This window comes from Nicotiana attenuata, unplaced genomic scaffold (assembly GCF_001879085.1).
Source record: "Nicotiana attenuata strain UT unplaced genomic scaffold, NIATTr2, whole genome shotgun sequence".
Classification (NCBI taxonomy): Eukaryota; Viridiplantae; Streptophyta; class Magnoliopsida; order Solanales; family Solanaceae; genus Nicotiana; species Nicotiana attenuata.
In genome coordinates this window covers 15,919-88,007 of record NW_017674070.1, presented here as the reverse complement: position 1 = coordinate 88,007, position 72,089 = coordinate 15,919, and the positions used below count along the sequence as shown (strand labels likewise).

The following is a 72,089-nucleotide window of genomic DNA, read 5'->3' as shown; positions in this document are numbered from 1 at the left end:
AAATTAGGAACTAGTAAAAAGAAATCTGATCACACACAACTCACTTTAGAAGAAAATGTAGGAAAAATAAAAGATGAGTTGTACAAAAGAGATGAGCAGATAAGAGTCTTTAAGGAGGATCTAAACAAGGTTAAGCACGAGCTAGATAGAACCTGTAAATGGAATAGGTCCTCCGATGCACTTTCATGGCTACATGAACACTATAGTAGCAATAAGAGAGGACTTGGCTACGGGACCCCTGCATCTAAATGGGATCCCAAAAGCAAGTGCCTCACACTTCATGAGAACAAAATTTGCACACACTGTGGTAAAACTGGTCACTATAAAAGTGAATGTATTGCACAAAGAAAAGGCTAGTCAAAAGAATAAAGAATTTGTTCAAGGGAAAAATAGGCTGCCAGGTTGGGCTAAAAAGAATTTGATTCACCCTTTTGCCTATAGAAAGGGACCTAAACTAGTTTGGGTTCCTAAGACTAACCCCTGATTTCCTTTCGCGGGTCCAAGTGAAGGGGAGCAGCCAAATATGGTACATGGATAGTGGCTGTTCAAAGCATATGACAGGAAGCAAGAACCAGTTCCTTTCACTTGAGGACCTCAAAGGAGGTAATGTCTCCTTTGGAAATGGGAAGAAAGGTGAGATCATTGGGCTTGGAAAGGTAAGTAAGACTGATTCTTTCTCTATTGAGAATGTCTACTTGATAGATGGCCTAAAGTACAGTCTAATCAGTGTATCACAATTATGTGATAAAGGTAACTTGGTAGCATTCACCACTACCAAATATTTTGTGATTAATCTTACCATTGACAAGATTGTTTTGCAGGGAAAAAGAGTAAACAATACATACATTGTAGATTTGTCCACATTTTCAAAAAATGAACTCACTTGCTTAAGTGTGTTGGAAAATGATCCCCTCCTTTGGCACAAGAGACTTGGACATGCAATTCTGAGTCAACTCAACAAATTAGTCTCCAAGGATCTGGTGATAGGGCTGCCTAACATCAAGTTCAAGGAAAACAAAGTTTGTGAGGCTTGTGCAAGGGGGAAGCAGGTAAGATCCTCTTTTAAATGCAAGAAAGTGGTAAGCACCACCAGAACGATGGAACTGGTCCATATGGATCTTTGTGGTCTAATGAGAACATTTAAGCAGAGGTGGTAAAAGATATGTGATGGTGCTTGTTGATGATTACTCTAGGTTTACTTGGACGTTATTTTTAACATCTAAAGATGAAGCATTTGACATGTTTACTTCTTTTGTTAGAAAAACTCAGAAACAACAAGGTAATCAACTTGCATCAATTAGGTCTGATCATGGAATTAAATTTGAAAATGCTAAGTTTGCTGAATTTTTGCATGCTACATCATAAATAGCTGCATGACTAGACCTCTTGTTAAGAAGATTCCCTATGAGTCACTTAAAAGGAGAAAGATAAATATATCCCATCTTAGGTCATTTAGATGCAAGTGCTTTGTGCACAATAACGGCAAAGACTCCCTAGGTAAGTATGATCCCGGAAGTGATGAGGGAGTATTCTTGGGATATTCTTCACATAGTAAAGCTTATAAGATCTATAACAAAAGAACTATGTGTGTAGAAGAAAGTGTACATGTGATTTTTGATGAAACTAACACTCTTTCTGAGAGAAAGGAACATGAAGATGAAGCAATTGGGCTGGTAAGAATTTTAAAATGAAATTACAGCCCAGACTGAAGCTGCACCAGAAGAAGGAACAGGTGATGGAATAGGTTCTCCTACCCAGGACAACATGACAGGGGGAACGGACTAGAGAGGAAATGATCCTCAAACCTCGAGGGAACCTGTCCATGAATCTATTCCTCAGTAACAAAACCAGGAAGGATCATCCAAAGAAATTGACACTCCTACTGCAACATCCACGAAATTGGATATAGATGAACCTGGTTCATCTGTTGATCAGAAGTTTTATAGGGGAATGATTGGTTCTCTTTTATATCTCACTACTAGCAGACCTAACATTGTGTGCAGTGTAGGTCTTTATGCTCGATTTCAGTCAAATTCAATGGAGTCCCACTTGACTAATGTAAAGAGAATATTGAGATACTTGAAAGGCACCACTGACCTTTGCCTTTGGTATCCAAAAGGTAGTAATTTTAACCTAGTGGGATATGCTGACGCTGACTATGCAGGTTTTCTAGTGGATAGGAAGAGCACCTCAGGTATGGCACACTTCCTTGTTCATGTCTTGTGTCATGGGCTGCTAAAAAGGAAAATTCAGTGGCCTTATCTACTGCTGAAGCTAAGTATGTTGCTGCTGCTTCATGATTGTGCTCAATTGTTGTGGATCAAGCAGCAGTTGATGGATTTTGGTATTGAAGTTGGTTGCATTCCTATTTTCTGTGATAACACTAGTGCTATTAGTATGACTATGAATCCGGTTCATCATAAGAGAACTAAGCACATAGATGTTAGACAGTATTTTTTGAGGGACAACTATGAGAAAGGATTGATCACTATGGAGTTTTGTGCTACTGACAAGCAAATTGCTGACATCTTCACAAAAGCCTTAGGTAGAGATCACTTTGAGAGGAACAGGTTGGTATTAGGGATGATTAAGATCACCTAAAAGGACCAGTTCAAGGTTAAACGAAAAAAAATGAAGAAAAAAATTGAAAAACAAATTTTGGTTAGAAAGTCAGTAAATTGTATAATTAGATTAAATCTTGCTCAGTCTCATACTTTCCATAGTATACTCTTGTTCCATATGTTAAAATGACTCATTAATCACTAATGTATATTTTTCTCTATTTTGGTAAATTTAGACTCACACAAGAGAATTATCAGTGAGAACCTGGTTCATCAAGATAACACGGTATGTTTTCTACACTCTANGTTTCAAGAAGTGGAAAGCTAACAACAAACCAAGGGTTCCTTAAAAGCAAACCAATGAGGGGTGTTACAAGTGTGGGAAGACTGATCACCACATCAAAAACTGCCCCTAATGGGAAATTGAATGGAAGAAGGAAAGAGCTGAACAAAGAAACAGGAAGAAGGAACAGGTTTAACCCAAGAAGAACAAAAGATCAACAAAGACTATGGTTGTTGCTTGGGGAGAAAGCTCAGATGAAAGCTCAGATGATGAAGATGGAAATGAACAAACACTTATGGCCATTGGAGAATCTGATGAGGAATCTGAGGTAAGTGTAATTCATCTCAAAGACAAGATTAAATTTTTGTCTAAAGAAAGTCTATCTAAGTTACTTCTAGATTTCATTGATAAATCTAAGGATCTAAAGAATGAAAAGGAACAATTGTCTAAAGAGTTTGTGATCTTGAAAGCTAAGTGCAAAAATCTGGAACTTAGTGCTAGTGAAAGTGATAGTAAAAATGTTGTGTTAAAGAACCAGGTTCATGAACTTGACACCAATGTCCAAGAGCTTAGATCTGAAAATCTAAAACTGAAACTAAGAACAGCTAAAAAGAAAGCTGATCATACACAACCCACTTTAGAAGAAAATCTAGGAAAAATGAAAGATGAGTTGTACAAAAGAGATGAGCAGATAAGAGTCCTAAAGGAGGATCTAAGCAAGGTCAAGCATGAGCTAGACAGAACCTGTAAGTGGAACAGGTCCTCCGATGCACTTTCATGGCTACATGAACACCATAGTAGCAATAAGAGAGGACTTGGCTCCGAGACCCCTGCACCTAAGTGGGATCCCAACAGCAAGTACCTCACACTTCCTGAGAATAAAATTTGCACACGCTGCGATAAAACTGGTCACTAAAAAAGTGAATGTAGTGCAAAAGAATAAAATATTTGTTCAAGGGCAAAATAGGCTGCCAGGTTGGGCCAAAAAGAATCCGCCTCACCCTTTTGCCTCTAAAAAGGGACCCAAACTAGTTTGGGTTCCTAAGACTAATCCCTGATTTCCTTTTGCAGGTCCAAGTGAAGGGGAGTAGCCAAATATCGTACATGGATAGTGGCTTCTCAAAGCACATGACCGGGAGAAAGAACCAGTTCCTTTCACTTGAGGACCTCAAAGGAGGTAATGTCTCTTTTGGAAATGGAAAGAAAGGTGAGATAATTGGGGTTGGAAAGGTAGGTGAGACAGATCTCACTCTATTGAGAATGTCTACTTGATAGATGGCTTAAAATAAAGTCTAATCAGTGTATCACAATTGTGTGACAGAGGTAACTTTGTAGCATTCACCTCTACCAAATGTTTTGTGATAAATCTTACCACTGACAAGATTGTTTTCAGTGAAAAAGAGTAAACAATATTTACATTGTAGATCTGTCCACACTCTCAGAAAATGAACTCACTTGCTTAAGTGTGTTGGACAATGATCCCCTCATTTGGCACAAGAGACTTGGACATGCAAGTCTGAGTCAACTCAACAAATTAGTCTCCAAGGACCTGGTGATAGGGCTGCCTAACATCAAGTTTAAGGAAGACAAAGTTTGTGAGGCTTGTGCATGGGGGAAGCAGGTAAGATCCTCTTTTAAATGCAAAAAAGTGGTAAGCACCACCAGAACGATGGAACTGGTCCATATGGATCTCTGTGGTCCAATGAGAACATTAAGTAGGGGTGGTAACAGATATGTGATAGTGCTTGTTGATGATTACTCTAGGTTTACCTTGACATTGTTTTTAACATCTAAATATGAAACATTTGATATGTTTACTTCATTTGTTAGAAAAACTCAAAAACAACTAGGTAATCAACTTGCATCAATTAGGTTTGATCAAGGAACTGAATTTGAAAATGCTAAGTTTGCTGAATTTTGTGATGTGCATGGCATAGATCATAATTTCTCTGCTCCTAGGACTCCACAACAAAATGAAGTAGTTGAAAGAAAGAATATGACACTTGAAGATATGGCTATGCTTCTTTCTAGTAAACTTCCCCATAGCTTCTGGGCAGAAGCTGTAAATACAGCATGCTACATCATAAATAGGTGCATGACTAGTCCTCTTGTAGAGAAGACTCCCTATGAGTTACTTAAAGGGATAAAACCAAATATATCCCATCTTAGGGCATTTGGAGGCAAGTGCTTTGTGCACAACAATGGCAAAGACTCCCTAGGTAAGTTTGATCCCAGAAATGATGAGGGAGTATTCTTGGGATATTCTTCACATAGTAAAGCTTATAAGGTATACAATAAAAGAACTATGTGTGTAGAAGAAAGTGTACATGTGGTTTTTGATGAAACTAACATTCTTTCTGAGAGACAGGAACATGAAGATGAAGCAACTGGGCTGGTAAGAAATTTAAATGAAATCACAGCCCAGGCTGAAGCTGCACTAGAAGAAGGAACATGTGATGGAACAGGTTCTTTTATTCAGGGCAACCTGACAGGGGGAACTGAACAAAGAGGAACTGAATCTCATATCTCAATGGAACCTGTCCATGAACCTGTTCCTCAGCAACAAAACATTGGAGAAACATCAAGAGGAAAATAGTTGGTTGTGAAACCTTACAAGTACCAAAGTTCTCATCCCATTGAGAACATAATTACCTATCCAACATCTAGAATTAAAACCAAATCTTCATTAAAGAATCTTTGTACTTTTGATGCTTTTTTATCTCTTATTGAACCTAAAAATGTTGTTAAGTCTTTGTAGGATGCAGACTCGGTAAATGCAATGCAAGATGAACTCAACCAATTTGAAAGGAGTCAAGTTTGGCATCTGGTACCAAGACCTAAGGACAGATCAGTAATTGGCACAAAATGGGTCTTCAAAAACAAACTTGATGAAGGTGGAACAGTTACAAGGAACAAGGCAAGATTGGTGGTTCAAGGATATAACCAAGAGGATGGCATAGACTATGATGAGACCTTTGCTCCAATTGCAAGGTTGGAAGCAATAAGACTCCTTATAGCCTTTGCTGCTTACATGGAATTCACTCTTCACCAGATGGACGTCAAGAGTGCCTTCCTCAATGGCTATTTAAAGGAAGAAGTGTTTGTCAAGCAACCTCTAGGGTTTGAAAGCAAGGAGTGTCCTGATCATGTGTACAAACTTGACAAGGCACTTTATGTGCTCAAGCAGGCTCCCAGAGCATTGTATGAATGATTATCCAAAATTCCTGCTTGAACATGGCTACAAGAGAGGTGAAATCGATAACACTTTATTCTTGAAGGAAAAAGGTAAAGACCTCCTAGTAGTGCAGATATACGTTGATGATATAATCTTTGGAGCAACCACTGATAAACTAAGTAAGGAATTTGCTAAACTAATGGGGAGTGAATTTGAAATGAGTATTATGGGTGAGCTTAATTTCTTTTTAGGCTTACAAATTAAACAAAACTCAAATGGAACTATGATCCATCAGCAGAAATATGTAAAAGAGTTGCTTAAAAGGTTTAAAATGGAAGAATCAAAAGAAATCGGTACTCCTATAGCAACATCCACATAATTAGATATAGATGAACCTGGTTCTTATGTTGATCAGAAGTTGTATAGGGGAATGATTGGTTCTATTTTATATCTCACTGCTAGCAGACCTGACATTATTTTTAGTGTAGGTCTTTGTGCTCGATTTCAGGCAAATCCAAAGGAGTCCCACTTGAGTGCTGTCAAGAGAATATTGAGATGCTTGAAAGGCACCACTGACCTTTGTCTTTGGTATCCAAAAGTAGTAATTTTACCTAGTGGGATATGCTGACGCTGATTATGTAGGTTTCCTTGTGGATAGGAAGAGCACCTCAGGTATGGCACATTTTCTTGGTTCATGTCTTGTGTCATGGGCTACCAAAAAGCAAAATTCAGTGGCCTTATCTACTGCTGAGGCTGAGTATGTTGCTACTGCTTCATGTTGTGCTCAATTGCTGTGGATCAAATAGCAATTATTGGACTTTGGAATTGATGTTGGTTGTATCCCTATATTTTGTGATAACACTAGTGCTATTAGTATGACAAAGAACCTGGTTCATCATAAGAGAACTAAGCACATAGATGTTAGGCACCATTTTTTGAGGGACAACTATGAAAAGGGCTTGATCATTGTGGAGTTTTGTGCTACTGACATCTTCACAAAAGCCTTAAGTAGAGATCACTTTGAGAGGAGCAGGTTGGAATTAAGGATGATTAATATCACCTAAAAGGACCAGATCAAAGTTTAACGAAAAAAATGAAAAAAATATATTTGAAAAAATAATTATTTGGTTAGAAAGTCTGTAAATTGTGCATAAGTAGATTAAATCTTGCTCAGTCTCATACTTTTGATAGTATACTCTTGTGTCATGTGCTAAAATGACTCATTAATCTCTAATGATATTTTCTCTGTTTTGGCAAATTTAGACTTACACGAGAGAATTTTCAGTGAAGAACCCGGTTTATCAAGATAAGTAGGTATGTTTTTTACACTCTGCATAATTTGAAATAATTATATTTGGATCATGAGCAGATTCCTACCCAATTCCAAACTCTTTTGGATTTATCCGTCACAAGTAAACCAGTTCCGTTCAAAAGAGTCCCAAACGAATTGAAGTACCTAGATTCTAGGGATACACTCAAGCCGTCAAAAACTCTCATTCTTTTTCATCTCCCAAACACAACTAATTCTCTTCTCTTCCAGAACCAAGCACAGAAATGTCTAACACTTCTGAAAACCCTTAATCACCACCACATAAAACATCAATTAACGAATAACTGAAGGCGAGTAGGGAGGAGGAATCTCAAAAATCCGAAGATTCATTTAAGTCTGCTACTGAGGGGGAAGAAAGTGGTTCTTCCAAAACTGAACAAGTATCTTCTGGTCCTAATGTTACTCGTGAGACAATTTCTGAAGTTGCTGCAAATTTGGAGAATAAACTTGTACTGGTAGGGTCTATAGCAGGTATTGAGACTACAAAATATGGAGAAGTTGGTGATAAAAAATAAAAAGGGAAAAAAAAAAGAGCAAGGGTTCTAGGAGTGTTCTGGGGGGAAAGGGTAAAACAGGGGTTGATTCTTCACCCACTCCTGTTGGTCTAACAAAAGAAACTGGTGCAATGGTTGTTTGGGGAGGGGAATTTACTAAATAGAAGAGAGTGTGAGCAAGATAGGGGGAAGTGGGTCTGGCGAAGCTGCTGAGGGGTTGGTTCAACTTGGAAAAAATATAGATGAACCTGTTCCATCTGAACAAGAAACCATTGCGGACCTACTGATAGGGTTATAAATGGCTTCAAGTCTCATGCCATTCCCTATGGCTTCATTCTCACAACTGTGCTTGCACATTTTAAGGTGCATTCGAAGAAGTGGGAGGTGGCCACAAGCAAAGATCACTTTGGGGAAAAAACTATGATTGCTTGTGATTATGAGGTTCTTGCCACTCCTGATGAACCTGGTTCATCCAAGAAGGAACTAGTCAGTAGCAAGGTGCGAGCCTTAGTGCAAGAAAGTGCGGCTAAGGATGCTGAGATTGCGAGGCTGAAGAAGAGGTTGAATGAGGTAGAGACTGAGAGAGATGCTCTTAGAACTGAGCTGGCAAGAGAAAATGAGAAGAATGATGGCATTCTTCAGGATATGCTGAAACTCCTCCAAGCCAAAAACCAAGCATCTAGTTCTTCCCAGCCTTAAGCCTCCAAGCCTAGTGTAGATCAACCAGTGACCCAGTTCGGGACTTCTTATTTCTTTTGCTCATGTTTTCAGTATTTTTATTTCTTCTTATGCTTTGTAGTAGAATCTTATCAATTATCAATGAAATTCAGAGTTTTTGCTCTAACTGTTTGTTTATATTTCTTTGATGGTTGAAATTCTTAGCTTGACTATGATGATTAATCCATGTTTGCATTTGAAGTAGCCCCAGTGGCCATGAGTAAGTTTAAAATCTGGTTATCTCACATTTTTATGCAACTTTTTGATGATGTCAAAAGGGGGAAAAGGGTTGTGGTTTATACTTTGAACAGTGATGTTTATAACCTAATGTACCTGGTCCTTGATGATAAGTGATAAAAAGAAAAAATGTTTCTAACATTGTGTTGATGTTGAGCTAAGCTGAAACAGGGCCTAAGCTTATGAAAAAGCACAGAGTTTGTCACCATCAAAAAGGGGGAATTTGTTGGTCCAAGTGAAGGTTAGTTTTGAAGATTGACAAAGGAAGCTTAGGCATGAACCAGGTCCATCGGTTGGGTGCATAGAAACAGGCAGATTCGAGCATGCGGGATGAATGTGAAGGAGATAAGCTTAACTTGGTATATTTGATATCTCCTGATCGAAAAGGTTGCATAATTGAAAAGGAGAAGGACTCCTTACCAAAAGAGAACACTATCCGAGATAGGGAAGGAGTTAGAAGTTGAGATCAACTAGAACTCTTCCACCAAGGAAGAGTAGCATTAGAACTCTATTTATTTCTTCATCTACTAACTCTATAAATTGCAAGATGTTATCACTTTATAGGTTACGCACAAAAGGAGAAGTTAAACGTGAATTGATAGCAAAATAGCAAAGCATTTTGCAAGCAGTTCGTGTGTGATTCAAGTGTGCAAACCTGAAGCTACATGAACTAGATAGAAGAACCAGTTTCAAGTGTCTGTCTTTTAGAAGAGCTGGAGCCGTTTTTAACCAAGGAACCCCCCCCCCCTCCCGAACTTCATCTTCTTCAGTACACAAGACCTAGAGCAACTGAATAGAGAACACCGATCTCCAGCCTTCGTCACTTTCAGACCACCCTTAGAGACCCTAGACCTAAGCAGCTAAGACCCAATTCAAAAAAGAGGCTTCAACACCCACCTAAGAAAAAAGGAAAAACGCTGCTCGACCTCCAGCGATCTCTCTCTCAAAACCCCTCCTCGACGTTCCCATCTTCGATAGACCCAGAACCAAAAAGCTTCAATACACACGCAAACGAGCAGAAGCACGACGACCACCCTTAAACGACCATACCTCCCCTTCTCCAATACCATCGTCGTCGCTGGATTTCATCACCGGCTGACCGGCGAGCGTGATTCCAAACACCAGCATCCATCCTCTCCTGTTCGCTCCATTTCACAGAAATCGAAGCTCGACGCTGAACAAGTTTCGGTCAAGGTTTCTGATTTAAGCCCTGTTTCACTTCTGCGAATTTAGTTTAATTCTAGATTCTTGTTCCAAAAATGGAGTTTGTTCGAAATTGATTCGAGTTTGTCGCCAATTGGAGTTGTTGGTCGATGTTCGAGGTTAGCGGCATTGTTTTTGTTGCTCATTTCAATTTTCCGGTCTGTCGAGGTTGTCGAAAGGTCCATCTCTTTATTCTCTTATTACCTCTTTAATTTGGTGATATAAAATATGACATTGAGTTTTGGTTTAGATTGCATTTAACATGAAATTTCTACTATTGCTACTGTTGTTGCATTTTGTGCCCGATTATGTGTGTGTTGAATTTTTCCGGCGAAATCTCTTGAAACTTCAAGAAGTATGAATTGTTTGAATATGTGTTTGGTGTAGTTAATGTGATAAGTCTACATTGGAATGTTAAATTAATCACGGTAAAATTATGTATTCCCTGTGTCTATTTACCATTTTAAGTAGAAATGACATGTGAAATTTTCTTTAATTTTCTTCTAATCAGTTAAACAAAGGGAAAACGTGAGTTAAATTGGAAGTTAAATCTCTTTGAAGCACCCAGACTTGGTGTTAGTGCAAAAATGCTTTAGGCTTGATTAACAATAAATAAATCGTGACTACGGGTACGGTTCCCGTGGCGTAGTTGTGATACCTAATTTCAAGTTAGTTTTTAAATATGAACATCCGTAATTCGATTTAGTTGAGTACAAATCCTTTGAAATAAATTGAGGCGTGTCATTCGCAAATGAATCCCATAATCTATGGCCCTCACATTAATATCAAAACAAGTATGGAAAGACTTGGAACATTCATAACTAGTGTAGAAAATATTTTGAACATTCGTAGTTTGCTTAGGCGCGTTTATAATAAATTATCATGGCTATGGGTACGTTTCTCGTGACGTAGTTGTGATTCTTAATTCCCAAGTCCAGGTGTACATTTCATGTGACCCGACTTCAATTTCCAATAATGTTAAATAAGATAAACATGTCATGAACCGCGGGTGCATTTCATGTAGCGTGGTTTACGATGTGTTTTCAAAAACAAACAAGTGTACGACGATCTTGAGTTTTCCTAAAAAACATTGAAAGCGGTTAGAAAGTTAAAAAATGCATGTAGGTTTAAAATGTGTAATTAATCAGATAATTAGGCCAATATTAGTAGCTAAGCGACCGTGCTAAAACCACGGAACCCGGGAATGCCTGGCACCTTCTGCCGGGTTACCAGAATTTCTTACCCGGATTTCTGTGTTTCGCGGACTGTAAACAGAGTCAATCTTCCTCGATTCGGGATTTCAAACTGGTGACTTGGGACACCATAAATTATCCCAAGTGGCGACTCTGAATTTGATATAAATAATCCCGTTTCGGTTATTGCCACTTTAATAGGAAAAACTCCCCTATACCCCTTCTTTGGGTGGTAAAAAGGAGGTGTGACACCTGCTGATCTACTCAGCCTCAATCAAGGCAATCAGAGTTCCAATCAAGAAGTTATTGCCATATTCAGCTTCCTCAATTAAAGCTCAGTCAAAGAATTGATTGTCTCATAAATGAAAGCTGTGACAAAGGAAAGTCACGATCGAATCTGGTCTTTCCCAAAGAGCAGAATTCGAAGAGGCACCCTTTGGGTCAAATCATTTCAAAGATCTCGTGCCTCTATTTCTGGTCAAGACTCAACGACTACTTTCCTCTCCTATAAGAAGGCTGCTTGGTTCAATTGGAAGACTTGCGCAACTACACACATTGTCTTCTAAGTCTCTCTACTTCTTAGCCTAAACACTGTACTCTGAAGTTTATCAGTGTCACAAAAAATAGGAAGAGTTAGAACACAAAAGAGAGTTGTGTCATTATTAAGATTCACTGATTACTGTACTTCGTTGATGGTGAACGAATCAAAACCATCCCTGTTGTAATTCTTTGAAGATCTAAAAGGAACCTTTGTGACCCAAGGGAAACTGGATGTAAGTACCACACCGGTACGGAACCAGTATAAAATTGCTATGGGTTTTTCTCTGTTATTTACTGCCACTTTACTTCTGCTCTCGATCTAGTCAACTAAAATCACCGTTAGAAGACTAAGTTTTTAACAGACCACAATTCACCCCCCTCTTGTACTTCAAATGTTATCAGAGCAAGGCTCACAAACTTTGCTTAACAGCTAGTGAGGAAAAGATCATGGGATCAAACACAGTCGTTGGTGCACTATTTCAAGAGGGAACTTCTCAAGTTCGACCATCATACTTCAATGGACAACATTTCTATCATTGGAAGGTGCGTATGGAGACATAACCATGTCTCATGACATCAAAGTCTGGCGAGTGATCAAAAATGGAAATCTTCCAATTCCTCCAAGGAAAGACGAAAGTGGTCAAGTTATAGTATCCACCGATCCACTTGACCTGGATGATTACACTGATGAGCAAGTTGCTGTCATAACTGTAAATGCCAAAGCAAAAAATCTGTTGTACAATGTTATCAGTAGTGAAGAATATGAAAAGATCTCAAGCTGTAAAACTGCTAAGGAGATGTGGGATAAATTGGAAGTCACATATGAAGGGAAAAACAAGGTAAAAGAAACAAGGATAAATCTATTGGTTCGAGAGTATGAGCTATTTCAAATGAAGGATGGAGAATCTGCTGAAGAAATATTCTCCAGGTTCAGCAAAATTCTTGGAGATCTAAAATCCTTTGGTAGAACAATAAAAAGTGGAGAACAAGTCAGGAAAATTCTCAGAAGTCTACCTACGATTTGGCAGCCAAAGGTCATCGCACTCGAATGTCAGGATCTCGATAAAATGTCCTATGATGAACTCAGAGGTGATCTAATAGCTTTTGAGAAAACTCACTTGGATAGACAGATTCAACAAGAAAACAAGAAAACATTCGCTTTCAAAGCAACTGTGGCTGAACTAGAGATGAAGAAGAAAATGAAGGAGGAGAACAAGATGAAAACATAGACATGCTTTCTCAAGTTGTAACCAGTATGATGAGGAAAAACAGAAATAGCAGAAGAGGTAAACCAAACTTTTGAAAGGGAAGGATAAACAATGAAAATGATGGAAGATGCTACGGATGTGGTAAACATGGACACATTCAAGCTGACTGTCCAGAACTAAAAAAGAAGCTGAGCAGGAATCTTCAGAGGAAGAAGTCTTTTGGAGCCTGGAGTGATGAAGAAGAATCTGATCATGAAGAAATTGCAAATATGTGCTTCATGACCATAGAAGATGATAGAAATGAAGAATCAGGAGAGCGTGGGTTCTCAGGAAATAGAGGAATAAATGAAGAAGAAGAATCAGATCAACTTGGTCTCATGGCAGATGAAGGAACTAGTTAGGTACGTCCCTAAATTGCCCTAATTGTTATGAACTCCAAGAATTCGTTGATATTGCTCTTGCAGATATTGAAAGAGTTTTAAATGAACTCAGAAAGATTCAAAGAGAAAAGAAAGAATGGGCTCTAAAGCTAGAAGTTTGTGAAATTGAACGTGATATGCTACAGGAAGAAGTAAATGAACTTCAACTGCAATTGAATAGATTGCAGACATCTACTAGTCATAGTTCAGACAAATCAAATCAGACTGTTCGTTACAAACAGAAGAAATCTCATGGGTGTTCCTTCTGTGGTAAGAATGGACATAATACTAACCAATGCAGGAACAAAATCAGGGCAGAAAAAGATTCTAATAATAGTCCATCTTGTTTTTATTGTGGAAAAAAGGGCCACACTTCAAATCGCTGCAGGTTTAAGGACAACAGAAGATGGGTCTAGCGACCAAAATCTTCAAACCAAACTAACACTCAACAGTCTAATCTTTCAGGACCCAAGCAAGCGTAGGTACCAAAAAACAAGTAATTTTCTTTTGCAGGAACACCATAGGAAGAATTGAAAAGGAAACTGGTTTCTCGACAGCGCGTGTTCCAGACATATGACTGGTGACAAACAATTGTCCAAAACAGTCACTAAACTAGATGGAGGAACAGTTAAATTTGGAGACAAATCCAAAGGAAATGTATTTGTGTTGGAAAAGTTCCTCTAAGCCCAACATGTGATGTAGATGAAGTCTACCTGGTTGATGAACTCGGATACAATCTTCTCAGCATTAGTCAACTATGTGACAATGATTATGAGGTTCGTTTTAAGAAACACGGTTGGTTCATAGAAGATGAATCAGGTAAAGTCATTCTTTCAGGTAATAGAGACAGAAATGTTTATACTATTAGCAACCTAGATACTCTTGGGGATCAAATCTGTCTTGCTTCTATAGTTGATGATCCCTGGGTCTGGCATAGAAAACTTGGTCATGCCAGCATTCATACTATTCGAAAACTTTCTAAACATGATCTCGTCAGTGGATTTCCAAAACTAGATTTTTCAAAGGATCATATTGTAATGCATGTCAACTAGGAAGACAAACTCGCTCATCTTTCAAAATCAAGAATTTTGTTTCCACCTCAAAACCTCTTCAACTATTGCATATGGATTTATTTGGTCCAACTAGAACTGCTAGCATAGGTGGTAGAAAATATATTTTTGTTATTGTGGTTGATTTTTCTAAATTTACCTGGGTTATATTTTTAAGCCATAAAGATGATACCCTAAAGAATTTTGAAGTTTTCTATAAGAAGGTTCAACGAGAAAAAGGTTACTACGTCTCATCTATCAGAAGTGATCATGGAGGAGAATTTGAAAGCAGAGCTTTTGAAATTTTTTGCAACGATCAAGGAATCTCTCACAATTTTTCTTCACCAAGATCTCCGCAACAAAATGGAGTGGTAGAACGTAAAAATAGAACCCTACAGGACATGGCAAGAACCATGATTGTGGGAAATTCCCTACCTCATCATTTCTGGGCAGAAGCTGTAAGCACAACATGTCATATTATCTACAGGTGTCTGATTCGACCAATTCTCAAAAAGACTCCATATGAATTGTGGAATGGAAAGGATCATCAAAGTGAGTCAACTGATCAGCAAATTCAACCAGCTGAAGAATCTATAGAAATTCACGAACCATCTCGAACATATCAATCAACTAATATAGAAAGAGATCTTTCTTCAAACACACCAAATGAATGGAAGGGTGAACCTCGCTATCCTCACAAGTTTATTATAGGAGATCCACAGGAAGGAAACACTACAAGAAGATCCTAGAAGAACAAATCTCATGTGGCTCTCATTTCTCAACTCGAGCGAAAGAAGGTGGATGAAGCTCTGAAGGATGCACACTGGATAAGTGCTATGAAAGAGGAACTAGATCAATTTGAAAGAAACAAAGTATGGAGTTGGTTCCAAGACCCTCTGACTCCTCAAGCATTGGAACTAATTGGGTATTCAGAAACAAATTAAATGAATCTGGTCAAGTGGTTCGAAATAAAGCAAGATTAGTTGCTCAAGGATACTCCCAGCAAGAAAGAATCGACTATGACGAAACCTTTGCTCATGTAGCAAGACTTGAATCCATTCGAATATTACTTGCTTATGCTGCTCACAAAGGCTTCAAGCTATTTCAAATGGACGTTAAAAGTGCGTTCCTAAATGGCTACATCTCTGAAGAAGTATATGTAAAGCAACCACCGGATTTGCAAACGTCACCTTTCCTAATCATGTATACAAGCTGACTAAAGCCTTGTATGGTCTCAAACAAGCTCCGCGTGCCTGGTATGAAAGGTTAAGTTCTTTTCTCTTAAATCAAGGGTTCAAAAGAGGTAATATCGATACAACCTTTTTATTAAGCATTCTAGTTCAGGTAATCTTATTACTCAAATTTATGTTGATGACATTATTTTTGCTAGTCCTAACTCTGCTTTATGTGAAGATTTTGCCCATTCCATGAAAGGAGAATTCGAAATGAGCATGATAGGAGAACTGACATTCTTTCTCGGACTTCAAATCAAACAGTCTCCTAAAGGAATTTTCATTAGCCAAACCAAGTACACTAAGGAGCTTATCAAAAAGTTTTGAATGGAAAATGCAAAGTCAATCGGCACTCCAATGAGTCCAACAACAATACTCGATGAAGACAACAATGGAAAAAAGGTTGATGAAACCATGTATAGAGGGATGATTGGATCCCTATTGTATCTCACTGCTAGTCGACCAGATATCATATTTAGTGTATGCAAGTGAGCAAGATTTCAGTCGGCTCCTAAGGAATCCCATCTCACTGCTGTTAAACGAATTATTAGATATCTAATTGGTACTTCTGATCTAGAATTATGATATGATCATTCTAACAATTTTGCATTGAAAGGTTTTTCAGATGCAGATTTTGTAGGTGACAAGATTGATAGAAAAGCACTAGTGGGACGTGTCAACTCTTGGGAAATGCACTGGTATCTTGGCATAGCAAGAAACAAAATTGTGTTGCTCTATCAACGGCTGAGGCAGAATACTTAGTAGTCGGAAACTGTTGTACACAAGTTCTATGGATTATGCATCAACTTCTCGACTATGATTTATCTCTTACTTCTACTCCTATTTTGTGATAATACCAGTGCTATTTGCTTATCAAAGAATTCTGTGCATCATTCTAGAGCAAAACATATAAAAATTAAGCATCATTTTATCCGTGATCATATCGCTAAAGGTGATATTGTATTAGAATTTATTAGTACTAATTCTCAATTTGCTGATATTTTTACAAAATCTCTTTTGGAAGAAAGATTTTGTTTTCTCAGTAAAAAGATTGGCATTTTGCCAAATTTGTAAATCAAATCTTTTTGCCTTATTTTAAAATATTTTATTTCCTTAAGTATGTGTGGTTTAATTAATTTTTGTATAGGTGTAATAATTTCTTCTTCATCAGTGCCGCCGATCAGTCACTTAAGAAGCATCACTTCCTTCTGAATTCGCCTTTTCCTTTAACCAAGGCGACCCTTCATTACACCAAAAAGCTTCGATAAAAACCTTCTCATCTCCATTACTCTCTTCATTCCTGTCAAACAAACCCTCTCACCATGGCCAAAAGAAATCCCTCTTCCTCCACTGCAACCAGACGAAGCCGAAGGTTTCAGAAACCCCTAAATCCTGAAGAACCTGTAGATTTGGAGTCATCTATTGACTCAGATTTTCTCAAGACTGACAATGAGAGTAGTGAATCCTCCAAAATCCTCCCATCAGCCACAAAAAGGCAGGAAAAAGGCCCATGATGCAAACTCCCAAAAAGGTTGCATGCAAGAAAGGAAAGGTTGAAAATACTGAATTCGGACCTGAGGACAAGTTGATCTTTTATGGACCAAGTGAAAAAGCAAGGTTTGAGTCCTACAAGTCAAAATCTATGGCTTATGGACGCTTTGTAAGTCTTTCTCTCATGAATAATTTGCACTGTGATGTAACCTCTATATTTGATTTTCCACATCTTTCTTCTCTGTTCAACACTATTGGGAACTCTGTTTATGAGGAACCTGTGAGGATGTTTTATGCAAATCTTTTTGTGAATGACAAAGATGACCTGGAATCTATGGTGTTAGGCACTAGAATTGTTCTAGACTCTTATCAATTTCAATTTTTTTTCTTCTAAGTTTAGTGGGTTTGATGTTTTTGTGCCAAATTCCTCGCCAAAAGATTCTGAAGTATCCTTTGAAGAAGCCAAAGTCTTTTTATCTGATAACCCCCCTGATATTGGCCCCAAGAACCTAAAGTTTGAACATCGTGTCTTGGCCCACATGATTGCTACCACTCTACTTCCCAGAACTGGGTCCCTTAGTTCTTTATCCACTAGGGATGTGTTTGTCCTTTACTGTCTTGTTAATAATAAAAGACTGGATTGGTTTGTGTGGATTCGCCAATACATGCTTGAAAGTATTAGGGACATATCTTCCTCTGCTGCTTGTTTATAATATGGTCTGCTCATCTCACACATCCTCGAAGTTATGAAGGTTGATTTTCCACCCTTTACACCCAAGCACATTACCGGTACTTATGATAAAACAACTTTTTCAATGATGGGGTGCACCTTGGGTGATGATGGATGGGTTAAACGCGCCAAAGTTGACAGTATTCCAGTGCCAGTTGAAGTTCAAACCGAACAACCAGCATCTCAGTCGACTGCCTCTCAAAATCTTCAGCCAATGCAGAAATATTTGGATGAGGTGAAACAGCTTGTGGTTGAGATGAAGGAACAGGTGGAGAAAATCAGGGAAGTCACTAAGGAGACAAGTACAGATGTGGCTAAGCTCAGAATGGATATAGGAGCTACACGGAGAAAAGGAACCAAGGCCTTCAATTCTATGACTGAAAAAATGGATAAGCTAGTCAAAGATGTCGAGAATTCCTATGACTCCTTCTGCACCAATGTGATCAACACCCTCAAATACTTCCTGGGAAGAAACTAATGTGTACTCGTGTGATGGGTTCAAAAATATTTTTTTTGCTTGCTTGCTGGTGGTTTTTATGAACTTTCTTTTGCCTGGGTCTGTATAACCTATGCCTCCGGTGAAGGCATTACGTTTGTTGCACTGTTTAGCTAGTTATTATGTACATTACTTCTTATATTACTCTTGATTGTGTTGTTTTCTTTCCTTTTTTGATTGATGTCAAAGGGGGAGAATACGGCAAGAGAATTTAACAGGTTTGAGCAGCAATTCAACCTCTCAGGGGGAGCAAGCATCAAGTCAGGGGGAGCAACCTCTCAGGGTAAATTCAGCCTCTCAAGGGAAGCAAGCATCACGTCAAAAAAGGGAAGTTTCATAATTAATGCTTAGAGTCTTTATTAATATTTATTCTCTCTTGATTGTCATCCTCAAAAGGGGAAGATTGTTAAGTTAAATTCCAAGGTTTCAATGATGACAATGTTTAACTATTCCATTTCGCAGGAATCATCAAAAGGAAAGAAAAGCAATGAGAAGCTATCTAAAGGTGTGACCTAAATCAATGGAGCTATAGAAGGAACCAAACGCTTGCTGATCTACTCGGCCTCAATCAAGGCAATTAGAGTTCTAATCAAGAAGTTATTGCCATATTCAGCTTCCTCAATTAAAGTTCAGTCAAAGGATTGATTGTCTTGTAAATGAAAGCTGTGACAAAGGAAAGTCACGATCGAATCTGGTCTTTCCCAAAGAGCAGAATTCGAAGAGGGGCCCCTTGGGTCAAATCATTTCAAAGATCTCGTGCCTCTATTTCTGGTCAAGACTCAACGGCTACTTTCCTCTCCTATAAGAAGGCTGCTTGGTTCAATTGGAAGACTTGCGCAACCACACACATTGTCTTCTAAGTCTCTCTACTTCTTAGCCTAAACACTGTACTCTGAATTTTACAAGTGTCTCAAAAGATAGGAAGAGTTAGAACACAAAAGAGAGTTGTGTCATTATTATGATTCACTGATTACTGTATTTCGTTGGTGGTGACGAATCAAAACCATCCCTGTTGTATTTCTTTCAAGATCTAAAAGGAACCCTTGTGATCCAAGAAAAACTGGATGTAAGTACCACACCGGTACCGAACCAGTATAAAATTGCTGTGTGTTTTGCTCTGTTGTTTACTGTCACTTTTCTTCTGCTCTCGATCTAGTCAACTAAAATCACCCTTAGTCGACTAAGTTTCTAACAGACAATAATACACCCCCCCCTCTTGTACTTTCATATTGTACCTTTCAGCTTTATCTAGAGTCAATTGTAATAGGTACTCAGAGTATTCAAGTTAGAGTTAACTTGAAGTTATCGAAATAATTAGAGGTTGTTTGCCACAACGGGATTAGAGTCTATCCTAGGTTTACAAAAATATTTTTGTAAATGCAGTTTTTGGCTCAGTGATTTAGCGGAGAGTTTGGGAAAATCCTACTGGGAAGTAGGTCGTAGTTTTTCACCTTTTGAGCCAGGTATTTTCCACGTAAAATACTTGTGTTCTTTACTTTCCGCATTTACTATTTCTGCAATAGTAGGTTAAGGAACACTTAGAAGAACTAGGTCCTTCTATAATCAGTTTAAGCGAAAATTGGACACCCCACAAATCACCCCCTCTTGTGTGGTATTGAAGTTAAAACATCATTATCATTGTAAGAAGATCATCACATGTTTAGTTTATTGTTTGTTTGAAGTAATTAATGCCAGTTTGATAATCAAAACTAGCCCAACTTGATTGTACAGCTCGAAAAAAGGAAGAGCGTCTACCTAAAAGCTAGCTTCCCAATTCGAGGAACAAGAGCTCAAAAAAAGCATGACCACATGATACTATTTCCTCTCTGCAAAAGGGCAACCCGGTGCACGAATAATTCTGTGTTTACGTATGTAATGTAGGCGGCCTACCTTGACGCAAGCATCGATAGCTGATTCTACGGGTCGAACTCGTGACTTATAGGTCACACAGAGACAATTTTACCTTGCTCCAAGGCTCCCTTTCTACTAATTTCCTCTCTGCATGAACACTAAATGAAAGGATATATGTCTTCTATGCCTCTATGCTATGAATGGTCTCATCAGTTTCATTTAGCAATCTATCAACGAGCAAAAATATTATATATTGATCTCCTATTTCTTCTATAGAGTAGGCAACCCTGTAAAATTGCCAATTTTTCTTTGTCATTTTGACATCGAGAAACCCGCCTTAACGTAACGAGAAGGAACGCAAGATGGTTACTGCTTCTGTCTGAATTCGACATCACGTATGTAACCAAAAAGGAAGGGCATAGCTTGCCAATTTTTCTTTGTCATTTTCACATCGAAACGAAGGGTACTACCTATTAAACACTTGAATAGAAATACGCAGTATCAATTAGATAAACATTGCTGACATGCACAATGTGTGTAATACACCACTTTTGAACGTGTGAGAAGAATTATCTTTTTATTTTTCGATTTTTTCATAGATCAGATGTTCAATAGATACTACCCTTAGTTTGGGTGTCAAAATAAAAAGATTTGGCAAGTTTACGGTTCAGTCTTTAGATAACGTCGACTTAGAGACATAAGTACCGTATCCACTGTTTAACCTGATAAACTGAAAACTCATGCCACAACCCGAGAGTGGCATGAGAGAGTGGAAAACAGATACACAAGACACTTAATTCACTCTATGAATTTTGTGTTGTTCACAACTAGTATATTTACTTGTTATTTCGTTGTGTCAACTAGTTTCATTGACATTACTGACTTGAGCAGTAGAGTGGGTTCACACATGGCTAGGTACTAACCCGAGCTCCTCTATTTAGGATCCTGAACCATCTTAGACATTAGCAGAAATAAATGATTATACAACTCACCAAAAGTAGGGCTATCTAATATCAAGATAATTCAAAATCATGCATGCTTAGTTTCCGCCAAGTTTTGATAAGTCTAGATCATAATCAAACATAAACCGGTCCAATCCTAAACCATATTAGTAGTAGCAGGTGATAAGAATGGACCTTGGGCCTAACTCAACCCCAAAAGCTAGCTTATGAGGTGAGGATTGTCCAAGCTATATAAGGAGACCAAGGACCTCAAATCCCTCCGATGTGGGACAACTCAACATTAGGCATGTTTCTGTCTGACCTTGAAGGAGAATACAAAAAAGGCTTAGGAGGCATTTGCAAAGATCCGAGTTCACCTTGTAACATCTCTATAACCATACTGATCGATGGTCGCCTGGCCGGATCGGTTTGGATACACCATAGGCTTACCGGTATCATCTTTTCTGCAAGTTTGTTGTCCTCTTCCTTCGCAATGCCAGTTAATCCAAGCTCTTCCTTTTGTTCAATTTGTGTGTAAATCCAGTGCGGAAAGTATATTTCACTTGTACGGTCAACAGCAACATCAACATTTTTCCTTCCTCCAACCATCTCGAGGACCATCATACCGTAGCTGTACACATCTGACTTGTGAGAAACTCCTCCAATGTTTTTACACACAATTTCTGGCGCGATGTATCCAATAGTTCCTCTTGCCCCCAATAAAGATACAATGCTTTCCTTCTTGTTACATAGTTTTGCAAGGCCAAAATCAGATATTTTTGGGCAGAAGTTTTCATCCAGAAGAATGTTGTGAGGCTTTATATCGAAGTGCAGGATTCGAGTATTGCAACCGAGATGCAAATACTCCAATCCTCTAGCAATACCAAGTGTAATATTGTATAATGTTTGCCATCCTAGTTGACGACTCGTCCCTGATTTTGCGTCGTAAATGAACTTCTCAAGGGATCCATTGAGCATGAAATCATAGATTAGAGCTCTGTTTTGACCCTCACAACAAAATCCCACAAGTGATACAATATTAATGTGAGAAGTCCTGCTGATACTTGCCACCTCGTTGATAAACTCTTCTCCCCCGCCCTTCGATTCCTTCAAAACCTTGACTGCCACAAGACTGCCGTTATGCAACTTTCCCTTGTACACACAACCATAGCCTCCTTGGCCAAGTTTATCTTTGAAATACCCGGTCATTTTTTTGACTTCAGCATAACTGTAGTTTCTTGGAGCGAGTGATCCACAGTTCTTAAGGAAGTCCTTTACATTTCTGTAATCCTCTCCTTTTTTCTTCAAGAAAGTCATGGAGTTAAGGGAGCATTTTGTTCTTAAGTACAGGAGTAGGATAACCAGAATCGCGAGTCCACCAATAGAAGAAGCTGTGGCTGTCAAGACACCAATCGAAAGATTGTTACCAATTTGCATCTTTGGTAAATTAGAAAATATTTAGCACAGATCTATCAGTACTCTTTGTCTGTGTGTGCGTGTTTTAATGCACCAGTAACACATTAGGACTTGAGACTATTTATATTTTGCTACGAACAAAGCACTGACATTTCATCACTTGACTAGCCAACTGTAAAGAGTGAGCTAACTCAAAAAGATCAGACCAATAACTGCAGGTAACAAGGAAGAAAACACCAGAGCAAATAGATCAGATCTTGACTAATGGCTATGTAAAAACTGGAAAGAGTTTGATGACTTCTCGCAATTGTTAGGCATAGTAAAATAAAGGAGCCTATGGATTTGAAGAAGTTAACATGTAAGTATAGTGAGAATTGTTAGGTGTTTGCCATAATTTTCTTACCATATTTGGTTTTCCTATCTCTTGAAGGAAAAGGGCGATATAATTACCTTAATTGAGTTTTCCTTTTTGTAAAAGGAAATTATAAATATCCAATATTTGGCTAGTCCTTTTTCTTGTAAGAAAAGGTTTGGACTTCTATAAATTGAGGATCCTTCCTTCACATTCAGTAGCATCCACAATGTAGCCATAGGGGGCTTGAGAGTTTTGTTTAGGGGGAGAACTTTACGGGACAAGTGTTAGTGTGTCACTTGTGTTTGCCTCTTCGTGAGGTTGTTCACTCGATATTTTGTGCTCTCTTTTTATTATAGTGGATTGCTCATCTCCGCCGTGGACGTAGGTCAGTTGACCGAACCACGTTAAAATGTTTGTGTCTCTTTTGGTAGATTTCTCTTTGTTGTGTGATTTATCGTCGTTGAACGTTTGCTTTGCTAGCTTCTGCATGACACCTGACTTTTTCCAGTCATAACAAGAATATCTAGTGATACAACAACATACGCAGTATATTCCCAGAGAGTGGGGTTCGAGGAGGGCAATGTGTACGCAGACCTTACCAGTTACCCCTACCTTGTGGAGGTAGAGAGGTTGCTTCCTATAGAACCTCGGCTCAAGATGAGAACATCTAGTGATGTGAAATAAAAATTTGTATCAATAGATTTACCTGCAGCTAGAATTCGTTTTAAATACTGCAGCCAAAGAAAATCACGAACGGTTAGATATATGTTGCGCGAGGAGGAGAGGAAGAAAAAGTGAAGTAACTTGTGCTATCTTATGCTGCAATATTAAATAGCGCATAACAAGAGTAAAAGAGGATAACTGAAACATTCTGCGGGACAGAGACATCGGTTAGATTGTTAACTTGGTGATGGAGTAGTAAAAATTGATGATTATATAGGTGCCTTCTACAACTAATTTGTATCTGCTCCGAGCGAACAGAAAGATCACTTGATGAGCAAAAATGAACAATTGGAAAATGAAAGAGCTACAGCGGAAAATCCTGCGGACATATATTACAAGAATTTAACAGAGTAAAACGCTATCGGTGTATTTTAACTTGCTGTATCATGTCATTTGCTTTGTTTTTAGGTCATTTATTTCACTAATTATGCACAGTTAACTGTAGTTATCTTTTAAATGAACTAATAACATATAAGCTCTTTTCAGAATAGAAATTAAACCTTTTAAATACCATGTCCGCGGTAACACGCGGAAACAAGCAGAGTATTTGACATATATTTGTGGCTAGGTAGTTACTGTTGTTCTTTCATTTATCATGTCTTCACAAGTTCTTTACTCTTTTAAGACGACTGGTGCCAAAACCAACCATGCAAATTGCAAGAATGAAGCCAATCATTACAGTTAAAAGTTAAAACTCAATGACAAATTGGAAGGCAATAGGGCACCAGAAAAGGGAGAAATTCAAAATGCAGGTTTTGAATTCCAACGTGAGAAGCAATTATTATGTCTGAAAATTTTGATGAATCAGTTATGGTTATGCACTTTCTAACTAGAATTGTACTCAGCAGCAAAATATGACAGAATATAACTGGCATACTGGACCCATGAGTGAGTGATGACAAGAACATATATCTCAAACGTCTTGCAATGTAAGAAAGAACGGTCAAGAAAATAGACTTCACTTTAGAAGTAAAATTTTTTACCTTTGGGATTGGAGTAACAAGGAAAATTGTTGTTGCTGTCAGTTAAACATCGACCTCCTTGATTATAACACTTACTACAATCATCAGACAGGCTCCACTGAATTGTAAAATTCGCAGTTAAGAGATCAAACAAGCTACTATTTTGACTTAACTGTGACCTCCATTTAATTGGTAACTGAACCAGTGAACAGTTATCAGGAATATCTCCCTCTGGTGCATCCTAGTCGCCTTCCCGCAATGTGTTCGGATACTTGTAGTAAATGCTTAAGCCTCTACATTTAGTATAGTTCTGATAGTAGTGAAAGTTGTGATCATTCGTGCTCCTGTTGATGTCTAGACTGTTGTTGCATCTGAACAAGGTAAGATTGCGTTCCTTGGTTCTAAACGAGATGGAAGAGAACTTGGAAAAGATAGACTTTTATCAAAAGAATTGCAACTGTGTTTTTCCAATAAGTCATTAAAACCTAAGATCAAAAACTTGAAAACTATTGTCATACAACCGTTGATCCAGAGCAGTGTAAACATTTCCTTCCAAACGAATTATTGGATATGGAGCAGCATCACAATATATGGTGTACAAACCACAAGCAGGTTCTGATGATACAGAAAAAGGAAACCTCACATTTCCAAGGATCCCACAATCAAATTCCTCGGGGCAGCTATCTCGGGATTGATTCTCAGCTTGAACAGAATTAAAGATTCGAAACTGATAGAAAATGAATAAAGCAGACCAAGAAGCTACAGCCATCATTCTCAATTCTTGCACTAATATTAATTTGATATAAGATATTTAAAACTGATGCAAGGAAAGAAGCAGAGAGTAAACAGTTATCTCTGTATTTGAGCATACTCTCTTCTTGCTCTTTTTCTTCACCATACATTTACATCTAACCCCTTTAAGACGTTTGTTGACTTGGAAATTTCAGCATTGACAACTTGAAGGAAAAAACAAAGAAGGAGGACCCAAAGGAATGGGATTTCGAGACTTACAGAATGAACTGAACAACCACCGCATCCATTATACTATCAATAGAAGACTATTCTAAAGAAAGCTCAAACTTCTTTTTTCCTTTTGTAACAAAATGCTGGTGTTCGAGTCTGTTTGTCTGCACCTCAAAGGCTCAACTATTCCACTGGATTGTTTCTATCCCTCACTAGCATAGGTATCAAATATCTTCGTCCACTAAGGCTTAGGCATATTTGAAGAAAACTCACCTAACGTTTTTCGTCTTAGTTGGAATTTGAATCTGATCTCCAAGGTCGGCATGAGATTGCACACACTTCATTCAGGAGCAGATTTAATGCCTAAGTTATGCATTCACTTGATTTGACTCGATCTATCACTACAAAGTCTACAAAGAAACCATATAATTCCAATATCTCTGAGAAAACTTTGGTTATACCCCAAAGCTATTGGTAGTAGAGTTAGAAGAACCCAAAAACCATATGATCTCCACATGTTCCCCTGAAGTATAGTAGGAAGAATTAGAGGTGGCAAAATTCATCCATTTTTTAGTTACTCGCCTAGCTGGTTCAAGTTTAAACATGTTAGTCTATAATTCTTGGAAAAATTAAGCGACACAACAAACATATACACTGTAGCTATACTTTCAGAAAATTATTATTCATAGCTATAATTGAATTTATAGATAATTCACATGCAGTACTGAAATAAGAGATCAATTGTTTTGAACTGAAACAATAGCTCTGTTGGTTAAACCACCCTCTTAGTAAGTGGAGGTTTGAGTTCCACTCTCAACGAGAGCATGTTATTTTTCTGTATTATTTCGCTTTGGTTATATTCATTGCACGAACGAATACAGTCGATACACTGTAGTGTATACACTCATGTATTTTGCCTTGGTTGTATTCGTTAAGCGAACGAATACAGTTGATACATGTTGTATTCGTTGCGCGAACGAATACAATTGCGCAAACAAATACAATTGATATAGGTTATTCGTTGCGCGAACACACATGCTATATTCGTTGTGCGTCTGAATACATGTGATGCAAGCCGGTAACAATTGAACGGTAGCGAGGAATGGTAACTAGGCAAAGTAAAGTTATGTATGGCAATTAGGCTCTAAACTGTAGTGTTTTGTGAAAATTCCTCATAATTCTTTTGTTAACTTGCCAATAAGTTGAGCCCGAAACAACTCACCAATTATCAGGTCGAACGGATCATTCGATGGGTCAAAATGCAACCAAAACCCAAATGCATAAAATCAAATGTGGAGATTGGGGATTGTGTAAAGAAAAATATATTTTCACATTTAAAAAAAAAAAAGTAAAATAAAAAAGGAAGAGATATTGGGCAAGTTGATTATTACCCGTCATTCGATCATCTTAATACAAGCAAATTTTGAGCTGGTTGAGTCATGACTGTTTATTAATTTGACCCGTTTTGAAGATTTGACTCAACCCACCCGTTTACCACTTCCAGGAGAAACCAGCCCCTATGCTTTGCGAGTAGGGTGTAAGATGAGAACAAGTGAAACGTCAAATATATGGATAATGTAGGTTAAAGAAACATTTAATTCATAGCATAAAATCTGTTATTGGGTTGCTAGGATTTGGAAAGGAGAACTCAGTGATCCCTTGGACGTGTTAATCAATGGGACAGGGGAGGAAAAGTGATTTCTGTGAGTGATTTACTTGTTTACTTCAAATTACTTAGCGTGTCCATTTTAAAAACCTTGGATTCCTTAATTTCTTTTACCTGCTATTCAATGCTTATTCTCTTGACTTTTTGTTTTATTAGGGCGACAAGGTTCTAAATAGAACGAATACAAGTCTAAATATTGTACTGCAAATTTCAATAATATCCCCAAGGAGTTGTGCACACCAGCTCAATCTTGAGGGACATCGTCAAATGTTGCAATTTTACTGGCATTGCATCGTCTTATGTGCTACTACAATGATCATAAAAAATATTGTCAATAATATGGATGGTTAGGTTGAGCCTGACACTTAGACATGGATAAGTACTCTTGTGAGCTATATGGTTAGGAGGAATCAAGTTTCATTGGAATGAGTCTTTTGTTGAACCAATGGTAAAAAGGAAACAAAGTTGATGTGAAAGTTAGCCCTAGGGAAGCCATTAGAGAGCTTTGAGCTGCTAGCGAAGAAGAAGAAGAAGGTTCTAGAGAGAGAAAAAATTGTAAGATTCTTATTCAGTGTAATGAACGTATGAACAGTAATTGTGCATATATACAAATGCACTCAACTAACTAACTAACTAACTAACTCTATACACATGTGCTAATTAACAACTCTAACTACTTCTAGAAGTGTACATCTTAAATAGCTCACTGTACAAACACTAATCTCTACACTCCCCCTCAAGTTGAGAATGGAAAATGCTTTTCATTCCCAACTCGGAAACTAAAACTGCATGTTGACGATGCCCCAATGCCTTGTCAAAATATCAGCTGGTTGTTCTTGAGTAGCTATATGTGCAGTCCTTATCAACCCTTCTTGTATCTTCTCTCTGATGAAATGACAGTCAATGTCAATGTGTTTTGTTCTCTCATGATATATGGGATTTGTAGCAATCTATAAAGCAGCTTTGCTGTCACAATATAAGTCCATAGGCAGTTTGACACTAACTCCCAGTTCTTTCAACAGCCCGTTCAACCATGTTAGCTCAGCTACAGTGTGATCCATGCTTCTATACTCTGCTTCAGCTGAACTCCTGGATATGGTGCTTTGTTTCTTTGCCTTCCATGAGATCAGTAAGGTTCCCAGCTTGACATAGAAACCTGTAATTGACTTCCTGGACATGGGACAAGAGGCTCAATCAGAGTCACAGAATGCCTCTATCTTCTCTTCACCTCTGCTTGACATTAGTAGACCAAGACCTGGTTGTTTCTTAATGTACCTCACTATGTGCAGAGCAACTTCATAGTGAGATGCCTTTAGTGCATGCATGAATTGGCTTAGACATTGTACTGCATATGCAATATCTGGCCTAGTGATGGTCAAGTACAACAGCTTGCCAATGAGTCTCTGGAAGCTGTTTCTGTCCTGCAATGGTTCATCTGCACCAGTTTTCTGCACACATTCATCATATTCTGTACTTGTTAGCTTCAGATTTTGTTCCATAGGTGTGTTTTTAGGCTTTGCTCCTGATAGTCCTGCTTCTGATATCATCTCTAGAGCATATTTCCTTTGAGACATTAGAATGCCTTCTTCAGACCTGGCAAACTCCATTCCCAGAAAGTATCTAAGCTCTCCACGGTCCTTCAATTTGAAACTTTTATGAAGGGCACTTTTAGCTTGGTGTATTTCTTCCAAGTCATTACCTGTGACAAGCCAGTCATCTACATATACAAGGATAAGCACAAACTTGTTATTAGTGGTCTTCGTAAACAAGGAATAATCATGTCTGCTTTGCTGAAAACCAGAAGATAGTAAGGCCTGTGTCAGCTTCACATTCCATTGTCTAGAGGCTTGTTTCAAGCCATATAAGGATTTGAGTAGTCTGCACACCTTATACTCCCCCTGACTACCAAATCCCTTAGGAAGAGTTATATAAACTTCCTCAGCAAGATCTCCATTGAGAAAAGCATTATGCACATCCATTTGGTACACAGGCCAATGTCAAAGGGAAGTAATAGCTATAACAGTCCTTATTAAGGTCATCTTGGTCACAAGGGAAAATGTATCATGAAAGTCAATGCCTTCTTGTTAGGTGTAACCCTTAGCAACCAATCTAGCTTTTAATCTCTCTACAGAACCATCAACATTATACTTGATTTTGTAGACCCATTTACAACCTATGGGTACTTTACTAGATAGTAAGTCACCACTTCCCAAGTATGATTTTGTTCTAAGGCTTCAATCTCAAGGTTCATAGCCTTAATCCATCTATCATCTTTAATGGCTTGTGAGTAAGAAGTAGGTTCAATATTAGCTGAGAAAAAAGCAAGAAAAGACTGGAAATGAGCAGCGAGATGATAGTAAGAAGCAAAGTGATTAATAAGGTAAAGACATGCATTAGAGGCTGAAGGTAAAGGAGGGTGAATGTAATCAGTCAGCCAAATAGATGGTTTAAGTATTCTGCTAGATTTTCTGGGAAACAAGGAATCAGTAGGAGGATCAATAGGAGGATTAAGAGGAGGATTAGAAGATCAGGTAAACCATCAGAGGGAAGAGAAGTAGTAGGATCAGGAGAAGAAATAGGTGAACTACTGGACTGAGTAGGACCATTAGAAAGAGAAATAATATCATTGGAAAAAGAATTGTGGTCAGGTGTGTGAGGTGGCAGAGAATCAAAATTGGGAAAGAGAGGAGAGGAAATAGAAGATGGATCAGAAGTAGCAAGAAATTTTGCTCCTGGGATGTTTGAAGGGATATAGATGTTCATGAAATACAATATCCCTGCTAACTATGAATTTATTGGCTTCAATTTCATATATTCTATATCCCTTTTGAGCAATAGCATAGCTCATAAAGACACCAGGGACTGATTTAGGAGTGAATTTGTCATGAAAATTTGGTTTTGTAGCATAACATAGGCATCCTAAAGTTCTGATGTGGGAAAAAATAGGAGGTTTACCATGAAAAATCTCATAAGGTGATTTTCCATGTAGAATAACACTTGGTAGTCTATTAATGATATAGGTAGCAGTGAGACTGCAATCCCCCCAGAACTTTAAGGGTATGTTAGCATAAACCTCAAGGCCATTCCTACTTCTAGGATATGTCTGTGCTTCCTCTCCACAACACCATTTTGTTGTGGAGTGTGAACACAACTACTTTGGTGAATGATCCCCTTGGTTTTGAAAAGATTAGAGCAGAGGGTGTTAAAGAATTCATGGCCATTATCTGATCTAAAGGCTTTAACAGTGGTTGAGAACTGATTTTCAACAAGATGTAGAAATTCAGTAAAAAATGACATACACATCACTTTTCAATTTCAAAAGAAAAATCCAAGTCATTCTTGAATAGTCATCAACAAGAGTAAGAAAATATTTGAATCCATTGTAAGTACAGACTCTATATGGACCCCACACATCCATATGTACATGTTGAAAGATACAATTAGACTTGGAAGTACTAACGAGGAAAGGTAGCCTAGTTTGTTTAGCTAGTGGACATACTGGATAGTGACAAGTAGAAATACATGATAATTGTTTATTTAGATCAGGGATCTTTTTCAATACTGCAAGGGGTGCATGACCCAATCTTTGGTGCCACAATGCACTTGAATTTGACTGAATTGAAGCAGACACACAATTAGAGGCAGAAGTAGTAACATGTGTTGAGGGATTGAGGATGTAGAGGCCACCCTTGAGTTTACCAATCCCCTTCACCATGCCACTGAAGAGGTCCTGAAGACACAAAAATCAGGATAGAAATGAACTGAGCTATTTAACTCTTTTGTATATCTAGAAACAGAGAGTAGATTAAATTAGAATTCAGGAACATAAAGAACATCATAAAGGATTTCTGAGTTAAGCAAGGTACATGGTCCAGTATGAGTAACTTTAGTACTATTTCGATTTGGTAAATGTATAGTAGGTGATTTATGTTCGGGTACAGGGTATACTGATGATAGTAGATGTAAGGCAGAAACTATGTGATTAGAAGCCCCAGTATCTATAATCCAAGGACCTTGGTTAGTGGTAGAGTTACCTACCATGTTGGCTGAGGCTTCAGGACCCTTCTCTTTATTCAGCAAGTTGAGAATTTGTTGATATTGTTCAGCAGTGAAAGGCTGAACAGTTGGAACAGCATTCCTATGCAGTCTAGTGTTGACTTCCTCTCCAACAGTCACATTATGTGCTACAGCTGTTGATTGTTCATATGGTCCTCTTCTCCTGTTGTTGAACTTGAATCCAGATGGGTACCTAATCAATTTGTAGCAACTTCCCCTCGTATGACCCTTCATTTTACAGTAATCACAGTATAACTCAACATTTCTCTTAGGTTTTACATTGAAGGCATTGGTAGAAGCTAGTGTAGCATGGTCAATATCCACACACTTCCTAAAATACCACCTTGTGTTACTAAATCATTGTTCTTCCTCTGACTTTCTTCCTGAATAATCATGGAGTAGGCTTGATCAAGAGAGGGTGTTGGATGCATCATGAGAATTTGGCTCCTTTGTGGTGCATATGTGTTATTTAATCCCATCAAAAGTTTCATGAGTTTCTGTTGGCATAAAAATTCAATAAATGGCCCTGACCTCTCACAGTCACAAGGTTCTAGAATCAACGACTCAAATTCATCCCAGAAATCATTTAGGTTTGAAAAATATACTGATACACTAGAAACTCCCTGTACCAAGGAGCTAATCTCCATATTCATATGATAAATTTTGGTTGCATTTACCTTATCAAATCTGGTCTTCAACACAATCCAGACTTTCTATGCATTTGAGGAGAATACAATTCCTTTTCTAAGCTCCTTTGCCACCGAACTCATTATCCATGACTGAACAATTGCATTGCATCGATCCCACTGACGCAATTGGAAGGTATTGTCGATGTAAAAATCTCTAGTACACGTTCCATCAATAAACTCCAATTTATTCTTCCCAAGGAGTGACATTTTCATAGATCGACTCCATTCCGAGTAATTTTCAGTTCCTATGAGCAATTGTGGAATGATCTGTAAACTAGGTGTGTCGGAGGGATGTACATACAAAGGATCATTGCAATCAATGTGTTGATTGTTTTCATGTGAAGATCCTGCTGTGTTATCAACTGTATCATTTGCCATTGAAGACAATTTTCGAAGTTTTAGGCTAAAAAATTGAGCTTGAGAGACAGTGATGAATTGAGAAGAATTTTCACTCAAAACTGAGAGAAATCGAAGAAGAGAGAGAGGAATTTTGAATATCAGAGTCCGTCAGTCAGAATGGCTGAGCACCGTGACTCTGGTACCATGTGAAAGTTAGCTTTAGGGAAGCCATTAGAGAGCTTTGAGCTGTTAGCGAAGAAGAAGAAGAAGGTTCTAGAGAGAGAAAAATTGCAAGATTCTTATTCAATGTAATGAACGTATGAACAGTAATTGTGCATATATACTAATGTACTCAACTAACTAACTCTATACACATGTGCTAATTAACAACTCTAACTACTTCTAGAAGTGTACATCTTAAATAGCTCACTGTACAAACACTAATCTCTATAGTTAAGATCCAGTACTCTGTTTATTTTCAAACTATAGTCTCATAATATGGAGTTTGATAATCATTTGACAGAACTCCTACAGAGATTATACTATGTAACTTGTGGTTAAACTTCTATTTAACTTTATGTTCGATAAGATGGTAGTACGGTGCAAAAAGATTTTTTGCTGATCAGTTCTCTGCTAGGACAGGAACAAATTATCCTGCTCTATTACAGGTGCAGATCGATGGATCATCACGCCTTCCTTAGGGTGTGTGCTTGGTAGATACACTGGAAATAAATGAGAAACAGACTAATGGCTATAAAGGTTTACCAAGAAAATGAAACATATGACATCAATTTGGAAATTTGGAGAGTAATTGTCTTGCTAAAGAAAAAGGGCCCCGGGGTTACCAACTGTTTGTCCATAAGGTGGTACATGCATTCTCCATCGATGAGTTCATTGTGTGGAGGTCACTTTAAAGCTACTGCATTGTCTTGCTTTTGCCTATCTAAAAGTGTTGCCTTATATATGAGGTGCAAGCAATTAAGTCAATGTTATTTTTGTTTCAACGAAGCAATGCTAGATATTCACAAAGTTACAGAAAGAGCATGCAATTGTTAGCCTTATAGTATAGTTGAATAGGGCTGAGATTTTATTTTATTTTTCAGCTAAACCCCAACATTAGTGGAAAGTAAGTGACTTGTATGTTGTTTTGGAGAGGTCAACACTATGGAAAAATGACCGCTTGTTTTTGAATAGGATTCAAATAATACCATAAAATAAATTTTGCCTACTCAAGTATATTGTTGCCCGTTGTTCACCTAGAAAATTTTAAGCCGGAGTCAGGAAATTGTTGGGAAACAGAATATTTGAAACGTTTTTTGCAATAGATTTTCAATGAAATGTTTTTAAGTTTTTTGGTTAACAATATTATTTTTACTTGATGCCTCTCTGAACAAACTGCGAATCAATAATGGAATCCCCGACTAGACAGAGTTGAGAGAAAGAGAGGAAAATGAGCTAAGCTCTGTATTTCAGAAATGAAGAAGAAAAAGTGCTACTGTTACATTGGCTAACTAACTACATATAGACACCTCACTTCACTAACTAACCAACCAACTCCCACGTATACATATACATACTATTAACAAATTGTGATAATAATATTCTACTGTTGTACACTAATATCTCATGTGATACCCAATTCATCACTCCCCCTCAAGCTGGTGGGTGCAAAGACATTGAGCACTCCCAGCATGCCAACTGGATACTCATGTTGTGGTCTTCCTAATCCCTTAGTTAGTACATCTGCTAGTTGCTCCTTTGAAGGAATATATTGAGTCTTCATCAGTCCTTCCTGTATCTTTTGTCTAATAAAATGACAGTCGATCTCTATTTGTTTTGTTCTTTCGTGAAACACTGGATTTGCTGTTATTTGCATTGCAGCCATGCTATCACTATATACATGTACTGGAAGTTTCACTTTTGTTCCCAATTCCTTTAGCAATGCCATTAGCCAAACAACTTCTGAGACTGCACTTGCCATGCTTCTATATTCAGCTTCAGCTGAGCTTTTAGAAACTGTGTTTTGCTTCTTGGACTTCCATGAAACTGGAGACTCTCCAAGCTTGATTAGATACCCTGACACTGACTTCCTAGTGTTAGGACATGCGGCCGAATCAACATCACAAAAAAATATTGATCTCACTTGAATATTGACTGCTCAATAAGATCCCCAATCCTGGTTCCCTTTTAATGTACTTTACCACTCTTATAGCTGCACCCTAATGAGACTTCTTTGGCCGCTGCATGAATTGGCTAAGAGTTTGTACTGAGAATGCAATGTTTGGTCTGGACATAGTTAGGTATAATAGCTTTCCAATCAGCTTCTAATATTTGCTTGCATCCTCTGACATTTGATCTTCTGTTGTACCCATCAAGTGGTCCAGTTCTGGAACTGCCAGCTTGACATTTGTCTCTAATGGGGTCCAGGCTGGTTTTGCTCCACTTAATCCCAAGTCTGATATTTTTTCCAATGCATGCTTTCTTTGATTGATCATAATACCTTTGTTGGATCTGCTGAACTCTATGCCAAGAAAAAACTTCAATTCACCTAAGTCTTTGATCTTGAAGGCCTGTTGTGAGAAGGCTTTGGTGGTTTCAATCAGTTGCAAGTTGTTTCCTGTAACCAACATATCATCAACATATATTAGTATTACCACTATATCTGTTCCATTCCTCTTGATAAGTAATGAATAGTCTAAGTTGCTTTGCTTGAACTCAGCCTGTAACAATGCCTCTATCAACTTTAAGTTCCATTGTCTGCTTGTTTGTTTCAGACCATAGAGAGATTTTACAAGCCGACATACCAATACAGACTCCCCTTGACTTGTAAAACCCTATGGTAAATGCGTGTAAACTTCATCATGTGGGTCACCTTGCAGAATTGCATTATAGACATCTAGCTGGTGGATTGGCCAATTATGCATGGCTACCAATGAAAGTACAGCTCTCACAGTGGTGATTTTCACTACATGGGAGAAGGTCTCATTGTAATCAAGACCTTCTCTTTGATTGTAGCCTTTGTGTACTAACCTTGCTTTTGAATCTCTCCACATCACCATTGGCCTTAAGTTTGACCTTGTATACCCATTTAAAACATATTGCTGTCTTCCTTGAGGAAGGGGAATCAGCTCCCAAGTCTTGTTATTTTGCAGGGCTTGAATTTCAGTTTGCATAGCCTCAACCCATCTTGCATCCCTAGAAGCTTCCTGAAAGATTCTGGGCTCAACAACTGAAGAGAATACACCCAAGTATGCCTGATAAGAAGGAGAAAAATTATCATATGTGACATCATTGTGAATGGGGTATAAAGCAGTGTTGCCTGACTTCCTTGAGGTCACATAGTCTGTCAACCAGACTGGTTCTTTAGATTCCCTATGTGATCTTCTTAGAGTATGATGAAGTGTCCCTGCTACATGAGGATCAGGAAGGGATGTAATAGCCTCTGATGTGATAGCCTCTGAGTAATTGATTATGGGAGAGATGCTTCCAGTGGTAGTATTATGTTGGTCTTCAGAAGGTGAATCTTGTGCAATGCTGTCTGAACTATGTAAATGCTCCATATCATGGACCATCTGGCACATGTAGCTGCTCAGTAGTTGTAGCAATAGTGTCATCTGTATTTCCACCTTCAAAACTAAGAACATCATTAGTAGTATTGGGAATAAAAGGTTTGATTTGTTTCCTAAGATTTGCATTTGTAGTATGAAAAGGAAATACAAATTCCTTGAACACCACATCTCTGTTGACAAAGAATTTGTGCCTATCCAAATCATATTGGATATACCCCTTAGTGACACCAGAATACCCCATAAAGACAACCCTGATAGCTCTACTGGCAAACTTATCAGTCCTGGGTAATGCACTTGCAAAACAAAGGCATCCTAGTGTTTTCAGATGAGAAATGGAAGGCTTCCTACCAAAGAACAATTCATACGGTGACTTACCATCGAGTGCCCGTGATGGTAGCCTGTTAATAACATATGCTGCATCTAGAACACAATGTCCCTAGAACTCCATAGGGATATGACCTTGAAATTTGAAAGCTCTTGCAACTTCAAGCAAGTGTCTGTGTTTTCTCTCAGCCACACCATTTTGCTGTGGTGTATAGACACATGTTTTCTGGTGAACAATTCCTATAGATTTGCATAAGTCCTGCATGGCTGAATTTACAAACTCTCCACCATTGTCAGACCTAATTGTCTGTACTATTCCATTGAATTGTGTTTGTATCAGGTTAAGAAATGACTTAAAAACAATCATGACATCACTTTTAAATTGCAAGAGAAAAATCCAAGTCACATGAGAGTAATCATCTACAATTGTGAGAAAGACTTATTACCATCAAATGTCGGTACACTACAAGGTCCCCATACATCTAAATGCAATAGTTGAAATTTTTTAGTAGTTTTAGTACTTCTTAATGGAAAAGGCTATCTCACATGTCTAGCCATTGGACATATATCACAACTATCTATTACAGATTTGCAATCCTTCAATTTATATCCCAGAAGTTCCTTCGAAGATCCTCAAGACGCATGTCCTAATCTTTTGTGCCATAGAGATATGTCCTCCTTTGTTGTCTGTGCACTTAACCCTTTGACTGTTGGTACAATGTTGTCAGCTTCAAGAGAAGCCTTTGGAACTAATAAGTAGAGTCCATCTCTCTCTCTACCAATCCCCCCCACTTTCCCATTTGAGAGGTCCTGGATTAGGCAAAAGTCAGGATAAAAAGAGACAAAACAATGTAAGTCCCTTGTTATCTTTGATACTGAAAGAAGATTGTATGCAAACTCAGGAACATACAATACATCTTGCATTTCCCCTCTTTCTGTGATTTTATAATTCCCAACATGTGACACAATGGTACATTCTCCATTAGGCAAGTGAACTCTTTTGTCTCTAGTAGGACTAATGTTCTTAACATTTGTTAACATTCCTAAATCAGCTACCATATGGTTGGTTGCTCCTGTATCAACTATCCAATTTTCCTTTGCTATCTTAGCCATAAAGGAGTAAGTTGTACCTGCCATGTTAGCCATTACATCCTTTGGAGTATCTTTGTCGAGCAACTTCATAATCTGACCATATTGATCTGCTGTGAGTTGAGGTGCTCTTTGCCAGTTTTCTTCCTTTATTGCTTCTGGTATTTCTCCTCTCTAATCATCAAAACCTGCAAAATTAGGATTAAGATTCTCAACCTGAACATTATATGCAGTGTTTGTGTTCCCTTTCTTCTTGTTTTTGAAGTCTTGAGGATAACCAATTATCTTGAAGCATCTCTCTTTTGTATGGCCCTTCATGTGACAAAAATCATATTGCACATTCCAGTTTCTCTTTGGTTTCTGATAGTTCTAGTAATTTCCTCCTTTACCAGCTAGCAAAGCAGCTAAGTCGATTTCATAACAGTAGAAGTATTAGCCACTGACCTCTGACTTTCCCTTTCAATAAGCATTGCATATGCCTTGTTGATACTTGGTGATGGATTAGTCATAAGAATTTGACTACGAGCCTATTCATAGTTGTCATTTAAGCCCATTAGAAACTTCAGTACCTTCTGTTTTTGCATGAATTCGATGGAACTCTTTGATCTAGCACAGTCACATGGAGGAGGAACCATGCTGTCAATTATCCCACAGATTTTTGAGCTTAGAAAAATAAATTGAAACACTGTCTGTTCCTTGAGTTATTGTTGCTATGGCCTTTTGTAGTTGATAGACTCGTGATGTATTCACCTTATCAAATTGTTCTTTCATATCTTCCCATACTTTTCTCGCATCCCTCGCATATAGTATTCTAGTAACCAATTCATTTGATACTGAGCTCATAATCCACCCTAGGATAATAGCATTGCATCTATCCCATTGATGACCTAGTTCTATATCAAAATCCCCCTTTTTCAGAGTACCGTCGGTTAACCCTAGCTTGTTCTTTCCTAACAGCTGGATCTCTATCGTACGACTCCAGGTGGAATAGTTTTCTGAACTAGTCAACTGAATTGAGATGATCGGAGCTCTGGTGGTGTCCGATGGGTGAAGAAACAGAGGGTGATTGTGGTCAAGATTAGTCTTCGCCGCCATTGTTAATCTTTACTCACAAACTGCAATTTGAAGGTTGAGATTACTATGATTTAACCAGAATTGACAGATTCAACTCGCAACCGCAATTGAGCTCTGATACCATGAACAAATTGTGAATCAATAATGGAATCCCTAACTAGACAGAGTTGAGAGAAGAGAGGAAAATGAGCTAAGCTCTATATTTCAGAAATGAAGAAGAAAAAGTGCTACTGTTACATTGGCTAACTAACTACATATAGACACCTGACTTCACTAACTAACTAACTAACTCCCACATGTACATATATATACTATTAACAAATTGTGAGAATAATATTCTACTGTTGTACACTAATATCTCATGTAATACCCAATTCATCACTCTCTTCAGTCTGTCAAATTACTGAGCCTTACCATGAATGTTTGGGAGAGGGTGGTAGAAGTGAGGGTAAGGAGGACGGTGTCTACATTCGATAATTAGTTTGGGTTCATGCCGGGTCGTTCTACTATGGAAGCTATCCACCTTATTAGGAGGTTGGTGGAGCAGTACAGGGATAGAAAGAAGGATCCGCACGTGGTGTTTATTAACCTGGAGAAAGCGTATGACAAGCTCCCTAGAAAGGTTCTCTGGAGATGCTTGGAGGCAAAAGGTGTGCCGGTTGCCTACATTAGGGCGATTAAGGACATATATGATGGAGCTAAGACTCGAGTTAGGACAATAGGAGGCGACTCAGAGCATTTTCCATTTGTTATGGGGTTACACCAAGGACCTGCACTCAGCCCATTCTTATTTGCCCTGGTGATGGGCGCACTAACACACCATATACAAGGGGAGGTGCCATGGTGTATGTTATTCGCTAATGACATAGTTCTGATTGATGAGATGCGAGGCAGTGTTAATGAGAGGCTGTAGGTTTGGAGACAGACCCTTGAGTCTCAGGGTTTCAAGTTGAGCAGGACCAAGACGGAATACGTGGAATGCAAGTTCAGCGCCGAACCGAGGAAAGCGGGCATGGACGTGAGGCTTGAATCACTAGTCATCCCCAGTAGAGGCAGTTTTAAGTACCTTGGTTGGTTATCCAGGGGAACGGGGAGATCTACGAGGATGTCACACACCGTATTAGGGTGGGATGGATGAAGTGGAGGTTAGCATCTGCAGCCCTCTGTGACAAGAAAGTACCACCGATACTCAAAGGTAAGTTTTATAGAGCGATGATTAGACCGGACAAGGTGTATGGGGCTGAGTGTTGGCTAGTTAAGAACTCACATATCTAGAAAATGAAAGTAGTAGATATGAGGATGTTGAGGTGGATGCGCGGGCGCACGAGGATGGATAAGATTAGTAATGATGATATTCGGGAGAAGGTGGGCGTGGCTCCCATTGATGACAAGATGCAGGAAGCGAGGCTCAGATGGTTCAGGCATGTACAGAGGAGAAGCCCAGAAGCACCGGTGAGGAGGTGTGAGCGACTGGCTTTGGAAGGCATGAGAAGAGGTAGGGGAAGCCTAAGAAGTATTGGGGAGAGGTGATCAGGCAGGACATGACGTGACTTCAGATTTCCGAGGACATGGCCCTTGACGCGGCTGTCCATGTTTATCTCTAGATAAACATCTCGAGTATTAGGGTTGTAGTGTAGGGTTGTAACTGTGTGAGGTGTCTTAGATTGCTAGTGGTTAATGTTGTGTTTTACTACTCTTTCATTTTATAGTGTCAGGTCTATTTACTGGTTATTGCTATTGGTTTCATCTATTTTCTGGCTTTTAAGATGCTGTTATTATTCCTTTGGTTCCTATTGATGGTACTGATATATTGTCTCTTTTCGTCTTCTTGAGCCGAGGGTCTTTCGAAAATAGTCTCTCTACTCCCTCGGGGTATGGGTAAGGTCTGCATACACACTACCATCGAGACCTCGCTAGTGAGATTTTACTGAGTCGTCATTGTCGTTGTTGTTGTTGCATCTCTTCGGTCTGCTTTGCAATAAAGCAAACTTGCTTTGTCTGAGGTTGTTGGCTAGCTCCTGGTACTTTCTAGCTCTTTGTTTATTCGGTGACAATATAATACTCCTATATAATATTTGAAGAATTAACTCAAATACTCGTTCACTCAACCACTTAAACTAAAAATAGTCGATGACTATATAATTTTTGGATTAACAATATATAATACGTGTATAACCATATATAATTAGTATATAATTTATATATATCGATTAGGAAAAGTAAACCGCGAATCCGGCAGGTTATTTGTGTAAAGATCCCACAATGGCCGAATTCACTATTTAACTTGCCTTATTTTTCATATTGCTAATTTCAGTAATAATTATCTGTAATTATCGTTTACACGGTTAATATATAAAAGTTAAACGCTTTTTTTCAATTAGCATCCTAGGTTCTCTCCAACGATTTCTTTTTCCCTCCTAATAATCTGACAGAGAAAGTGCAAAATCCAACTGGATATCAAAGAAAAAGATCAACCACGACTCTGCTTTTGATTAATGAATTATTTTATAGTATCAACTGTTTTCTAATCAATGAAATTGATTTATTCAGATCTATTTTTTGAATAGTCTGAAAAGTAATGAAGTAATTATATGATCACAACTACTTATTTGTTTGCATCGATATCAACCTTGGCCCAACTGGAGATAATAAGTTTGTTTGACGAAAAAAATATTAAAGCAAATTATGAAATCAAATCAAAATTAAATATCCCACAACGATATATTACAGTCGGCCAAATTTATTACTACTAATTTCTTCATTTTTAGCAACTGAAAGTAGTGTTTGATATTGAATCATTCACCCTTCAGAAAAGACACCCTACTGTTTAAAATCCCTATTAGCTTCACCCGCCATTGACAGAAGTTCGTAATAAAAACATAAGCTTTAACTATTTATTTACAAACAACAATAACTCTTCTATTTCTTTTCTTCTTTTCCACCTTTTTATGAAGAAGAAAGAACACATAGGGTGTGACGTATATCCTCATGTTCTAAACACCCAAATACCCAACGAAGAAAATCTTTATTACCAACCAAAAAGAAAAAGAAAAACACCCAAATAACAAACAAAGCGAATCTTGAAACTCATAAACTAAACGGTACAGCTGAATCTGGAAAGCATGTCTTTGACAACAATGTCTGTCATACGACGATGAGCTTCATCTGTCAAATGAATACCATCCCAATGCACGTATTGAGCCGGGTTAGAACAAGCTCTTACACTAGCTGATCCACACACAGTCCTGAAATTAAAATTGTATCGTCCTCCAGTTCCACAGCACGCAGTTAACAACGTATTCTGATTAAATCCAAAAGACGAAGCACTACGAAGAAGCGTCAAAAGCGCTCCGTAATAATCTCCATAGACAATTCTAACATTCGGGAATTCACGTTGTAGAGATGCTAAACCTCTGTTCAGGTATCTATTATGGTACGAAGCAAAATCATTATAATTTCTCAAGCAACCCAATTGGTCGTAACCATTTGCATTAGAATCAGGAAAAGTTGTAAGATACAATGGAAGACACCCGAGAGGATAAATTCCTGGAACCAAAATACGAGTTGCCCCAAGCTGAATCACATCTTTGATGCTTCTCATAATACCGGCAACAACAAAAGGAACGTACGTACGGACCTCAGGTAACTGCTTGTTTTGGAAAAAACCATTGTAATAATCATTGCCACCCCATTCTCCCATTACTATAAGAGAGGAACTCCTGAGATTTTGTGCACAATTAGAACCACATGTGGATTGTAAATGAGATTTAAACCAACCTAATTGAGCAGCCAACGGCGTATTCCATGTGGGCAGCCGAATACCCCGAGCTGCCCAGAAAGAGGAATTCAGCGCCGTGGCACCAGCCACGGCGAAGTTAACGCCTTGACTAAAAGAAGCGCCTCTGTCCAAGTAAGCGTTGAGGAATGAGAGTTTGAAAGCAGAGGAAATGTAGTCGATAATGATACGGCCGTTCGAGAAACGGCCGGTTGGTCTTCTAAAGAAGGTTTCGCCGTAAGGAGCTTGGTTGGCCCGGAATATAATGGAAGCGCCGGGTGTACGGATGACATTGCCGGCATCAGCGAGTGAGTCACCGAGTTGGTAAACAGTTCTTATGTTACATTTCGTTTGGGCAGCTGAGGGAGAAAAGAAAAATGCTAAAGTTATCACTAAAAGAAAGAAAGATACTTTGGGTAGAGACAGAGAAGCCATTGAAGAATGTTTTTTGCTTGTTAAACTTCAAGTGGTAGTGCCTAATATATATACTCCAAAAAGGAACAGAAGTCTCGGAAACAACAGGAATATAATGTCTCTTTAGGCTTACAGTATGTGTTTGTCACTTTGTTGCTTTTTGAATCTTGTTTTATTTTCTAACAATTTTTACCGTGTGGAAATAAAGTAGCTATCGTTTTATCACTATTATAACATGTTTGTGGTCAGAGTATCACATTAATATATGTCAAAAATTATACGTTATAATTTCTATTAATTAATTGTATTTACTTTAAAACTTGTATTTTTCCAAGATTAATATATGAGGTGCTATGTATAGTTGCTAGATACCAATTTTTCTTCCATAACTTCAATACAATTTGGATGAAAATGTAAATTTTAGATATATGGCATTTTTATAAGTAAAGTACCTAACTATAAGTTATTTCCCCTCGTTTTTTTCTCTTCCTCTTTTCTTAAAGGTAGGTCAAGCAAGTTGGGACTATTATGTTATCTTTTAGTTTTTATTTCCTTCTTTCTAATTTATGTGAAGTGCTTGACTTGACATAAAGTTTAGATGAAAAAAATAACTTTTAGAATTTGAGGTCTATAATAATCTACAAATATTTTTGTGCATAAAATAAGAAATTTAAGTTAAATTGTTTCAAAATATAAAAAGTGCAATTCATTTTTAAACAGACTAGAAATAAAAAAGTATCATTTTGTAATGACCCGGCCGGTCGTTTTGAGAGTTATAGCCCCCGATCCCTTATTTACTGCTTCCCCCGTATCTTTTTATGCTATTGTGATTTTGCCGGGAGGTTTTGTTTTGGCTTTTGGAGTGTCTTGGGGCACTTAGTCCCTAAACGGATGCTTAAGTCTTAGGATTTGGACTGTAGTCAGAACTGTGTTAAGATGACTCCGGAATGGAGTCTTTTCGATTTCGTTAGCTCCGTTGGGTGATTTCGGGCTTAGGGGCGTGTCCGAATTGTATTTTGGAGGTCTGTAGCTGATTTAGGCTTGAAATGACGAAAGTCGAATTTTGGGAGATTTAGACCGGTACTGGACTTTTTGATATCGGGGTCGGATTCTGATTCCGGAAGTTGGAGTAGGTCCGTAATGTTAAATATGACTTGTGTGCAAAATTTAAGGTCATTCGGACATGATTTGATAGGTTTCGGCATCGGTTATAGAAATTTAAAGTTTCAAGTTCTTTAAGTTTGAATTGGAGGGTGATTTGTGATTTTTAGCGTTGTTTGATGCGATTTGAGGGCTCGACAAAGTTTGTACGGTATTTTACGACTTGTTGGTATGTTTGGTTGAGGTCCCGGGAGCCTCGGGTTGATTTCGGGTGGTTAACGGATTATTTTTGGACTTAAGAAAGTTGCAGATTTTCTAGTGTTTTTGTTGCAGACATTTCTTCATCGCGTTTGTGAGAGAGGTCTCGCGATCGCGTAGGGCATCTGGGAGGCCAGCTCAAGTTTGTTCTTCGTTTTCGTGTAAATGAGCCCATGTTCGCGAAGGTATGGTCAGTGGAAGCATCGTGAACGCGAAGAGTGGAACGCGTTCGCGTAGAGGAAGTGAGGCAGCTGGGGACCCCAACCATTTGGTCTACGCGTTCGCGTAGAGGATATCGCGTTCGCGAAGCATCAAGAAGTGAAAGGCACGCGTTTGCGAGTGGTCCCTCGCGTTCGCGAATGAGGAAATTGGTCAGTGGAATTTTGTTATACGCGAACGCGAAAGAGTCGCCGCGTTCGCGAAGAAGGGAACACCTGGGCAGATTTAAAAGTTCAAAATCGAGGGTTTATGTCATTTTACACCATTTGGACTTGAGAGCTCGGAATTAGGCAATTTTTGGAGAGATTTTCACATGGGTGTTTGGGGTAAGTGATTCTTACCTAGTTTTGGTTAATTCCCATGATTATGTCTTTAATTTAATCATTAAATTAGTGATTTGGGGTGGAAAAATTGGAAAAAATTGAGAATGGTTCTTAGGCCGAATTTTGGGGTTTTGATCGAGATTTTGCTATCGGATGAGTAATTTTGGTACGAGTGAACTCGTGAGTGAATGGGTGTTCATACTTTGTGACTTTTACTTGATTCCGAGACGTAAGTCCGGGGAAGCTTTTTGGGTGATTTTCCCATTTCTTGTTTTATCTTTAATTTCATTAGTTAGATTAGTTCCTTGTAGTTATATTTATGTTATGTAATTGATTATGGCTAGATTTGGGCCATTCGGAGTCGGATATTCATGGGAAGAGCATTGTTACAGATTGATTTGAGCTTGGTACAAGGTAAGTGGCTTGCCTAACCTTGTGTAGGGGAACTCCCCTTAGGATTTGGTACCGTTTATGATATGTGAGCGCCGTATACGTGAGGTGACGAGTACGTATACGGGCTAATTATTGTAAAAACCAGATGTCTTATAAGTAATAACCTGTGTTTCCTCCTTATTTGAGTTATGTTAACAAGTGTAGTATCCTGTTAGCTTAGAATAATATGTCTACTTGCCTTAATTGTTTAACTAAACTCTGTGCAACATGTTTAGCGAGTTTTCCTGTTTTTCCTTGACTTGATCCTAGTCTAAACTGTTGGCTTTCTTGCTGTAACTGTTATCTTCGTTGTTTGAGCTGCATATTTACTTTGGGACTACGGAACGGTATTCCGAGAGATCCCCCTGTACTGCATATTTACTTTGGGACTACAGAACAGTATTCCAGGAGATCCCCCTGTACTGCATATTTATTTTGGGACTATGGAACGGTATTTCGGGAGATCCCCCTGCACATTTATGTTTGGGACTACGAGACGGTATCTCGGGAGATCCCCTATTGTTATCTCTGTGTACCGAGCTGTTACCTTTCTATGATTTCATTTTGTTAAAATTTCGGTCTTTATTTTACTGCGATATTTCATTGTGTCTTCTTTTTATTATATATATACTAGTAGGGCCCTGACCTGACCTCGTCACTACTCGACCGAGGTTAGGCTTAACACATACTGGGTACCGTTGTGGTGTACTCATGCCCTTTCCTGCATGTGTTTCTCGGGTGCAGATCCAGGTACCTCCTGCCAGCCTCGTTTCTAGTTGCACAGTTGCTGCCATTCCAGAGACTTCAAGGTACATCTGCCGCGTCCGCAGACCTCGGATTCCTCTTCTATCCTTTCTGATGTTGTTTCCCTTTTATTTATTCTAGTACGGATGTATAGAACAATTGTTAAAGATCTTAAAAGCTTGTGACTTACGGTGTTCCGGGTCTTGGGAAAATTGTGTACATTTCGAGAGTGATTATTGTATATGCTGAGCGGCATCTCAAAAGCTTATTTCAAATGTTCTATTACAGTTAGTTTTAGCTTTAAGTTTTCATTTCATTTCTGCAAAGGTTAGTCTTACCTAGTCATAAAGACTAGGTGCCGTCACGACAAATTCACAGATGAGAGAATTTGGGTCGTGACAAGTTGGTATCAGAGCTCTAGGTTCATAGGTGTCGTGAGTCATAAGCAAGTTTATTAGAGTCTCGCGGATCGGTACAGAGACATCCGTACTTATCTTCGGGAGGCTATAGATCTGTTAGGAAAATTTCACTTCTATTAATTTCTTGTCGTGCGAAATTATTGACTTCGAAATTCTAAACTTCTGTCTTCTATTCTCCCACAGATGGTGAGACACGTACAGTTGGAGATGACCAGGCACCCGTGCCCTCTGCTAGAGCCGCCAGAGGTCGAGGTTAGGGTAGAGGCCGAGGACGCCGACGTGGTGTAGCTAGAACACCCGAGCGAGCTGCTACGAAGGAGCTACCAGTAGCTCCAGTTGGAGCGCAAGCACCTGAGACGCCTACTACTACTACACCGCTCTTCAGGAGAACCTTGCATAGTTCCTGAGCATGTTCAGTACTCTAGCTTAGGCAGGATTGATTCCCCATGCTCCAGCCACATCTCAGGCCGAGGGAGGAGCAAAGACTCCCGCCGCCTGCACCCCAGAGCAGCTGGTCCAGGTTAATCAGATTCCAGAGGTTATACCAGTGTCACCTGTAGCCCCAGTTTAGCCCAAGGGTAGGGCAGCAATTTAAGAGGAGGAGCAGCGTAGGCTCGAGAGGTAGCAGAAGTACCACCCTCCTACCTTCAGTGGTTTGGCGACAGAGGATGCTCAAGGTTTTTTGGAGGAGTGCCACCGAATCCTTCGTACTATGGGCATAACGGAGTCGAGTGGGGTTTTTTTCACTGTATTTCAGCTTTGAGGAGCAGCCTATCAGTCGTGGCGTGCTTATGAGTTGAGCAGTCCGGCTGAGGCAGCTTCCCTTACATGGACTCAGTTCTCGGGCATGTTTTTGAGAGAGTATGTCTTTCTGAGCCTTAGGGGTGCATGGCTCGCGGAGTTTGAGCAGTTGCGCCAGGGCTGCTATGACTATTTCAGAGTATGCAGTCCATTTTGGTGACTTGGCTAGACATGCACCGACCTTGGTTTCTACAGTTCGAGAAAGGGTCCGTCGGTTTATTGAGGGACTCCATCCCAGTATCAGGACTAGTATGGCCCGGGAGTCAGAGATAGATATCTCGTATCAGCAGGCTGTGAGTATTGCTAGGACAGTGCAGGGCATGCTTGCTCGGGAGAGCAAGGAGAGAGAGGCCAAGAGGTCTCGAGAGTCTGGCCATTATTCTGGTGCCCGTGACCCAACTGCAGTTCGACATGGTAGGGTCTATATGAGTTGCCCTATTCATTCAGCTCTTCCAGCTGCCAGTGGTATTCCAGCTCCTCCTAGGCCCTAGGAGCCTTATTATGCACCTCCAGTATCTAGTGTGCCTCCTGCACAGGGTGCTTTTAGCGGCCAGTCCAGCAGACCTGGCCCGAGCCAGCCATAGCAGCCACGTCCTTCTAGAGCTTATTTTGAGTGTAACGACACTCACCATATGGTGAGGGATTGCCCCTGACTTAGGAGGGGTGCACCTCCACAGACTTCTTAGCCACAACGTGCTCCAAAGGGTTCCCATGCTATGATTACAGCACCAGCTGCCACTCTACCTGCTCAGCCAGCTCAAGGTGAAGGTCGGGGAGGTAGAGGTCGCCCTAGAGGGGGAGGCCAGGCCAGATACTATGCCCTTCCTGCTCGTACAGAGGTCGATGCTTCCGACTCTGTCATTACAAGTATTGTTCCGGTCTGTCATAGAGATGCATCGATTCTGTTCGATCCAGGCTCCACTTATTCCTATGTGTCATCTTATTTTGCCCCGTATTTGAGCGTAGCCCATGATTCTTTGAGTTCCACTATTTATGTGTCTACTCCTGTGGGAGATTCTCTTGTTGTGGACCGTGTGTATCGGTCGTGTTTGATTATTTGTAGTGGTTTTGAGACCAGAGCCAATTTATTATTGCTCAGCATGATAGACTTTGATGTTATTTTGGGCATGAACTAGTTGTCTCCCCATTATGCTATTCTTGATTGTCACGCCAAGACCGTGACACTGGCTATGCCAGGTATACTGCCATTAGAGTAGAGGGGTACCTTAGATTAGGGGTGTTCATGGTTCGGTTTGGATCGGTTTTTCCCTAAAAAGAAACCAAACCAAGTAAGTCGATTTTTCAAATATTAGAACCAACCAAACCATTTAAGTCGGTTTTTTTTCTCGATTCGGTTTATGTCGGGTTTTGTCGGTTTTTTTGTTTTTCGGTTATTTGTCGGTTTTTTCTTAAATAAAAGACATACACTACCAAACACATATTCCGGCGACCACATTTTCAACGTAACACTATCAAATCAATTTCATTTGAGAAATCTATTATTTACCAAGATATATTGAGATAATTGAATCAAATAGTGATGAATAATTTAAGGACTCAATTAAAAATATATTATTTTTAACACGAAATGGATTCTTACACGTAACAAAAGAAAACTACCAATCAAACTAGAATGTAAAGGTAAAGAACTATACTAAAAGTGCAACCTATTAAGATTTACCATTAAATTTTTGAAACTTTGTATAAAAATATACATATATATAGGTGTAATAATACATTTGAAATAGCTACTCCTATAGTCGGTTTGGTTCAGGTTTTTTCGTTTTTTTTCTGATTAAAACCAAAATTAAACCAAATTTGATCGGTTTTTAGAATTCAAAACCAAAACCAAACCAAATAAAAAAGTATCGGTTTTTTTGGTTGGTTTGGTTTGGTTTGGTTTTCGGTTTGGTTCGGTTTTTCGGGTTTTTATGAACACTCCTACCTTAGATTACACTCCCAGCAGAGTTATTTCATTTCTTAAAGCTCAACAAATGGTTGAGAAGGGGTGTGACGCGTATCTAGCTTATGTGAGAGATGTCAATATTAATACCCCTACGGTTGAGTCAGTTCCAGTAGTGAGGGATTTTCCTGATGTGTATCCAGCTGATCATCCGGGCATGCCGCCCGACAGAGATATTGACTTTGGTATTGATTGTTGCCGGGCACTCAACCCATCTCTATTCCTCCTTATCGTATGGCCCCTCTTGAGTTGAAGGAACAGTTATAGGAATTGCTTGATAAGGGCTTCATTCGGCCCAGTGTGTCACCTTGGGGTGCTCCTGTCTTGTTTGTGAAGACTGAAGAAAAGGATGGTTCTATGCTAATGTGCATTGATTATTTCCAGTTGAACAAAGTTACAGTGAAGAACCGGTATCCTTTGCCTCGCATTGATAACCTGTTTGATCAGTTATAGGGTGCCAGAGTGTTTTGCAAGATTGATTTGCGTTCAGGTTATCATCAGTTGAAGATTCGGGATCCATATATCTCGAAGATTGCTTTCAGGACTCGGTATGGTCATTACGAGTTCCTTGTGATGTCATTTAGGCTGACCAACACCCCAATAGCATTTATGCACTTAATGTACAGTGTATTTCGGCCTTATCTTGACTCATCCGTCATTGTCTTTATTGATGACATTCTAGTGTACTCCCGGAGTTGGGAGGACCATGAGCAGCACCTGAGGACAGTGCTTTAGACCTTGAGAGAAAAGAAGTTATATGCAAAGTTCTCAAAATGTGAGTTCTAGTTAGATTCCGTGGCATTTTTGGGTCACGTAGTGTCGAGTGAAGGGATCAAGGTCGATCTGAAAAAGGTAGAAGCATTTCAGAGTTGGCCCAGACCGTCCTCAGCTATAGATATCCGGAGTTTTCTTGGTTTGGCGAGTTATTATTGTCGATTTGTTGAGGGATTCTCATCTATTGTAGCACATATTACCAGGCTGACCCAGAAGGGTGCTCCATTCAGGTGGACAGAGGAGTGTGAGGAGAGCTTTCAAAAGCTCAAGACAGCTTTGACTACAACCTCAGTATTGGTATTGCTTACAGGTTCGGGGTCTTATACTATTTATTGTGATGCATCGCGAGTTGGTCTCGGCGCGGTGTTGATGCAAGACCGTAGGGTGATTGCCTACACGTCCAGACAGCTTAAGGTGCATGAAAAGTGCTATCCTGTCCACGACCTTGAGTTAGCAGCTATTGTTCATTCCTTGAAGATTTGGAGGCACTATTTGTACGGTGTCCCTTGTGAGATTTACACTGATAACCGGAGTTTGCAGCATCTGTTAAAGCAAAAGGATCTTAATTTGCGTCAGCGGAGGTGCTTAGAGCTGCTTAAGGATTATGATATCACTATTCTGTATCATCCCAGGAAGGCCAATGTGGTGGTCGATGCCTTGAGTCGAGGGCGGAGAGTTTGGGGAGCTTAACATATTTGCAGCAGTAGAGAGGCCATTGGCATTGGATGTTCAGGCCTTGGCCAACCAGTTTGTTAGATTGGATATTTCTAAGACGAGTCGAGTTTTGGCTTCTGTGGTCTCCCAGTCTTCTCTTTATGATCGTATCAGGAAGCGTTAGTATGATGACCCTCATCTGCTCGGCCTTAAGGACACGGTTCAGCACAGTGATGCTAAGGAGGATGACTATTGGGGATGATAGTGCATTGAGAATGCAGGGCAGGCTATGTGTGCCCAATGTAGATGGATTGTGTGAGTTGATTCTTCAGGAGGCTCACAGTTCGTGGTACTTCATTCATCCGGGTGCCACGAAGATGTATCAGGACTTGAGGCAGCATTATTCGTGGCGTAGAATGAAAAAGGACATAGTGGAATATGTAGCTCGGTGTCTAAATTGCTAGCAGGTGAAGTATGAGTATCAATGGCTGGGTGGATTGCTTCAGAAGTTAGAGATTCCGGAGTGGAAATAGGAGCGGATCACTATGGGTTTCGTTGTTGGACTCCCACAGACTCAGCGAAAGTTTGATGCAGTGTGGGTGATTGTGGATAGGCTGACCAAGTCAGCTCATTTCCTTCCTGTGATGACTACCTATTCTTTCGAGCAGCTGGCTCGAGTTTATATCCGCGAGATAGTCAGACTTCATGGCATGCCGGTATCTATCATCTCTAACCGGGGTACCAGTTTACATCACGATTCTGGAGGGCCGTACAACATGAGTTGGGTACTCGTGTAGAGTTGAGCACAGCATTCCACCCTCAGATGAATAGACAGTCTGAGCGCACCATTCAGATTCTAGAGGATATGCTCCGTGCGTGAGTGATGGAGTATGGAGGTTCTTGGGATTAGTTCTTGCCACTTGCGGAGTTTGTCTACAACAATAGTTATCAGTCCAGCATTCAGATGGCACCGTATGAGGCTCTGTATGGTAGGCGGTGTCGGTCCCCAATGGGTTGGTTCGAGCCGAGCGAGGCTAGATTATTGGGCACAGACTTAGTTTAGGATGCCTCGGAGAAGGTTAAGGTGATTCAGGATAGACTTCGCACAACCCAGTTCAGATAGAAGAGTTATGCGGATTGGAAGGTTCGCGATGTGGCATTCATGGTTGGAGAGCGGGTCTTGCCCTGGGTTTCACCTATGAAAGGCGTTATGAGGTTCAGAAAGAAGGGCAATCTGAGCCCAAGGTTCATTGGTCCATTTGAGGTGTTGCGGCGAGTCGGGGAGGTTGCTTATGAGCTTGCCTTACTTCCCAGTCTAGCAGTAGTTCATCCGGTATTCCATGTTTCTATGCTCCGAAAGTATCACGGTGATCCGTCTCACATGTTGGATTTCAGCTCAGTCCAGTTGGACAAGGATCAATCTTATGTTAAGGAGCTAGTGGCTATTTTGGATAGGCAGGTTCGAAAGCTGAGGTCAAAGAACATTGCTTCGGTAAATGTTCAGTGGAGGGGTCAGCCGGTTGAGGAGGCGACTTGGGAGACCGAGCAGGATATGTGCGACCGTAATCCTCATCTTTTCACCACTTCAGGTATGTCTCTATGCTCGTTCGAGGACGAACGAATGTTTTAAGAGGGGGAGGATGTAACGACCCGGCCGGTCACTTTGAGAGTTATAGCCTCGATCCCCAATTTACTGCTTCCCCTGTATCTTTTTCTGCTATTATGACTTGCCGGGAGGTTTCATTTTGGCTTTTAGAGTGTTTTGGGACATTTAGTTCTTAAATGGAGGCTAAAGTCTTAGGATTTGGACTGTAGTCAGAACCATGTGAAGACAACTCCGAAATGGATTTTCGTCGATTCCGTTAGCTCCGTTGGGTGATTTTGGGCTTACGGGCATGTCTGGATTGTGTTTTGGAGGTCTATAGCTGATTTAGGCTTGAAACGGCGAAAGTCGAATTTTTGGAGATTTTGAACGGTAGTGGACTTTTTGATATTGGGGTCGGATTCCAATTCCGGAAGTTGGAGTAGGTCCGTAATGTTGGATTTGACTTGTGTGCAAAATTTGAGTTCATTCGGACGTGGTTTGATAGGTTTCGGCATCGGTTGTAGAAATTTGAAGTTTCAAGTTCTTTAAGATTGAATTGGAGGGTGATTCGTGATTTTTAGCGTTGTTTGATGCGATTTGAGGGCTCGACTGAGTTTGTATGGGTTTTTAGGACTTGTTGGTATGTTTGATTGAGGTCCCGGATGCCTCAGGTTGATATTAGGTTGTTAACGGGTTATTTTTGGACTTAAGAAAGTTGCAGATTTTCTGGTGTTTTTGTTGCAGACAATTGTTCATCGCGTTCGCGAGAGAGGTCTCGCGATCGCGTAGGGCATCTGGGAGGCAAGCTCAAGTTTGTTCTTCGCGTTCGCGTAAAGGAGCCCGCGTTCGCGAAGGTATGGTCAGTGGAAGCATCGCGAACCCGAAGAGTGGAACGCGTTCGCGTAGAGGAAGTGAGGCAGCTGGGGACCCAGCCATTTGGTCTACGCGTTCGCCTAGAGGGTATTGCGTTCGAGAAGCTTCAGGAAGTGAAGGTACATTTTTGCGAGTGGTCCCTCGCGTTCGCGAAGGAGGAGATTTGGTCAATGGAATTTTGTTATACCCGAACGCGAGAGAGTGGCCGCGTTCGCGAAGAAGGGAACACCTGGGCAGATTTAAAAGTTCAAAATCAAGGGTTTATGTCATTTTTCACCATTTGGACTTGAGAGCTCAGAATTAGGCGATTCTTGGAGGGATTTTCACGTGGGTGTTTGGGGTAAGTGATTCTAACCTAGTTTTGGTTAATTCCCATGATTATGTCTTTAATTTCATCATTAAATTTGTGATTTGGGGTGAAAAAATTGGGAAAATTGAGAATGGTTCTTAGACCGAATTTTGAGGTTTTGATCGAGATTTTGGTATCGGATTTGAGTAATTTTGGTACGAGTGAATGGGTGTTCATATTTTGTGACTTTTACCCTATTACGAGATGTGGGCGCGGGGAGGCTTTTTTGGGCAATTTTCCCATTTCTTGCTTTAGCTTTGATTTCATTAGCTAGATTAGTTCCTTGTAGTTATATTTATATTATGTAATTGATTTTGGCTAGATTTGGGCCATTCGGAGTCGGATATTCGTGGGAAGAGCATTGTTCCGGATTGATGTGAGCTTTATTCGAGGTAAGTGGCTTGCCTAACCTTGTGTGGGGGAACTCCCCTTAGGATTTGGTACCGTATATGATATTGAGCGCCGTGTACGTGATGTGACGAGTACGTACATGAGCTAATTGTTGTAAAACCCCGATTTCTAATAAAAAATAACCTGTTTTTCCTCCTTATTTGAGTTAATAAGCATGTGTAGTATCCTGTTAGTTTAGAATAATATGTCTACTTGCCTTAAGTGTTTAACTGAACTCTGTGCAGCATGTTTAGCGAGTTTTCCTGCTTTTCCTTGTCCTGAACTTAGTCTAAAATGTAGGATTTCTTGCTGTAACTGTTATTTCCGTTGTTTGAGCTGCACATTTACTTTGGGACTATGGAACGGTATTCCGGGAGATCCCCCTGTACTGCATATTTACTTTGCGACTACGGAGTGGTATTCTGAGAGACCCCCCTGTACTGCATATTTATTTTGGGACTACGGAACGGTATTTCGGGAGATCTCCCCTACACATTTACGTTTGGGATTACGAGATGATATCTTGGGAGATCCCCTGTTGTTATCTCTGTGTATTGAGCTGTTACCGTTCTATGATTTAATTTTGTTAAAATTTCGGTCTTTATTTTACTGCGATATTTCATTCTGTCTTGTTTTTATTATATATATACCAGTAGGGCCCTGACCTGACCTCATCACTACTCGACCGAGGCTAGGCTTGGCACTTACTGGGTACCGTTGTGGTGTACTTATGCCCTTTCCTGCACATATTTCTCGTGTGCAGATCCATATACCTCCTACCAGCCTCGTTTCTAATTGCACAATTGCTGCCATTCCGGAGACTTCAACGTACATCTGTCCCGTCCGCATACCTCAGAGTCTCTTTCTATTCTTTCTGATGTTGTTTCCCTTTTATTTATTCTTGCACAGATGTATGAACAGTTGTTAAAGATCTTAGAAGCTTGTGACTTACGGTGTTCCGGGTTTTGGGAGAGTTGTGTACATTTCGAGAGTGATTATTGTATATGTCGAGCTGCATCTTAAAAGCTTATTTAAAATTTTCTATTACTGTTAGTTGTTAGCTTTACGTTTTTATTTCATTTTCGCAAATGTTAGGCTTACCTAGTCGTAGAGACTAGGTGCCGTCATGACAAATTTACGGAGGGAAAATTTGGGTCGTGACACATTTAAATTGGGAAGCTAGAGTATTACATATTATCACAACCCAACTCCCACCGGAGCCGCCACGACACTTAATATTACTTGCTAGGAAAACTAACAATCACATGACATGAATGGATGTGATAAAATAAGGTTTAATAAACTAAACTTTGGAAACATTATGAAATATGTGAGAATATAACAATAATACTGCTACAATGATCCGCAAAATCTAGTGTCAACGAGTACATGAGCATTACTGAGTATCAAAATACAAGGCCAAATTCTGAATGCAACTGTTTGAATGGTAGAACAATAATAATAGAAACACTGAAAGAGAACTTCAAGGTCTCAAGTACCGAAGTGCAACGTGTAGTGTGAGTACAACCGACCCCATGTACTCAATAAGTGACAATACTAATCTTGGGCTGAAAGTAGTGAGGAGCTCAGAAACAATAGTCAGATAACAATATCAATAACCAGAAACAGTTCTGAATATAAAGGAAAACAGTAGAAATAGGTAGCTCAATGATATTATATTCAGCTTGTTCACATTTCAAAAATTTAGGCATGCTTCCCATTTATAGCAGTTTAAGTCCAATATGGATAAAACATTTTATTTAATAGCTAGCATAAGGAAAAGTATACCTCTATGCCCATATGTCAAAAATACATATCGAATCAACAATATCATAGTGGATCCATCAAGAATACTACACTTAGCACTGTACAGGTGCCTGACATAACTGCCTATCATTAAGCACGTATATAAAACACTATGCTTGCACTCACTACTGGTATGTCAGACTCCGGAGGGGCAGATCCTGCCCAAGCGCTAATCATAATCATATAATCCAATAGTGAGTCCTGGTGAACGCGTCGCCCAAATCAATAACGTTTAGCCCAATATGAGCATGGCGTACGCGTCAGCTCAAAATCATTATCAAACCGGCTCTATGGCCCCAACTCAATCATTAACTACGCAAGTCTATGATAACCACATCTCACAACACTCAGTTCAACAATGTTACATATATGAGGCATCGACAATATGTGAGGATTCAAATAAGCAAATACTGAGACAAAGATACCATATACAGAGATAACATCATGACTGAGAGCATGTGTACAACTAAAGCATATAGCTCAAAAACAACAAGAATAACCCTATCAAGTCTCAAGCGAATAGCACCTAGCCTGGACACGATGTCTAACATGAATTACAGCTCAAATAATCAAACAAGTAGGGAAAATACGGGTATAACAAGGTATGATAGAAAAACAAGCCTGATAATAATCTAAAAGCCTCCCCAAATCATGAGCACACCGATGCACGTACACACGCCTGTCACCTAGAGCGTACGATACCTTTCATATAACGTAGTTCCCAGGGTTAAATATCCTCAAATCCAAGTTTAAATGTGTTACCTACCTCAAAACGCACAAGGCGATGCTCCAAAAGCCCTTCCTTCGTGAATCGACCTCCGAACGATCCGAATCTAGTCACAAACAACTTCTATCAACAAATAATGCTGTGAAAAGTAACTTCAAACAATAAAGTTTTGATCTTTATCAAAATTAGATAGTCAACCCAAAAAGTCAACCCGAGGCTCATACACCGGAACCTGGTCAAACTCACATATTCCGAACAATCATTCAATTACGAATCCAACCATACCAAGACCATCCAATTCCGACCTCAAATCAACATTCAAATACTCATTTTGTACTTAGGAAAGTTTTTACTAAAATCCCCAATTTCTCCAATTCAAATCACAAATTAAATGATAAAATAAAGATGGAATCATGAACAATGGACAAATCCGAGTAAAATACACTTACATCGATCCAAATCGTAAAAATCCCCTCCAAAATCTCCCAAAACCGAGATCTACAACTCATAATATTTTAAAATGAACCAAACCCTCAAAATTGAGTACTATATAGTTTGTCCAGGCATTACCTTTCGCGAACGCGGAAGAAGTCTTACGTTCGCGAAGCACAAACTTCACCAGCTGCCAACCTCCTTCGCGAATGCGATGACCAAACGACCCCATGTACGCGAACGCGAAGCCTCCCTCGCGAACGCGAAGGCCTAAGACCTGATACCCCCAGCCTACCTCTCTTCAATGCGAACGTGGCTCCTTGCTTGCGTTTGCGAAGGCCACAACCATCCAAAGCATCATGATAGCGGTCGTCCACTCGCGAAAGCGAAGAACAACCCACCTTGCAACCAAGAAGACCCTCCGTGAACGCGACCCCTGTGTCGCGAACTTGAAGAATCACACCCCAGACACCAGATCAGTTTTCCAAGCATGAAGAAAATGGTCCGAAACTCATCTGAAACACCCCTGAGGCCCCCGGGACACCATCCAATTACACCAACTAGTCCTAAAACACATTATGGACTTACTGGAATCACATCAAACAAAATTAAAATCATGAATCGCATCCCAATTCAAGCCTAATGAAACTAATGAACTTTCAACTTCTAAAACTAATGTCGAACCATATCAACTCAACTGCGAATGACCTTAAATTTTGCACATTAGTCTCTAATGAGACAACATACCTATTCCAACTCCCGGAATCAAAATCCGAACCCGATACTAACAAAGTCAACTCTCGGTCAAACCTCTCAACCTTCCAAACCTTCAACTTTACAACTTCCGCCAAAAAGCCTCAAACCAACCTACGGATCTCCAAACCAATATCCGGACATACGCCTAAGTCTAAAATCACCATACAAAGCTATTTGAACCATCAAAACTTTATTCCGGAGTCGCCTACATAAAAGTCAAACTCCGGTTAACTCTTTCAAGTTAAGCCTTCAACCTTGGGACTAAGTGTCTCAATTCACTCCGAAACATTTCCGAAGCCAATCCAACCATCTCTGCAAGTCACATAACTACGAATAAACATAAAAGAAGCAATAAATAGGGGAACGAGGATACAATACACAAAATGATTGTCCGTGTCGTGACACATCCAGAGGCAAAGTGAGTTGTCATGATGCCTGCTAACTTTTACTATTTAAATATCCATCCGATAATTTCTATAGTTAAATGGTTTTAATGAAAATGCAAGATTATACCCTAGTTCCAATCTAATAGGCCGAAATATTAGGGAGGAAAAGCGAAATTAGTAAAAAGTTTGGGCACGATGCCATCTTTTTGCTAGCTAACTTTTAGTTTAAAATGTGCTTGTATGGCACAATTTTCGACATTCAACATGCTCAAAGCTAGAAATGTTAATAAGTGATGGAGTATAAAGTATATTTATGCTGTGTGGGGATATAAAGCAAACTCATATATGATTATTTATTTTCAAGTTGAGACAAAAGATAAGAATAAATAAAAGATTTTATTGAGATTAAAGACTGGAAAATATTTTTCCGTAGTTCTATACAAGTTCAAACTAACTTTAAATGTTTTCCCCTATCAAATTAATTAATATTTTTTGTTATTATTGTTGTTCTTTTTGTTGCCTTCGGTATCATTATTAGTTTTGTTGTTGTTATTATTTGGTTCAAGGAAAGAAATCGTACTTATGATTTGATGTAAACTTTAAAAAAAATAAATTTGAAAATTCGCTTTTGCATATTATATTTTTGTCTTTTTGATTGGGACAGAGAACATTATAGTGCCAATTATTCAAAGGTTTTTTTCCCGAGAATGCAGCCCATATGAAATTAAAGGTCAGCTGACTGTTTCAAAGATTCGGAAAAGAAAACGAGAAAGGCATTTCACATGCAAAATTTGATTATTATTCCCTTTCAATAATATTTCCATTGATTTTTGACTTGAAAGTGATGCAGCTGTTTGTCGCTTTTAGCAAAATTTCTATGATTAATATAGTACTATCTTTGCTGTCTTCCACCATCAAAATCTCTAGAATTATGAATATGCATAAAATCAAATCACGAGTCTCGACAAACAATAATACATTACTGTTGGCAAAGGCATTGTTTTTATCCTTAATTTGAATTAATATTAATAAAGCATGCAGCGAGAATCGAACGTTTTTTTGGTGTTTTAAAAACTGTATACTCGCTCTTATCCTTGTCAACAAGTTGAAAATGTAGCAAAAAAAGATTCGGTTGCTAACGTTAGTATAAAATCGTCTTTATTAGGGTACTGTTTATTTTTCAACGTGAGATTTTGCATCATATGTTAGGGAATGGTTTAGCTTTCAACGTGAGATTTTTTTATGCAAATTCAAATTTAATAAAGCCCCAATACAAATATCGAACACAAATGATTAAAAAAAAGGTTGTTACCTACTACGTCTACGTACCCTACCTAGGACCTACCCGCCCCACCTACCAGCCATTAGCAGCGTTTTCCTCATATCTAAACTATTCGAATTATAAATATCAGTGGTACATTTTCACTTTGGTACAATATATTTATATGGTTGGCCTTCTCAACTAAATTGAGGGACTACTCATGATATCGAGTAACAGGAGATTAGGGGTGTTTTAAAAGAAAAATAGAAAATTCAAACCAAACTGAAAATTAAATTAAAACAAAAAATAAAACCGACATATCTTTTTATTTGCTTTTGAATTTTAAAATTGTTTGGGTTCACTATTTAAAACCGAACGGACCTACTCTATATATCTGTTTATATGTATTTATATAGTACATTATTTTATAATTTTTTATGACCATAAGTATTTATTTTACAGAGATCATTTAAATAATTAATTATATAGTTTAATTACACAGTATACATGTATTCATGGTGCTTATTTGAGTTTCCTGTTTTTCTTTATGACTTATTTAGGAGAGACTTCTATATTGTTTTAATCATTAATGTTAGGAAAGTCTGAGAAATATATGGACATAAGGTTGTTAATTGATTTATGAAACTCATTAATTGTTATGTCTTATACAGTGAAATTTGTTACATGTAAATGTTTCAATAGATAAAGTTAGCTGAACTTGGTAAATGGTAATCAATCTTTAGCATATGTTTTAAGTTAGCTAAACTTGGTAAAATATCTTAGAAGGCATTTCTATGTTTTGTAATATTGATGACAAATTTAAGTATTAATATAAGTATCTCCTATTCTGTCCCCAAAAAAGAAGGATCCAAGTTAATTATAAGAGAAAAGACATAAGTTTTAACAGCCTTAATAACCAACAATTAAGATGGAGACGGTTACGATCCAAAATCCACTAAAGGTCGTAATGGCGCCGGATATCACTGTCATACAAGCCCACATCAAATAACTAGCAATTTCTCGTTTTAATATTTTGAAAAATTTCTTTTATACATTAAACAATAAGTAACGGATTTCACTGAATAAATAATGATGCCTTTAACAAATTTAATATCGAATAATCCCATAATCATCCCAGAACCCGGTGTGACAAGTGCATGAGCAATTTCTAGGAAAGAATATAATACAATTATCGTCTTGAATACAGATTGGACAGTAGAGAACAAAATACAATACAGTACTCTGAAGGAGACTCTGCTGACTACGAGTCGTCTCGAGAAGTGCAGCTCACCTAAGTCTCCGTACCAACCATGCCGTTGCGCCAAACTAGACCACTAGACATACATGTGCTTGTGCAATAAAAATGCACAGCAAGTGTAGTATGAGTACGAAAACAACGTGTACCTAGTAAGTATCCCTTCTAATCTCGAAGAAGTAGTGAGGAGAGGTCGACTTCGAAACTTACTAGTGTTCCGATAATATACCGATAATATAGTAAACCGAGGATTTATGTAAAAGCAGCTATAATTCAATAGCATGAAGCAAGTAAACAATCCTTTTATTAATAGAAAATTTTCAAATTCATTTTCATCATTTATACATTTATCTCAAGCCAGGGAAGCAATATCATCATTTATAAAATTGCAAGTCAAACAATACAAGCATGCACAAATCATGCCGAGGTCGTACGACCCGATCCAACAATATTTAAGTTGTGCACTACCAGAGGGTCGAATGGCACAAACGATAGATGCATCTATTACCCCGCTCGCGAATCATACATGCGGCGTGGTCAAATATAAATAAACACACCAAACATTCTATCAAGAATTCATTAGAAAAACAATTACTCAAAGAAATGACAACTTCTTTATAATGGTCGAGAAAATGATGTTTAATTCCTTTAGAAATTCTTTTACCAATCGATATGATTTAAGCATTTTAAATTGACAACAAGGTTAAAGTATTACAAGTAAAGCATGATTTTGGGTCCTAGACTACCCGGACTTAAGTATAATAGTAGCTACACACGGACTCTCATCACCTCGTGCGTACGTAGCCCCCACAAATAGGAGCACATATTCAATTATTCCGCCTATGGGTTTAATTCCCTCTTACAAGGTTAGAAAGGAGACTCACATGGCTTCGAAGTTCCATAACTGGCTTCCAAGCCCTTCCGACGACTCAAATCGTTGCACAACGCTCCAAAACTAGCCAATAATTATACAAACCCATTAATATATGCTTGAATACTCATTATAATCCAATGTATAATAATTTCTAACCCCGATCGAAAAGTCGATAAAAATCACCCTCAGGCCCACGTGCCCGGATTTCGAAATTTTTCAAAGATAAAGTTTACCCATAACCTCACGAACTCAATTATATAATTACTCTCAATTTCATGTCCAAAATCGTGGTCAAAATCCAAAATACCAATTTTCTAGGTTTTTCCTCAAACCCCAAATTTCCACAAACTTCCATACTTTAATCCGTATCTAAATCATGTATTTAACTTGTAATGAGTGGGAACAACTTACCTTGTGATGCTTGAAGAATATCACCCCCCGAAGCTCTCGAAAATGCCCACGCCAAATGAAAATAGGAGAAAAATGGCAAATTCTCGATTTTTAAAAGAACCCTTCCGCCCGGACGACTTTTGCATCTACGGTCCATTAGCCGTTTCTGTGGCGTCTTCCTCGCACCTGCGCCCTTCTCCGCTTCTGCGGCCTTCACCTTTGCACCTGCGCACCCGCAGGTGCGCCCAAATGACCGCTCCTGCGACTCCCCCTGCTCCAGTCCTTTTCCGCTTCTGCGGCTTTCTTCCCGCTTCTGCGGCCTCGCACCTGCGGTGCCCACTCCGCAGGTGCGATTAGACCAGCATCCCTCCAACTTCAGCAGCTTCTCAACTCCAAACCTTGATCCATTAATCACCCGTAATCAACTCGAGGCCTCCGGGACCTCACCCAAATATACCAACAAGTCCGAGAACACTATACTGTTGATACCCAATTTTTTTCCTAATATAATTTTTATATATATGCATATATAAGCGTAGCTAAGGTTTTGGCATTTTTTCTAATTTTTAAAAGATTTTAAAATCAACTTATTGTCCATTTTTAGCAGTACAAAAATCAATAGTTAATCCCAAAATTATCATTTTTGATGAATAACTTATTTTATTCTCATATTTACGCCGAAATATAGTTAAGGGGATTTTTGTATATTTTTTACAAATTTATCTGGTGTTTTAAAGCTAAAATTGCATACAATTGCAATTTTGGCCTATTTTAAGATTAATAGCATTCCTATAATTGTAAAATTGGGTCCAATATTTTTAAATTAATGTTTATATATTATTAGTTGGTTCAGTACTTTTAATTTGTGTTTAAAACCTTTTTTACTATTTTATAAAATAAAAGGGACAAAACTGGCTATTTAAAAACTGGCCTCATTTCGTTTCAATTTGGTATTTCAATCATAGCCAAATTTGACCCCCTAATTGACCCAATTTCCAGCCCAATTTCGGACCAGCCCAATCCTAATTTAACCCAACACCTTAACCCGTTTATCCAACCCGCCCGGCCTCTTTTAATCCAGGCCGTTGATCCTTTTGATCAATGGCCATGATTACCCCTTTCCTTTTTAATTCCCCACCATACCCTAATCCCCGTTATTCATTTTAGCCAGCCGCCTCTAAATACCTTCCCCCTCTCAAACTCTCTCGAATGTTCTTGAAACCCTAATCGCCTTCCACCATTTTCAACCTCCAACTCACCGGAATCCATGGCCTCTCTATGACGACCCGGCCGGTCGTCTTAAGAATTTACGCCCCGATCCCCTATTAACTGCTTCCCCTAAGTTCATTTCTGCTATTTTTGTTTGCCGGGACGTTCTGTGTTGAGTTTCGGAGAGTTTTAGGACACTTAGTCCCTAAATGAGAGCTTAAGTGTTGATAAGTGGTCCGTAGTCAGAACAGTGTGAAGACGACCTCGAAATGGAAATCGGATGGTTCCGTTAGCTCCGTTAGGTGATTTCAGGGTCGGGAGCGTGTTCAGAATGTATTTTGGAAGTCCGTAGCTCATTTAGGCTCGAAATGCCGAAGTTTGAATTTTTGAAGTTTCCGGTCCGATAGTGAGATTTTGATCCGATGGTCGGATTGGAATTTCGGAAGTTGCAGTAGATCCCTCATGTCATTTGGGATGTGTGTGCAAAATTTCAGGTCATTCGGACGTGTTTTGGTTAGGTTTTTGATCGAAAATGTATTTTGATGGAATTTGAAGTTCTTAGGCTCAAATCATTGATTAATTCGAGTTTCCGGCATTGTTTTAGGTGGTTTAAGGATTGGTACAAGTTTGAATGAGGTATTAGGTGTTATTGATGCTTTTGGTTGAGGTCCCGGGGGCCACGGGATGATTTCGGGTGGTTAACGGAAGAATTTGAAAGGTGTTGCAGCAGCTGAAGTTTTATCTTCTGGTATTTTCGCTTTTACGGCTTGGGAACCGCAGAAGCGGAGCCGCAAAAGCGGCCTAGTCATCACAGGAGCGGAATTTGGGCTCCCTCAGCTTTTCCGCAGGTGCGGAGGACTAACCGCAGATGCGGTTACGCACCTACGAGACTTTTATCGCAGATGCGGCCATGGGTCGTTTGTGAGAAACCGTAAAAACGGTAAGTATTTCGCAGAAGCGGCAACCGCAGGTGCGGTTTAAGACCGCAGAAGCGGAACCCTGGACTTTAATGAAAACCGCAGAAGCGGTCCCTTGTCCGCAGAAGCGGAAATGTCTGTGTAGATATAGAAATTTCGGGGGTTAGATTTCATAAGTTAGAAAAATCAATTTGAGCTCGGGGAAGGGCGATTTTCAGAGGGTTTTGAAGAGAAGATTATTGGGTAACGTTTCATTAATCCCTTCTAGTTATATTTCATCATTTTGTAGTTAAATCCATCATTAAAATTCGAATTTGGGATCAAAATTGGAAGAAATTGGGTAAAACTTCAAAGGCTAAACCATTGAGTTTTGAGTGAGCATTTGACCTCCGATTTGGGAGATTTTTATATGGTTAGACTCATGAGAGTACGAGGGTTCTGAAAATGTGAAAATTATTCGATTCCGAGATGATGGCCTGAAGGGTATTTTGGTCATTTTACCTAATTTCACGCCGTAGTTTTGAATTTAATAGTGAAACCAGTTGTTTGCGATGTTATTTACGAGATGTAATTGAATTGAATAGATTTGGGCCATTTGGAGTCGGATACTCGTGGCAAGGGCGTGATTTCTAGTTGATTTTGAGCTGGTTCGAGATAAGTGGCTTGTCTAACCTTGTGTGTGGGACCTTTCCCCTTAGGATTTGTTGTTTGGTATTTGAGTGCCTTGTACGCGAGGTGACGAGCGCGTACTTGAGCCAATTGTTGAAAATCCGGTTTTACTTAAGATATTGCGATTGAGTTTCTTTCATGTTTGCTTTATTCTACTTGCAATTATAACCTGTGCTAGATTAGGAAAGCATGTTTAGTTGATTTAACTTGCCTAATTGTTTAAGTTGCCTTGACTGTACTACGTGAAGCATGCTAGGCCAGTACTACCTGTTGCTTGTCTTTTGTACTTCATTTCTGTGTATCTTCTGGTTGTGATTGCACATTTACATTGGGACTACGGATGTGGGATTCCGGTAGCTCCCCCCCCTTGTTTGTTTACTTTGGGACTACGAGTTCGATTCCCGGTAGATCCCCCTGCACTTTTACTTTGGGACTGCGGGTTAGATTCCCGATAAATCTCCCCTGCACATTGATAGTTGGACTACGGGACGGTATCCCGGGAGATCCTTCGGATATACACATATGATGGACTACGGGACGGTATCCCGGGAGATCCATTGGATAGTTGAGAAAAGGACTAAAGGACGGTATCCTGGGAGATCCTCATTGTTACCATTGATATTGAGCTATACTTATTCTGTGGTTGCTCCGTTCTTTGTGTATTTGATATTGCCTTGTTTAGCTCGTCTTATTTCACTGCTGTACTCACTATTACTGCTTATTTTTCATACCGTTTAATGTATATTATATTATTTAACCTCAGTAGGGCCTGACCTTCCTCGTCACTACCCAACCGAGGTTAGGCTTGGCACTTACTGAGTACCGCTGTGGTGTACTCATGCCCTTCCTGCGCATGTTTTTCATGTGCAGATCCAGGTACCTCCACTCAGGCGCACTATCCTTGAGGTCAGGAGAGCTACGCAGACTTTGAGGTACTTCTGCAGCGTCCGCAGACCAAGAAGTCTCCCTCTTTACTCTATCTGTAGTACTTAGTCTCTCTCTTTCGCACTTGTTTAGATGAATTCTGGAGATTTGAGCTGTATGTCACTTCCATTAGCTTGTGTTCCCGTGAGTTTCCGGGTTTTGGGATGAGATTTTAGACTTTCGCATTTATTATGAGTTGTGTGTGCCAAGTGGCAGTTTTATACAGATTTCTTATAGTTGCTCAGCCATAATTAGTTATTTTCGCAAGTTATGTTATTTGTTCCGCACTGTTAGGCTTACCTAGTTGTAGGGACTAGGTGACATCACGACATGTTCATGGAGGGTGAACTGGGGTCGTGACAAGTTGGTATCAGAGCTCTAGGTTCATAGGAGTCACGGAACACAGGTTGGTTTATTAGAGTCTCGCTGATCGGTGCAGAGATGTCTGTACTTATCTATGAGGGGCTATGTAACTGTTTAGGAAAAATCTTCATTTCATTTGTATTCCTTGTCGTGCGATATTTTGACATCAATTCTAACTTCTGACTTCTATTCTCTCACAGATGGTGAGGACACGTACTACTCGAGATGATCAGGCACCCGCGCCCCCTACTGCAGCCGTCAGAGGCCGGGGCCGGGGGAGAGGTCGAGGACGCGCACGTGGTGCAGCCAGAGCACCTGCACGAGCTGCTGCCAAGGTACCACCAGCAGATCTAGCCGGAGCCCAGGCACCTGGCACACCTACTACTGCCACTACTACTCCAGCGCTCCAGGAGACTTTGGCTTAGTTCATGAGCATGTACACCACCTTGGCTCAGGCACGGTTGCTTCCCCTTGCTGCAGCCACATCCCAGGCCGGGGGAGGAGCACAAACTCCTGTCGTCCGCACTCCTGAGCAGCGAGTGCAGGTTGAGCAGGCTCCCGATATTATTCCCGCACCGCCTGCAGCGCCAGTTCAGCCCGAGGATGGGTCAGCTGCTTCAGAGGACGAGCAGCGGAGACTTGAGAGGTTCAAGAAGTATGATCCCCCAGTGTTCAGTGGATTATCATCAGATGATGCCTTGGGATTCCTAGAGGAGTGTCACCGTATTCTTCGTACTATGGGCATAGTGGAGTCCAGCGAGGTTTCTTTCACTGCTTTTTAGCTTCGGGGAGCCGCCTATGATCGGTGGCGCACTTATGAGATAGACAGTCCAGTCGAGGCTGCTACACTGACTTGGACCCAATTCTCGGATATGTTCATGAGAGAGTTTGTCCCCCAGAGTCTTAGGGACGCATGGCGCGCAGAGTTTGAGCATTTGCGCCAGGGTGCTATGACCGTTTCGGAGTATGCTATCCACTCTACGAGATTGGCCAGGCATGCACCGACTTTGGTTGCTACAGTTCGAGAGAGAGTTCGCAGGTTCATTGAGGGCCTTATCCCACCCATCAGATCTAGCATGGCTCGAGAGTTGGAGATGGACATTTCTTATCAGCAGGTAGTGAGCATTGCTAGGAGGATTGAGGGTATGCTCTCCAGAGAGTGAGGGGAGAGGGAGGCCAAGAGGTCTCGAGAGTCGGGTCACTACTCTGGTGCCCGTACCCCATCAGCAGGTCGTTATGGCAGAGGTTATGCAGGTCGCCCTGTTCATTCAGCTCTTCCAGCAGCCGGCAGTTCTCCAGCTCCACCTACACCTCAGGAGCCTTACTATGCACCTCCAGTTTCTAGCGCGCCTCCTGCGCGGGGTGCTTCCAGAGGTCAGTCCAGCAGACCTGGCCCTAGTCAGTCACAGCCACCGCGCCTTCCCAGAGCTTGTTTCGAGTGTGGTGATACACGCCACATGGTTAGGGACTTCCCCAGACTTGGTAGGGGTGCATCTTCATAGACTTCTCAGCCACAGCGCACTCAACAGAGTTCTCAGGCCATGGTCACAGCTCTAGCTGCTAACCCACCTGCCCAGCCGGCTAGGGGCAGAGGTCGGGGAGATAGAGGTTGCCCTCGAGAGAGGGGCCGGGCCAGATATTATGCTATTCCTGCTCTTACTGAGGCTGTTGCCTCCGACTCCGTCATTACAGGTATTATACTGGTTTGTCATAGAGAGGCATCGGTTCTATTCGATCCGGGCTCTACTTATTCTTATGTGTCTTCTTACTTTTCTCCGCATTTGGGTGTGTCTCGAGATTCTTTGAGTGCCCCCGTTTATGTTTCTACTCTATGGGAGATTCTCTTGTTGTGGACCACATTTATCGGTCATGTTTGGTTACTATTCGTGGTTTTGAGACCAGAGTGGATTTATTGTTACTCGGTATGGTGGATTTTGACATTATTCTGGGCATGGACTGGTTGTCACCCCATTTTGCTATTCTTGATTGTCACGCCAAGACCGTGACGCTGGCTATGCTAGGTAGTCCGCGAATTGAGTGGAGTGGTACTTTAGACCACACTCCCAGTAGAGTTATCTCTTTTCTTAAAGCTCAGCGCATGGTTGAGAAGGGGTGTACCGCGTATTTAGCTTATGGGAGAGATGTCAGTGTTGATACCCCTTCTGTTGATTTTGTTCCAGTGGTACGGGATTATCCTGATGTATTCCCAGCAGATCTTTCGGACATGCCGCCCGATAGAGACAATGATTTTGGCATTGATCTGTTGTCGGGCACTAAGCCCATTTCCATTCCTCCGTATCGTATGGCTCCACCTGAGTTGAAGGAGTTGAAGGATCAGTTACAAGAATTGCTTGGTAAGGGTTTTATTCGACCCAGTGTTTCACCGTGGGGTGCTCCTGTCTTGTTTGTGAAGAAGAAGGATGGTTCTATGCATATGTGTATCGATTATCCTCAGTTGAACAAGGTTACAGTGTAGAACCGTTATCCTTTCCCTCGTATTGATGATCTGTTTGACCAGCTTCAGGGCGCACAGGTGTTTTCTAAGATTGACTTGCGCTCAGGTTACCATCAGTTGAAGATTCGGGAGCCAGATATCCCGAAGACTGCCTTCAGGACTCGGTATGGTCATTACGAGTTCCTTGTTATGTCATTTGGGCTGACCAATGCCCCAGCAGCTTTCATGCATTTGATGCACAGTGTATTCAGGCCATATCTTGATTCATTCGTTATCATTTTTATTGATGATATTCTGGTGTATTCCCGGAGCCGGGAAGATCATGAGCAGCACCTGAGGACCGTGCTTCAGACCTTGAGGGAGAAGAAGCTATATGCAAAGTTCTCAAAATGTGAGTTTTGGCTGAGTTCTGTGGCATTCTTAGGCCACGTGATTTCGAGTGAGGGTATTTAGGTGGACCTAAGGAAGATAGAGGCCGTGCAAAGTTGGCCCAGGCCGTCCTCAGCTACAGAGATTCGCAGTTTCCTGGGTTTGGCGGGCTACTACCGTCGCTTCGTGGAGGGATTTTCATCGATTGCTGTCCCTATGACTAGATGAACCCAGAAGGGTGCCCTATTTCAGTGGACAGAGGAGTGTGAGGTGAGCTTCCAGAAGCTCAAGACAGCTTTGACTACAGCCACAATCTTGATGTTCCCTACCGGTTCGGGGTCTTATACTGTCTATTGCGATGCCTCGAGAGTTGGCCTTGGAGCGGTGTTGATGCAGGATGGTAGGGTGATTGCCTACGCGTCCAGACAGTTGAAGATACATGAAAAGAATTACCCTGTCCACGACCTTGAGTTAGCTGCCATTGTTCATGCCTTGAAGATCTGGCGTCATTATTTGTACGATGTGCCTTGTGAGATCTATACTAACCATCGGAGTTTGCAGCACTTACTCAAGCAAAAGGATCTTAATATGCGTCAGAGGAGGTGGTTAGAGCTGCTGAAGGATTATGACATCACTATCCTGTATCACCCGGGCAAGGCCAATGTGGTGGCGGATGCCTTGAGTCGCCGGGCGGAGAGTTTGGGGAGTTTGGCATATTTACCAGCTTCAGAGAGGCCTATGGCGATGGATGTTCACGCCTTAGCCAGCCAGTTTGTGAGATTGGATCTTTTAGAGCCTAGTCGGGTTCTAGCTTGTGTAGTTTCCCGGTCTTCCTTATTTGATCGTATCAGGGAGCAGCAGTATGAGGACCCTCATTTACTTGTCCTTACGTACAAGGTTCAGCGTGGAGATACCAGGGATGTGACCATTGGAGATGACGGGGTATTGAGGATACAGGGCCGGATTTGTGTGCCTAATGTTGATGGGCTTAGGGAGTTGATTCTAGCAGAGGCCCATAGTTCGCGGTATTCCATCCATCCGGGTGCTGCGAAGATGTACCAGGATTTGAGACAGCACTACTGATGGAGGCGGATGAAGAAAGATATAGTTTGTTATGTGTCTAGATACCTCAACTGCCAGCAGGTGAAGTATGAGCACCAGCGCCCGGGTGGGTTGCTTTTGTAGATAGAGATTCCGGAGTGGAAATGGGAGTGCATCACCATGGACTTTGTATCTGGACTCCCACGGACCTTGAATAAGTTTGATTCCATTTGGGTTATTGTGGATCGGCTGACCAAGTCCACTCATTTTATTCCTGTGTGTACCACTTATTCATCGGAGCGGTTGGTGGAGATTTATATTCGGGAGATTGTCCGTCTGCATGGTATTCCAGTTTCTATCATTTCGGACAGAGGTACTCAGTTTAAATCGCGATTCTGGAGAGCCGTGCAGCAGGAGTTAGGTACTCGGGTGGAGTTGAGCACAACATTTCACCCCAGACAGACGGGCAGTCCGAGTGCACTATTCAGATTCTTGAGGATATGCTCCGTGCGTGTGTGATTGAGTTTAGAGGGTCTTGGGATCATTTCTTGCCATTGGCGGAGTTTGCTTACAACAATAGTTATCAGTCTAGCATTAAGATGGCGCCGTATGAGGCCTTATATGGTAGGAGGTGTAGATTTCCGGTGGGTTGGTTTGAGCCGGGTGAGGCCAGGCTATTGGGCACATAGTTAGTTCAGGATGCATTGGAGAAAGTTAAGATGATTCGGGATAGACTCCGTACAGCCCAGTCCATACAGAATAGTTACGCGGACAGGAAGGTTCGTGATGTTTCATATATGGTTGGTGAGCGGGTTCTACTTCGGGTTTAGCCTATGAAAGGCGTCATGAGGTTTGGGAAGAAAGGGAAGTTGAGTCCGAGGTTTATTGGCCCTTTTGAGATCTTGAGGCGAGTTGGGGAGGTTGCCTATGAGGTTGCCTGACCTCCCAGTTTGGCCGGAGTTCATCCGGTATTTCATGTTTCGATGCTCCGGAGGTATCACGGGGATCCGTCGCACGTGTTGGATTTCAGTTCAGTCCAGTTAGACAAGGATCTATCTTATGTTGAGGAGCCAGTGGCTATATTGGACAGGCAGATGAGAAAGTTGAGGTCAAGGAACATAGCTTCAGTGAAGGTTCAGTGGCAGGGTCAGCCGGCTGAGGAGGCGACCTGGGAGACCGAGCAGGATATGCACAGCAGTTACCCTCATCTTTTCACTACTTCAGGTATATTCTCTATGCTCGTTCTAGGATGAACGAATGTTTAAGTGTAGGAGGATGTGATGACCCGGCCGGTCGTCTTAAGAATTTACGCCCCGATCCCCTATTAACTGCTTCCCCTAAGTTCATTTCTGCTATTTTGGTTTGCCGGGACGTTCGGTGTTGAGTTTCGGTGAGTTTTGGGACACTTAGTCCCTAAATGAGAGCTTAAGTGTTGAAAAGTGGTCCGTAGTCGGAACAGTGTGAAGACAACCTCGGAATGGAAATCCGATGGTTCTGTTAGCTCCGTTAGGAGATTTCGGGGTTGGGACCGTGTTCGGAATGTATTTTGGAAGTCCGTAGCTCATTTAGGCTTGAAATGCCGAAGTTTGAATTTTTGAAGTTTCCGGTCCGATAGTGAGTTTTTGATCCGAGGGTCGGATTGGAATTCCGGAAGTTGCAGCAGCTCCGTCATGTCATTTGGGATGTGTGCGCAAAATTTCAGGTCATTCGGACGTGTTTTGGTTAGGTTTTTGATCGAAAATGTATTTTGATGGAATTTGAAGTTCTTAGGCTCAAATCATTGATTAATTCGAGTTTCCGACGTTGTTTTAGGTGGTTTAAGGATTGGTACAAGTTTGAATGAGATATTAGGTGTTATTGGTGCTTTTGGTTGAGGTCCCGGGGGCCACGGGATGATTTCGGGTAGTTAACGGAAGAATTTGAGAGGTGTTGCAGCAGTTGAAGTTTTATCTTCTGGTATTTTCGCTTTTGCGGCTTGGGAACCGCAGAAGCGGAGCCGCATAAGAGGCCTGGTCATCGCAGGAGCGGAATTTGGGCTCCCTCAGCTTTTTCGCAGGTGCGGAGGACTAACCGCAGATGCGGTTACGCACCTGCGAGACTTTTATCGCAGATGCGGCCATGGGTCGTTTGTGAGGAACCGAAGAAGCGGTAAGTATTTCGCAGAAGCTGCAACCGCAGGTGCGGTTTAAGACCGCAGAAGCGGAACCCTGGACTTTAATGAAAACCGCAGAAGCGGAAATGCCTGTGCAGATATAGAAATTTCGAGGGTTAGATTTCAGAAGTTTGAAAAATCAATTTGAGCTCGGGGAAGGGCGATTTTCAGAGGGTTTTGAAGAGAAGATTATTGGGTAACATTTCTTTAATCCCTTCTAGTTATATTTCATCATTTTGTAGTTAAATCCATCATTAAAATTCGAATTTGGGATCAAAATTGGAAGAAATTGGGTAAAACTTCATAGGCTAAACCATTGAGTTTTGAGTGAGCATTTGACCTCCGATTTTGGAGATTTTTATATGGTTAGACTCATGAGAGTACGAGGGTTCTGAAAATGTGAAAATTATTCGATTCCGAGATGCTGGCCTGAAGGGCATTTTGGTCATTTTACCTAATTTCACGCTGTAGTTTTGAATTTAATAGTGAAACCAGTTGTTTGCGATGTAATTTACGAGATGTAATTGAATTGAATAGATTTGGGCCATTTGGAGTCGGATACTCGTGGCAAGGGCGTGATTTCTAGTTGATTTTGAGCCGGTTCGAGGTAAGTGGCTTGTCTAACCTTGTGTGGGGGACCTTTCCCCTTAGGAT

At 40.1% G+C, this 72,089-nt stretch overlaps 2 protein-coding genes across 3 annotated transcripts; both read right to left on the bottom strand.

Moving 5' to 3' along the window:
• Nucleotides 1–21,197: 21,197 nt before the first annotated feature.
• LOC109217929 (rust resistance kinase Lr10-like) lies at nt 21,198–27,281 on the bottom strand. 2 transcript variants are annotated; one of them, XM_019382226.1, is made up of 2 exons: nt 26,961–27,281; nt 21,198–22,547 (listed from the first exon to the last, which is right to left on the bottom strand). In XM_019382226.1, exons 1-2 carry the CDS (start codon nt 26,965–26,967, stop codon nt 21,421–21,423), a joined length of 1,134 nt encoding a protein of 377 aa, XP_019237771.1. In that variant the 5' UTR covers nt 26,968–27,281; the 3' UTR covers nt 21,198–21,420. The 2 variants fall into 2 exon arrangements, with proteins under 2 accessions (XP_019237771.1, XP_019237772.1); XM_019382227.1 differs by lacking the exon at nt 26,961–27,281 and adding an exon at nt 24,628–26,564.
• Nucleotides 27,282–41,097: 13,816 nt separating this feature from the next.
• Nucleotides 41,098–42,624, bottom strand: LOC109217928 (acetylajmalan esterase-like). The gene has a single exon (XM_019382225.1). The coding sequence runs from the start codon at nt 42,583–42,585 to the stop codon at nt 41,470–41,472; it is 1,116 nt and encodes a 371-aa protein (XP_019237770.1). The 5' UTR covers nt 42,586–42,624; the 3' UTR covers nt 41,098–41,469.
• Nucleotides 42,625–72,089: the final 29,465 nt, after the last annotated feature.

Bases quoted from the DNA above. Each gene is read 5' to 3' on its own strand.
- LOC109217928 (XM_019382225.1), bottom strand. From the start codon at position 42,585: ATGGCTTCTCTGTCTCTACCCAAAGTATCTTTCTTTCTTTTAGTGATA.